At 49.7% G+C, this 55,802-nt stretch overlaps 3 protein-coding genes across 12 annotated transcripts; 1 reads left to right on the forward strand and 2 right to left on the reverse strand.

Annotated features, from left to right (window-relative positions):
* Positions 1-8,211: 8,211 nt before the first annotated feature.
* Positions 8,212-20,119, reverse strand: LOC123350717 (zinc finger protein 271-like). 3 transcript variants are annotated; one of them, XM_044989375.1, is made up of 4 exons: positions 19,833-20,119; positions 16,297-16,423; positions 14,909-15,016; positions 8,212-11,878 (listed from the first exon to the last, which is right to left on the reverse strand). In XM_044989375.1, the coding sequence occupies exons 1-4, from the start codon at positions 19,854-19,856 to the stop codon at positions 9,804-9,806; spliced, it is 2,334 nt and encodes a 777-aa protein (XP_044845310.1). In that variant the 5' UTR covers positions 19,857-20,119; the 3' UTR covers positions 8,212-9,803. The 3 variants fall into 3 exon arrangements, with proteins under 3 accessions (XP_044845310.1, XP_044845309.1, XP_044845308.1); XM_044989374.1 differs by lacking the exon at positions 19,833-20,119 and adding an exon at positions 18,483-18,528 and having other exon boundaries at positions 8,212-11,875; XM_044989373.1 differs by lacking the exon at positions 19,833-20,119 and adding an exon at positions 18,483-18,528.
* Positions 20,120-25,851: 5,732 nt separating this feature from the next.
* Positions 25,852-36,570, forward strand: LOC123351075 (zinc finger protein 786-like). Of its 5 annotated transcripts, XM_044990234.1 has the most exons (6): positions 25,852-26,316; positions 27,570-27,736; positions 31,283-31,604; positions 32,630-32,756; positions 33,815-33,916; positions 35,715-36,570. In XM_044990234.1, the coding sequence occupies exons 3-6, from the start codon at positions 31,491-31,493 to the stop codon at positions 36,323-36,325; spliced, it is 954 nt and encodes a 317-aa protein (XP_044846169.1). In that variant the 5' UTR covers positions 25,852-26,316; positions 27,570-27,736; positions 31,283-31,490; the 3' UTR covers positions 36,326-36,570. The 5 variants fall into 5 exon arrangements, with proteins under 5 accessions (XP_044846169.1, XP_044846170.1, XP_044846166.1 ...); XM_044990235.1 differs by lacking the exons at positions 25,852-26,316; positions 27,570-27,736 and adding an exon at positions 29,256-29,461 and having other exon boundaries at positions 31,454-31,604; positions 36,193-36,570; XM_044990231.1 differs by lacking the exons at positions 25,852-26,316; positions 27,570-27,736 and adding an exon at positions 29,262-29,461 and having other exon boundaries at positions 31,454-31,604.
* An 8,837-nt stretch (positions 36,571-45,407) lies between these two features.
* LOC123351258 (zinc finger protein 883-like) lies at positions 45,408-55,304 on the reverse strand. 4 transcript variants are annotated; one of them, XM_044990539.1, is made up of 5 exons: positions 55,245-55,304; positions 53,520-53,887; positions 51,448-51,566; positions 49,097-49,209; positions 45,408-47,958 (listed from the first exon to the last, which is right to left on the reverse strand). In XM_044990539.1, the coding sequence occupies exons 3-5, from the start codon at positions 51,507-51,509 to the stop codon at positions 46,277-46,279; spliced, it is 1,857 nt and encodes a 618-aa protein (XP_044846474.1). In that variant the 5' UTR covers positions 51,510-51,566; positions 53,520-53,887; positions 55,245-55,304; the 3' UTR covers positions 45,408-46,276. The 4 variants fall into 4 exon arrangements, with proteins under 4 accessions (XP_044846474.1, XP_044846477.1, XP_044846475.1 ...); XM_044990542.1 differs by lacking the exon at positions 55,245-55,304 and having other exon boundaries at positions 45,408-47,955; positions 53,520-54,251; XM_044990540.1 differs by lacking the exon at positions 55,245-55,304 and having other exon boundaries at positions 51,448-51,662; positions 53,520-54,251.
* Between the last annotated feature and the right edge of the window lie 498 nt (positions 55,305-55,802).

A 55,802-nucleotide genomic window follows, 5' to 3' on the forward strand; every position in this document is an offset into this window, starting at 1 on the left:
TTTCCCTGGGTAGGGTGACGGGGCAGTTCCAGAACAAGCAGGAACTTGCTGGAACCAATTAAGGCAGGCAGGCTAATTAGGACACCTGGAGCCAATTAAGAAGAAACTGCTAGAATCAATTAGGACAGGCTGGCTAATCAGGGCACTTGAGTTTAAAAAGAACCTCACTTCAGTTTGTCATGTGTATGTGAGGCACTGGGAGCTGAGAGTGAGAAGACATATTGCTGGAGGACTGAGAAGTACAAGCATTATCAGACACCAGGAGGAAGGTCCTGTGGTGAGGACAAAGAAGGAGTTGGGAGGAGGCCATGGGGAAGTAGCCCAGGGAGTTGTAGCTGTCACACAGCTGTTCCAGGAGGCACTATAGACAGCTGCAGTCCACAGGACCCTGGGCAGGAACCCGGAGTAGAGGGTGGGCCTGGGTTCCCCGCAAACCTCCCAACTCCTGATCAGACACAGGAGGAATTGACCTGGACTGTGGGCTCTACCAGAGGGGAAGGTCTCTGGGCTGTTCCCTGACCCACAGGGTGAATCTCTGAGGTGAACAAATCCGCTAATAAGCTCAGGACCCACCAAGATAGAGGAGGAACTTTGTCAGTAGGTACCTTTGTCACACGATCTACAACTTCCAGCCAGTGGATCTCATTCTGCCTTTGCTTGCTCGAATAAAGAGCCCCCTAAAATCTGAGATCTGCTCCCCACCTAGGTACCTACTGACAAAGCCGTCCCTTGGGTACAGTGAATTGGGGCAACTGCTCCGGGCCCCGCAGGCCAGACTGACTGACTGGCTGGCACGGTCGGTCCCAGAAGTGATGGGTTCGTCACTCGCCCGCCCGCCCCCCAGGATGACCCTGCCTACTGACCATGATCAAGTCACCTCTTAACCTTTAATAAGAATCTCTTCAGTAATAAGCTACATTGACCAAGATCCTTCAGTCTCTCACTACAAGACAGGATTTCCAGACTTCGGATCATTCTAGTGCCTCATCTCTCAACCCTTCCCAATCTTCCAGCATCTCTGGGAAAGTACAGGTGAGCACTGACATGGCGCCCCGCCATGGCCTCACCAATGCTGCCTACAGAGGGAAACGCACCTGCCACTCCTCCTGCCGGCACAGCGAGCTAGCTAGAGACAGAGAGAAGTAGCTTTGTGCCCGAGTACATTTCATACCGTGGGCAGGTTTTTTACATATTACAATTTATTTTTGTAGCTTCAACACCGTGCTAGGCACTTTACAGGCACACATGAAGATAAGGCCCTGCTCCCACGAGCGTACAAGCTACCACACGGCAGAGGCCACAGCTCCACCACGGAGAGGAGTCCGCAGTACATGATGCTTGGGGAAAGGCCTGTGCGTAACCCTGTTCTGCCGGTCACTGGGGCGGGCACACCAGGCTTTGTGGCACTCGTTCATTAAGAGTTGCTGTGATACCGAAGTGGGAGGCCCCTAGTACCTCATGGCCAGAGGTGAAAGTAAGCCGGGACGCCCCGGTACGATGTACTGGCAAGGCTGCCAGTACCAAGGCTGTACGGCTTCCCCTGGCGGCAATTTAAAGGGCCTGGGGCTCCCAGCAGCGGCTGAAGCCCCAGACCCTTTAAATTGCAGCGAGAGCCCAGCTGCCAGAGCCCTGGGGAAGCGGCGGCAGGGCTCGGGTGACAATTTAAAGGGCCCGAGGTGCCTGCCGCAGCTATTGCCCCGGGCCCTTTAACTTGCCCCTGGAGCCCTGGGGTAGTGGCGGCGGGGCTCCAGCAGCTATTTAAAGGGTCCGGGGCTGCAGCAGCCGCTTCCGCCCCGACTCTCTTAATGGCTATCCATGCGTCTCTGGAGCCCAGCCGGTTCCATTGCCTGAGGGGCGTGGGGGAACGGGTTATCAGTAAGGCAGGGATGGGCGCGAGCCCGGCCAGTAGGGGCAATCCCCCCAAGATCTGAGCCCTTTCCCACACACCCGTTATGCTGTTTGGGACCCCTCCCTGAGGAAAGCCTCGTGGTGAGAGTCGGTAACCGGCTTGGATAGCCGGGCAGATTGCGGAGGGCAAACCCCCATCCCTTTTGGGGTGGGGGATGGAGCTGGGCAGCCCCAGCGTAGCTGCCTCTCTGGTAAAGGTAGCTTTGCCCCAGGTATGGGTTAGCTTCCCCCAGTAAGGGTTAGTTTTCCCCTGAGAAGGGGAAATCTTTTAAATATGGAAAAAAGTAATTTATATTTTTATACCGGAGTGGCGCTGGACTGGGTTAACAACACCCCGCCTGTCGGCTTCGAGGCCCCGGCTGACAGTGTCAAATATATTAGGGGTGTGATTAGGGTTGATGGACCCATGGATAAGACTGTTTGGAATGAGACGATACCTCGGGAGAATGAGATTTGAAACCTCTCAATGGAAAAGAAAAAGGGAGTTGAGGAAGATGAGATTATAGGTAAGGACCAAGGTGAGGAGATTTTATCTATTTTACCTTTGTTTTTTTACAAAGGACACTTTTAATAATTTATCTATGGACAATTTTAATCCAGATTTTGAGTATTTAAGTACATTTGACGATCTGTATTTTAAAGAACTTGGGCATTTTAATATTAATTCATCAAATGTTTTTAATTTTAATATTGATTCATCAATTTCTCTTACCTCCAATATGGATTTTAATGACAGTACTGGAAATCACTCAAACATATCAAAAAGTAGTTCATGGGAAGATGGGCTTTTCTATTTGGAATACCCTGTTGATAATTTTAATTGTCCCATTTGCCCTCAGATCTTACCAGCATTTGGTAAATGGGTGAAACATATTAATGTTGCTCATAAACGTAAGGCCATAAGAGTAATATGTCAGAAGTGTGGAAAGTCCTCTCAATATCATATCATAACTTGCCACTACCCCTAGTGCGAGCCCAGGGAGGTAGATACCCCGGCAAAAAGCCGTACCTGTTCTGTCTGAGGGCTGGCATTCCATACCCAATCGGGATTAAGCCAACACCGCAGACACAGGCACCTCGCCATTAGGAACGAACAAAGGAAGGAAGAGATAGCAGCAAAAAGTAAGAGTAGAGAGGTATCTTCTCGATCTCGTATCTGGACTAATGAGGAGATCAAGCAGTTTATACAATTAGAAAATAAATACTCAGGGGAAAGGAATAGAAATAACTGTATAGAAAGTGAGCTAAGGACTAAAACTAACAAACAAATCTCAGATAAAAGACGAGAACTGGCAAAGAAGGAAGTGGTGATAGTTGGGTGTAGGGATGAAGAGAGAGAGGTAGAGTAATTTAAAGAAAATATATTAGAAACCCCTCCCCCAAGAGAGAGAATCTTACCATTGAAAGGATCCAAATATGGATCAAGTGGAAAAAATCTGTAAGTGGGGGAAACATGTTTTTCTGATATGTTCCAGTCTATGCAGCCGATGAAGTGGGCTGGAGCCCACGAAAGCTTCTGCTCAAATAAATGTGTTAGTCTCTAAGGTGCCACAAGTCCTCCTTTTCTTTTTTTTTTTAAAGTGGGGAGGAATGGGAGATAGTAAATAGCCCAGGGGAGACTGAAATGCTATTAAAGGAGAATCTAACAAAAGCACTTGGATGGGCTATGTTAGAAAAGCCATGTCATTCATTAGTTGGGGAAAATGTTAACAGGAATGAGGAACAACTAGAGCTGAGAAAAAAGGGGGAGAGAGGGAAGATAGGAAAGGGAGATAGAAAGAAACAGTCCAGTGCTATTAGAAAATATGCCACCAAGAAGGCAAAACTTAAGTTTTATCAACAGTTATTTGATTAGGACAGGAGAAGATTAGCCCAGATTATAATGGGGGAGCTGGACAGAGCTAAGTGCAACATCCCCAGGAAAGAAATCGAGAGGCATTATGCTGATCTACTGGGTAAAACTGGACATGGCAATACTGCAGGATGGCCTTCACCCATCGAGAACGCGGATACTGATCTATTAATGAGTCCAATCTCAGTGGATGAAATTAGAGAAGTATTAAGGGAAATTCGTAAAGATAGTATCCCTGGCCCAGATACAATGAAAGTGAGTGATCTATGGGATATTTTTAATTTAGACTCCTTGATTCGCACTAAATTTTTTAACATATGTTTTTTAAATGGACAAGTCCCCGATGATTTTAAAGAAAATAAAACAATTTTAATTCCAAAAATGCAAAATGAGGAGGAATTGAAAGAGTTAACCTCTTGGAGAGCATTAACAATTGGATTGGTATGAATAAAATTAAATACCAAAAAGATTAATGGCTGCAGTTAAAATATGCAATAGGCAAAAAGGATTTATTTCTGCCCCTGGTTGTGAGGAGACTATTGCTATTCTAGATCATTTGATAAAAGGTGCAAAATGTAATGGGGATGAATTAGCGATAGTATTTGTAGATTTTGCTAAAGCATTTGATTCCGCGGGGCATGGACATATTATGGCTGGCCTTAGAAGATTTGGAATAGCTGAGCATTTTATTGGAATTATAAGGGACTTATATGATAATTGTCCCACAAGGGTGTGGGTGGGTGATAAATGTACTGAGTCTATTTTAATTAGGAGTGGGGTCAAACAGGGTGACCCCCTTGTCTCCTATTTTATTTAATATCGCTATAGATCCCCTTTTAACTAGATTAGAATTAGAAGGACGTGGATTTTATGCACAGGGTAATAGTGTCACGTCGCTGGCATTTGCCGACGACGTGGCAATTTTAAGTAATTCGTATCAAGGGATGGTTAAAAATTTGGGTATTTTTGAGTGCTTCTGTAGCAATACTAATCTTCGTATTAATGTGAAGATGACAAAAGGTTTTCACATTTTATCAAAATACAAAACTTACGTAGTGAATCCAAAAGATAATTGGAATATAGGGACGGAGAAAAATGAGTACGTTCAACCGGGGGAATCTGAAATATATCTAGGTGCAAGAATAGATCCCTGGATAGGGATAGGAGGGTTGTCACTCAGGGAGAAATTTAATGAATGGAGTGAGAGTTTGATTAAGGCCCCCATGAAACCAGCTCAGAAATTACTGATTTTACAAACATTCATTTTACCAAGGTTATTTTATAATCTACTTTTAATAGAACCTCCTTTTATCTTTTAAATGATTTGGATATTTCAGTCAGAAAAATAGCCAAACAAATTTTACATCTACTGCAATGCACCACTGATGGATTATTTTATTCAAGAGGGAGGGATGGAGGTCTTGCACTCATGAAGTTTAGTATACAGATTCCAAATATGTTAATTCGAAAATGGAGGCGACATATTGTCTCCAAAGATAATCGGATAGATCTATCTTATTTATATGCCAGAAAAAATCTAACAGATAAGATATTGATGGTTAGTGCAGCAACACCCCATCCTAGAAATGGAGAGAAGAATTTTTAAGATGGTGTGAGTTGAGGTGTCAGGGAGTAGGAATAAAGTATTTTAAAATGACACAATTAGCAATTCAATTTTTAAAAATTCTAGTAAGAGTAAGTCGTCTTCATATATTGCAGCACTTCAACTCAAAGCAAATATTTACCCCACTAGGGAGACGTTAGCGAGAGGAAGAGGGGGAATAAATGCTTTTTGTAGGTCGTGTGGTAAGGTGCGAGAGACGATACCCTGCATATCTGATCAATGTTATAAAACCAAGGATGCAAGAATTAAAAGACCGAATAGAGTAGTATCTGCAGCTCTAGATAAGGTTGTTAAATTAGGATGGAAAGCATGAGCAGAACCCCATTTAAGAAATAGCAGGGGAGAGCTGAGAAAACCAGATATTATATTTACTAAGGGTGATATGGCAGTGGTGGTAGATGTAACAGTGCGCTGGGAGGATAACGCTGGGAGTTTGGAGCAAGTCCATAGAGAGAAGGTGGCTTATTACCTCGAATTAGAGGAAGAGATCAAAAACTTAACAGGTGGTAAAAATATCCACTTCTTTGGCCTCGTTCTTGGGGCGCGTGGCAAGTGAAGCGATGGAAACACTGATCTGTTGAAAATATTAGGAACTGAGAGAGGCAAAATTTTTAAGGAGAGTATTTGTAGACTTGTTTTATATTCCACAGTCGACATGATAGCTATGTTCAGTGACAGGTAAAGATCCCGGAGCCCCCATTCCGTGTATTTTACTAAAACTAAATTTTAGCTATTTTGTTTCCATATTTTAAACTTTGGATTGTTGGTTTTTAATACCTCTATATCCATTGCTATCTGTCCCTTTATAGAATGGGTTTAAATATTTATTATAAATACTTAATAAATGGATTATAGCCTATTTTAAATTATCATTTTATTTTTTACTGGCTTTGGATGCGGACTGGCCAGTTAGAGTAACCAGGAAGGGCAGTCACACCTGTACATAAATAGCCGCCAGAGCCCCGCTGCCACCTCCCCACGGCTCCGGCAGCAGGACTCCGGGGATGATTTAAAGGGTCCAAGGTGGTAGCGGCTGCCAGAACCCCAGGCCCTTTAAATTGCCGCCCGAGCCTCCGGCTGCCGCTGCTACCCCGGGGCTCCGGCAGTGCGGCTCAGGTGGCGATTTAAAGGGCTCGGGGCTCCCACTGCCGCTACCCTCAGGGCCCTTTAAATTGCCACCTGAGCCCTGCTGCTGGAGCCCTGGGGTAGCGGCAGCGGGGCTCTGGCAGTGATTTAAAGGGCCTGGGGTTCTGGCCCCCCTGCTGCTGCTACTGCAGCAGAGCCCCGGGCCCTTTAAAGCTCTGCCAGAGGCCGGGTCCCCTCCAATGGTGATTTAAAGGGCCTGGGGCTGAGGTAGCAGCAGCTGGAGCCCCGAGCCCTTTAAATCACCCAGGGCTCCCAGCCGCCTCTGCAGCTGGTAACTCCAGGGGTGATTTAAAGGGCCTGGGGCTCCCAGCTGCTGCTACCACAGCCCCAGCCCTGGGCCCTTTAAATCCTGATTTAAAGTGCCGGGGGATTTAAAGGCCCCGCCTCTTCTGGTTGAGGCCCCGCCCCCTCCTAAGGACTCCGGAGTACCGGTAAGTCCTTTAAGTTACTTTCACCCCAGCTCATGGCAGCAGCAGCAGCAGGGCGCAGCCAGCGGGCGGGTGCCGTGGAGCAGGGTCAAGCACTCCTGAAGTCCAGCTGTCGCGTTTTGGGGCCTCACAACCACCCCACACAGCAGGGCCCTGCCCTTATCCCCCCATGCAGCTGGGACCTACAGCCAGAGACTGGCCCATGGACCCACACAGTGTCTGCAGCAGAGCTGGGAACTGAGTCCAGGTCTCCTGGACCGCCCCCCACTCACCCTCCCACAATCCTCTAATTAATAAAGCCAGAGAGAGGAGCACTCTTCTAGAGCCTGGGTGTGGGGGAGCCACACAATGGGCCAGCTGGAGCCACTGGGTCCGTGATTTGGATACATCCAATCAGTGATGAGCTGCCAAAATATTAACAACCAGTTCCCTCCTCCTCACCTCACGAGGGGGTCGGGGGGGTCATGCCCCATCCAACCCCCCATGTTTTTTGACACCCCCCCCCGGGACCCATGACCCATCCCCCCCTTCCCTGTCCCCTAACTGCCCTTTGCAGCCCCATCCAACCCCTCCTCTCATTCTTGATGGCCTCCCGGGACCCCTACCCCATCCAACCACCCCTTCTCTCTGTCCCTGAGTGCCCCCACCACCTCATCCAACCCCTGCTCCTTCCTGATTGACCCCCAGGACCCTTGCCCCCATTCAATCCCCCTGTTCCCTGCCCTCTGACTGCCCTGACCACTATCCACCCCCCCACAATCCACCGAACACCCCCTCCCTGCTCCCTGCCCCCTTACTGCACTGCCTGGGGCCGGGAACGGGTCCGCTCCGCCGGGACCTCAACTGGCGCCACGGGGCCCGACTCCCCGGGCCGGGCCGGCACCGGGGCCACGGGGCCCGACTCCCCAGGCCGGGCCGGCACCGGGGCCGGAGCCACGGGTTCCGAGCTGGGCCGGGTCCGAGCCGCACAGGCGGGACCAGCCCGAGCCAGGGGTGCTTGGCTGGGACCGGGCTGGGGCGCTCGGCCGGGGCCAGGGGGAGCCGTCCCGCCCCGCACTCGGCTTACCTGCCTGCTGCTTTTTTCAGGCTTCCCGCGAACATTTGATTCGTGGGAAGCAGGGGAAGGTGAGGAGGAGGGCGGAGCATTCAGGGGAGAGGGAGAGGTGAGCTGTGGCCAGGGGCCGGGTGGACAGCTGCCCGAGCCTTTGTTAAATTTAAAAGCTTTTTAGAACCGGTTGTCCTGGAACAACCGGTTCTAAAAAGGCTTCTAAATTTAACAACCGGTTCCTGTGAACCGGCTGGAGCTCACCACGGCATCCAATGGATTTCAGCCCATATCAGGACAAGGGACAGTCCAACCCCCCCCACATGTGGCAGATCCCATTTCCTACAGGTATCTCTCATGCTCCGCAAGATGGTGGAGACAGGACGAGGAGTGGAGGTGGCTACCGCTCCCACTGCCCTGGAGCAACACTAGGGAGGAACGAGATCTGAAGTCAAGGGCCAGAATCTGCTCCCAGTTACAGCAGTGTAAACACCACAAAATTCAGTAGAGTTGCTCAGGATTTACATCCGTGTAACAGAATTTAGCCCCAGGAAAAGTTCTGACTACGGCATGACAAGAGGGTTTGAGATGTCGTAGAGAAAAACGCCTGATGGAGCTGGCTGCGTGTGGTGAGAGGGAGCTAAAACGCCTCTGCACAGCGCCAGCCACACTTCCAGGAAGGAGCCGATGGACTGTGACTCTAGCACCGGCACTCGATTCCCCAAAGGGGACTGGCCAAGGGAGGGATCACAGCCGAGCCCCCGCGAGCTAGCAGAGAGGTGCACAATGTGCGCATGCAGCGCCCTCTGAAAGGGTGGCGCTTAGGGAAGCGCAGCTCCCATATCACAGTCTGCACAGGAACGCGGGGCCGAAGCTGCAGAGAGAGCTGGTGAGAATGGCAGTTGTACTCTGAGGAACATGGGAAGCTGTGCTTTGAGCTCTCACAGCCCCCTGCAATGCTCAGGACCTCCCCGCAGAGGGATCTTTGCAGCAGTGGGTACAGGTGGGTCAAATAACTGCAAGTACCAGAAATGCCCCATGATGTTAGTATGAGATCGCCCTCTAGAGGTGGCGCTGTTACCTTGCTTGTGCAAAGTACCAGTAAGCAAGGCACCCATATAGCTCCTCCTTTACTCTGACGTGTGTTGCAGGGTGGCAGCAAAATGGTTTGATCTGAGTATTTGGGGCAGGAGTGGAAGCGAGAAGAGCATCATCGCTCCAGTACCCTGCCTGCAGCTGTGAGTTATCGCTATCCAGAGGGCTCAGCTAAGGGCTGCTGCGAGTCCCAGCACTTCGACCATCCTGACTCCGTGGCACTGACATCCTCCACCACAATGTTGCATGAACATGTTGGTTTCCCCCCAGCAATGGAGATCTCCTGGCATGTTTAAGGCTGACAATGCAGTGTGAGGGGAGCAGGACTGGAGCACGTGAGCACCTTAGTCCCAGGGGCACTGGAGCAGCTACTCATTTAGCAATAAGAAGGCACAGAGTCAGCAGCCAGACGGGGCACTGGAGTCCCGGGTTCTAGCCTGCTGCCCATCACTGAAGTATCTGAGCACCTTCAGGAAGAGACGTCCTACTGGACCTACTGCGAACTCGTTGCCATGTGTGTGTCTTTCCTGGGCTCCCCAAGGGACTCTGACTCTACAGCCCTTCCCAGGCCTTTCCCGCGTGGCTCTGCGACTTCAGCCTGTGCGTGAGGCTCTCACGTGCTGGGTTCATCAGCTGAGCTCCTCTCCTGCTTCGGGCTCCCAGGTGCGAGTGCTCCCCCTGAATCGTGCTGCAGGCTCGGGGGGCTTACAGGGTCTCTCTGCCCGCAGCCTTGCTTGGGCCTTGCTGGGGTTGCCTCCCCTCGGAAGGCTTCTGCCCATCCAGCCGGGCTCTCCTGCGTGCGTGGGATCTCTGGTGTTGGAGAAGGTCTGCGCTCTGGCTGAAGCTCTTCTCGCAGTCAGGACAGCGGTAAGGTCCCTCCCCGGTGTGGAGTCGCTGGTGCTTAAGAAGGGCTGAATTCCGGCTGAAGCTCTTACCACACTCGGAGCATCTATGGGGCCTCTCCCCGCTGTGGATCCTCTGGTGGCTCGTATACTGCTGCTTGCAGCGGAAGGTCCTCTGGCACGTGGGGCATCGGTAGGGGTTCTCCCCCGCGTGGATCCTCTGGTGCCACATGAATTCCTGCTTGTAGCGGAAGCTCTTCTCACAGCCCAGGCACTTGTAGCTCTTTTCCCCAGCATGGCTCCGCTGGTGCCATGTGAACTCTTGCTGGTAGCGGAAGTGCTTATCGCAGGTGGGGCATTTGTACGGCCTGTCGCCCACGTGGGCTCTCTGGTGCCAGGTAAATTCTTGCTTGTAGTGGAAGCTCTTCTCACACTCGCTGCACTTGTATGGCCTCTCCACTGCGTGGGCCCGCTGGTGCCAGACCAGCTCCTGCTTGGAGCGGAAGCTTTTCTCGCACCCACTACATTTATGGAGCCTATCACCAAGGTGGGCTCTCTGGTGCCACATGTATTCTTGCTTGTAGCAGAAGCTTTTTTTGCACTCGGGGCATCTATACAGTCGCTCTTCTGGGGGGATTCTCTGGGGCACAGGCCGGGCTGGGCTTTGCTCACAGCGAGTGCACAGACCGGGGGTCTCTCCTGGGGGGATTCTCTCGGACAGAGGCTGGGCTGGGCTTTGCTCACAGCGAGTGCACAGACAGGGGGTCTCTCCTGGGGGGATTCTCTGGGGCACAGGCCGAGCTGGGCTTTGCTCACAGCGAGTGCACAGACAGGGGGTCTCTCCTGGGGGGATTCTCTGGGGCACATGCCGGGCTGGGCTTTGCTCACAGTGAGCGCACAGACCGGGGGTCTCTCCTGGGGGGATTCTCTCGGACAGAGGCTGGGCTGGGCTTTGCTCACAGTGAGCGCACAGACAGGGGGTCTCTCCTGGGGGGATTCTCTCGGACAGAGGCTGGGCTGGGCTTTGCTCACAGCGAGCGCACAGACCGGGGATCTCTCCTGGGGGGATTCTCTCAGACAGAGGCTGGGCTGGGCTTTGCTCACAGTGAGTGCACAGACCGGGGGTCTCTCCTGGGGGGATTCTCTGGGGCACATGCCGGGCTGGGCTTTGCTCACAGTGAGCGCACAGACCGGGGGTCTCTCCTGGGGGGATTCTCTCGGACAGAGGCTGGGCTGGGCTTTGCTCACAGTGAGCGCACAGACAGGGGGTCTCTCCTGGGGGGATTCTCTCGGACAGAGGCTGGGCTGGGCTTTGCTCACAGTGAGCGCACAGACAGGGGGTCTCTCCTGGGGGGATTCTCTGGGGCGCGGGCCGGGCTGGTCTTTGCTCACAGTGAGCGCACAGACCGGGGATCTCTCCTGGGGGGATTCTCTGACATGCACTAAGATGAGAGCTTTCCCCACGGCTCCCCTTGCACTTGGGGCACATGGAGGGCTCTGCTCCCATGGGGGTCCCGCCGTGACCGCCTGCAGCTGGCAGGTGAGTGAACCATTTCTCACACTGGATGCATTTATACAGAGTCTCTGCAGGAGTGAATGGCTGGGGAGCCAGGACGTCCAAGAGCCAGAACCTGTCCTCAGCCTCACATGGGCGTCCCCCAGAGAGTTCAAAGGGAGCCGCCTGCTCACATCCCAGGCAGCGGCGTTGCCAGGTGGCTGCAGTGAACCCGCTTTGCCAAGGAGGAGGTGGCTCCACTCCACTTCTGGCAGAGTTTCCCTGATGATCTTCTGAGCTGGACTGAGCCTGACAGGCTAATTCCCTGTCCGAGCTCTGGAGGCCACGTTCTGTGGGTCCCCCTGCTAACAGCCTGGGCACTTCCAATCCCCTGAGAGTCTCCTGCGGATAAGTCTCCTTCTTCCTCCTGATCTCAGCAACTGCTGCAATGGAGAGAGAGAATCCAGATGTTATTTATTGCATGGGCTGGAGAGAATGGAAAGCTCCTGTGAATACGTTCAGCCTATAGTGCAGTTAACATAATTACAGAGCAGCAGTCAATGACATCATGGGTTTATTTTAGGGCTGTCAATTAACCACAGTTAACTCACGCGATTAACTCAAAAAAATTAATTGTGATTAATCGCAGTTTTAATTACACTGTTCAACAAGAGAATACCAATTAAATGTATTTAATATTTTGGATTTTTTTCTACATTTTCAAATATACTGATTTCAATTACAACACAGAATACAAAGTGTACAGTGCTCACTTTACATTATTACTTTTGATTACAAATATGTGCACTGTAAAAATGATAAACAAAAGAAATAGTATTTTTCAGTTCACCTCATACAAGTACTGTAGTGCAATCTCTTTAGCGTGAAAGTGCAACTTACGAATGTAGATGTTTTTTGTTCATAGAATCTCAGGGTTGGAAGGGACCTCAGGAGGTCATCTAGTTCAACCCCCTGCTCAAAGCAGGACCAATCCCCAGACAGATTTTTTGCCCCAGTTCCCCAAATGGCCCCCTCAAGGACTGAACTCACACCCCTGGGTTTAGCAGGCCAATGCTCAAACCACTGAGCTATACATAACTGCACTCAAAAACAAAACAATGTAAAACTTTAGAGCCTACAAGTCCACTCAGTCCTACTTCTTGTTCAGCCAATCTCTAAGACAAACAAGTTTGTTTACATTTACGGGAGATAATGCTGCCCACTTCTTATTTACAATGTCACCAGAAAGTGAGAACGGGCATTCACATGGGACTTTTATAGCTGTCATTGCAAGGTATCTATGTGCCAGATATGCTAAACATTTGTATGTCCCTTCATGCTTCGGCCACCATTCCGGAGGACATGCTTCCATGTTGATGATGCTCATTTAAAAAAAATGCGTTAATTACATTTGTGGCTGAACTCCTTGGGGAAGAACTGTATGTCTCCGGCTCTATTTTATACGCATTCTGCCATATATATATTTCATGTCACAGCAGTCTCAGATGATGACTCAGCACATGTTGTTTATTTTAAGAACACTTTCACTGCAGATCTGACAAATCGCAAAGAAGGTACCAATGAGAGATTTCTAAAAATAGCTACAATACTGGAGTGAAGATTTAAGAATCTGAAGTGCCTTCCAAAATCTGAGAGGGACGAGGTGTTGAGCATGCTTTCAGAAGTCTTAAAAGAGCAATACTCTCATGCGGAAACTACAGAACCCGAACCACCAAAAAAGAAAATCAACCTTCTGCTGGTGGCATCTGACTCAGATGATGAAAATGAACATGGGTCGGTCCGCACTGCTTTGGATTGTTATCGAGCAGAAACCATCATCAGCATGGAAGCATGTCCTCTGGAATGGTGGTTGAAGCATGAAGGGCCATATGAATCTTTAGCGCATCTGGCATGTAAATATCTTGTGGCACTGGCTACAAAAGTGCCATGCGAACACCTGTTCTCACTTTCAGGTGACATTGTGAACAACAAGTGGGAGCATTATCTCCTGCAAATGTAAATGAACTTGTTTGTCTGAGCGATTAGCTGAACAAGAAGTAGGACTGAGTGGACTTGTAGGCTCTAAAGTTTTATATTGTTTTATTGTTGAATGCAGGGTTTTGGGTTTTTTTAAAATAATTCTACATTTGTAAGTTTAACTTTCATGATAAAGAGATTGCACTACAGTACTTGTATTAGGTGAATTGAAAAATACTATTTTCTATACTTGGTTTTTACAGTGCAAATATTTGTAATAAAAAATAAATATAAAGAGAGCACTGTACACTTTGTATTCTGTGTTGTAATTGAAATCCATATATTTGAAAATGTAAAAAAATCCAAAATATTTAAATAAATGGTATTCTATTGTTGTTTAACAGCGTGATTAATCGCGATTAATTTTTTTAATTGTGCAATTTATCGTGATTATTTTTTTTAATCGCTTGACAGCCCTAGTTTATTTCATGACATTAACATTTTGTTTCTATAGCATTCCCATGAGATTGGACTTTCAGCCATGCACCAGCTGGAAAACTCCTGCCCAGTTTTATGTAGAAATTATGAGCAAAATCCTGGTTCCATTAAAGTCAATGAGAATTTTGCCATTGACTTCAGTGGGGTCAGGATCTCACCCCAGAACTACACCCTACTTGGCAATCTGCATGCAGAGGGCCCAAATCAGATCTACTGGACATGGGTCAACTTCATTAACATTAAAGCAGCTCCAGCTGCTTACACAAGGTCTGCCTTTGGCCTTCTTGGGTCAATACGGCTCACAAATGTTTCTGAAATCAGTCCCTAAGCTTTAAGGGTGAAGTCTTGGTCCTTTGGAAGTCAATAGGAATTTTGCTATTGACTGCAGTGAGGCCAGAATTTCATCCTAGATATCATTTCTGACCTGCTAATTGGATTCCTCTGATATTATGTCATAGCTAATCAGAAAGTCAATACAGTGTAACAAAGTGGAGGGAGACAGACAGAGGTTTGTTAAAGGGTTTCCATTTGCTTGAAGCGAATAAATAGCAGTCAGACAGGGCACTGATTGAGAGCCTCTGTCCTCCGCTAGGAAGGAGAGGAGCTCTCAAACTGTACCAATTTGGCAATTCGGTCAATTCTAGATCAGCTTGGGAAAGGGGTGGCTGTTCTCTGTGACCTTCTTTTGCTCCCAGCAAGAGAATGCCCTCTCCACTCCACTTCAAATTCCACTTTAGCAGCCTCTGCTTTGCTCCACTTCGCTCCCCAGAGCCGGTCACCCACTAGCAAGGGAAAATGAAGACCCCCGTTGCTATTTCCAATGGGAGTGGAAATATAGCGGTGGGGATGCATGGCTGACACTGGCCAAAATGATGCGCCAGTAACAACAGTTACTGCGTTTGTTACTGGGAGCAAAGAGGTAACGGCCAGCCCGCAGGAAGGGGCGGCTGGGTTCCACACACTCATTGTTTCTGAACACTTTGGAAATCGTTACTCACAGATGAAGTTAAAAGCTTTTCCATTCCCCGAGTCCTTGTGACCCTTGACACATGGCTCCTCCCCACGTTCAATCAGCCAGATAATGTCAGGTTTAGCGGCAGCATGTCCTGGTGATGGGAGAAGAGAATGATCTATGGATCCTAGGTACTTAGCTGGCCCCTCACAACCGCTGTGCAGCTGGGCAAGGTAGTTATCCCCATTTTACAGGTGGGGATGAGGCCCAGAGAACCCTGTGACTTGCCCAAGGTCCCCCAGACAGTCTGTGGTGGAGCAGGGAACTGAACTCAAGACTCTCACGTTCTAACGAGCGCTCTGACCACTGGACCATCCATCCCACCTAATGCGTAGCTCAGCAATTACTCACTGTCCTGTCAGCGTTTTAAAATTACACTCCTGATTTAACCCCAGCCCAGTGTATGAACTACCCAGGAAGGGAGTGAAGATCCACAGGCAAAAAAGCCTTATGGATTGAGATGAGCTGAACAACTCCTGCGAGACTCAGGTACCTGCACTTCCTGTAGAGGCATGAACGATACACAATGTGCCCCATGGCCTCAGCCATGAGCCCACTTACATCCGAACTTCTCCCTAGACACAGGAAACGTCTCCGTTCTGCTCCCACAATGGTACCACACAGCATGCAGGGAGCGCTCTCTATGGAGCCCTGCCTTGGGCAGAGCTTGCACAGCGTGTGCAGTGGTTATCCTTCAGTCACCAGCGAGGACCAGGATGTGTTGCAGGGGGAGTTTAATAAATGGAAGGACTTCCCAGTCAGGGAGTTCTCTGGTTCGTGCTTAAGGCAGGGCTCTTTGTTTCATGTAATCACACTACAGAGCATGACTTGAAGGTCTCTTATTTGGGGGCTGCAGCTTCTAATGCAGTGGTCCCCAATCTTTTCTTCTGGCAGGCGCCAGAGGAAGGACCATTGCAGCGGTGGAGCACCCGCCACAATGCCGCTGAATTTCGGTGGCGACGCCTCTCGATGACGCCGCTTACCGTCGACATGTGACGTAATCAAGAGGCATTGATGCCGAAATTCGGGAGTGACGCCTCTCGATGATGTCATATGTCGACGGAAAGCGGCGTCATCGAGAGGCGTTGTCACCGAAATTTGGGGGCGATGCCTCTCGATGACGTCATCTGTCGACGGAAAGCGGCATCATCGAGAGGCATCGCTCCCGAAATTCGGGGGCGATGCCTCTCGATGACATCACTTGTTGGCGACAAGGTTGTCATCGAGAGGCGTCCCCACCGAAATGCCGCTGAAATTCGGCGGCATTTCAGCGGGTGCTCTCCCGGGGGCCAGGACACAGGCGCATTAAGATGCCCCCGCGGGCGCCACGTTGGGCACCCCTGTTCTAATGAATGAGTGACCACTAATCATTACCCAGGGAGATCAAAGCCTCGTAGTTGTCCCTCATCACGTCCTTGTACAGCTCCTTCTGCCACTCCGCTAGCTCCTCCCACTCCTCCGCGGAGAAATAGACAGCGACATCATCAAATGTGACTGGAGCCTGAAACAGCAAATAAACCGTGATCAGCAACGTCTGCTTCAGTCACACCCTGACAGCAGCAGCCCTGGGGCCCGGCAGGGCAAGGAGAGCATTTCCTGCGTGTGTAACACACGCTGACAACACACGTTGCTGCTGGTGCCTGCAGGATGTGAATCCCCCGGGACAGCTCACACCTGTCACCGCAGGGCTCTGATGGGAACAGTGTGCAGTGGATGCAGGGATGGGGAGCAGCAGCCTGGCCTTTGTCTCGGTGGCGATTTCCTGCTGAAGCAGCACCCAGTGCCTCCCCGCCTAGCTGCCGTAGCCATGTGTTTGGATTAGAGACGTCAGCTGTTTGTTAGGCTCCACTGACTAGCAAATCCAACCTGTAATTCACACCAGCGTTTACGTCACTCCCAAGCTTGTCCCAGAGACTCGCCTGGCAAATGCAAGTTGCATACGGCTAGGTCTGGCCCATCGTTTGTCAGGGCCAAGAGGAACATTTCACTGTGACTCATGGGATGAGGTCTGGCTAGGAAACACCCATCAACAGCTCCACACGGCCACCAGGCAGGGAGCTGTTCACATGAAAGATGCTGTGGTTCATTAACGCAGGTGTAGGGCATTCATGATACATGCAGGCTGCATTATAATTCAGTCTTCAGCGCATTTTCTGTCATGTCATAGATAAATAGACTTTAAGGTCAGAAGGGACCAATATGATCATCTAGTCTGACCTCCTGCACAATGCAGGCTGCAGAATCTCACCCACCCACTCCTGTATCAAGCCCCTAACCTATGTCTGAGCTATTGAAGTCCTCAAATTGTGGTTTGAAGACTTCAAAGTGCAGAGAATCTTCCAGCAAGTGACCCATGTCCCATGCTGCAGAGGAAGGCGAAAACCCCCAGGGCCTCTGCCAATCTGCCCTGGAGGAAAATTCCTTCCCAACCCCAAATATGGCGATCAGTTAAACCCTGAGCATGTGGGCAAGACTCACCAGCCAGCACGCAGGAAAGAATTCTATGTAGTAACTCAGATCCCATCCCATCTAACATCCCATCACAGACCAGTGAGCATATTTACCGCTAGTAGTCAAAGATCAATTAATTGCCAAAATTAGGCTATCCCATCATACCATCCCCTCCATAAACTTATCAAGCTTAGTCTTGAAGCCAGATATGTCTTTTGCCCCCACTGCTCCTCTGGGAAGGCTGTTCCAGAACTTCACTCTTCTGATGGTTAGAAACCTTCATCTAATTTCAAGTCTAAATTTCCTGATGGCCAGTTTATATCCATTTGTTCTTGTGTCCACATTGGTACAGAGCTTAAATAGTTCCTCTCCCTCCCTGGTATTTATCCCTCTGATACATTTGTAGAGACCAATCATATCTCTCCTCAGCCTTCTTTTGGTTAGGCTAAACAGGCCAAACTCTTTGAGTTTCCTTTCATAAGATAGGTTTTCCATTCCTCAGATCATCCTAGTAGCCTGTTCCAGTTTGAATTCATCCTTCTTAAACATGGGAGACCAGAACTGCACACAGTATTCCAGATGAGGTCTCACCAGTGCCTTGTGTAACGGTACTAACACCTCCTTCTCTCTACTGGAAATACCTCGCCTGATGCATCCCAAGACCACATTAGCTTTTTCCACAGCCATATCACATTGGCGGCTCATAGTCATCCTGTGATCAACCAATACTCCAAGGTCCTTCTCCTCCTCTGTTACTTCTAACTGATGAGTCCCCAATTTATAACAAAAATTCTTGTTATTAATCCCTAAATGCATGACCTTGCACTTTTCACTATTAAATTTCATCCTTTTACTATTACTCCAGTTTACAAGGTCATCCAGATCCTCCTGTATGATATCCCGGTCCTTCTCTGTATTGGCAATACCTCTCAGCTTTGTGTCATCCACAAACATTATTAGCACACTCCAACTTTTTGTGCCAAGGTCAGTAATAAAAAGATTAAATAAGGGCAGGTCTACACTATGGGGGAAAATTGATATAAGATATGCAACTTCAGCTACGTGAATAACGTAGCTGAAGTCAAAGTATCCGATATCGAATTACTTACCGTCCTCACGGCGTGGGATCGACGTCCGCGGCTCCCCATGTCGACTCCACTACCGCCGTTCGCGTTGGTGGAGTTATGGAGTCGACATGAGCGCGTTTGGGGATCGATATATCGCGTCTAGATGGTTCTTCAACTACTTGGTGAAGAAATCCATCAGCTATCGCATCCAGGAAAATCTGAGCCCTATTATTTTTACTAGCACTTGTCCTCCAGTCTATATCTGGGAAGTTAAAGTCTCCCATGATCACACAATTCCCATTAGTGTTTACTTCATTAAAAACTTTAGAGGTCTCTATCCATATCCAAATCAGATCCCGGCGGTCTGTAGCACACCCCAAGCACTATCTCAGGGGAGGCTCTAGTAGCTTTCTCTCCCAATGTGATTTTTGCCCAGACAGACTCTGTCTTATCCATTCCATCCCTTCTTATTTCTTTACAGTTAACCTCATCATTGACATACAATGCTACTCCACCACCTTTGCCTTTATTTCTGTCTTTCCTAAACAGCACAGACCCTTCAATACCTGTACTCCAGTCATGACTACTATTCCACCATGTTTCTGTTATCCCTATAATATCCGGTTTCACTTCCTGCAGCAGTAGTTCTAGTGCCTCCATTTTGTTACCTAGGCTCCTCGCACTGGTGTACAAACATCTACTCAGGTGCAAACTATCCTCCAGTATTTTTTGTGGGGAGAGAGGAAGGGGGGAGTATTTTAGCCAGCACTGAATAATGCCTTGAATGAGCTGGGGTGGGATGGGGAAGACTGGCGTGGGGCTCAGAGGGCACTTACAGAAGGAACGTTGGCAGAGGAGCCTATGCTGCATGGGGAACATAAGGAGATGACACAATAATAACTAATAACACCTCCCTCCTGTACAGCACTTTTCAAAAGGAGATCTCCAAGCGCTTCACAACTGTTCGTGCAGGGGTTCTCAAACTGGGGGTCAGGACCCCTCTGGGGGCCATGAGGTTATTACATGGGGGGGTCATGAGCTGTCAGCCCCCACCCCAGACCCTGCTTTGCAGCCAGCATTTATAAGGGTGTTAAATATAGTTCAAAGTGTTTTTACTGTATAAGGGGGTTGGACTCACTGGCTCTCTATGTGAAAGGGGTTTTGAGAGTCCCTGGGTTAGTGTATTATCCTGACAGCCAGCCCCGCCCCCTGAGCCCGCCGGTGGGGCGGGGCGGTGGATGAGCCCATTGCACAGATAACAATTGAGGCCCAGCGAGGCAGGGGCTCGGCCCCAGGACCCGGGAAGTCCGTGGCAGGGCAGGAAATGGCCCCCAGAGCCAGCGCGGTGCGCGCAGCCCCGGCCCCGCGGCGGGCCCCACGGCAAAGCCCTACCTGAGCGCCGCGCGGCCCAGCCATGCCCCGGCCGGCCGGGGGCGCCTCTCATCGGGCAGCGGCAGGTTCGGTCTCTCGGCTGCAGCCTCCCCGCTGCCGGGCCCCACGCCACCGAGCCCGGCCCGGCCCGGCCGCCGCGCGGGAGGGGCGAGCCCAGCCGAGCCGAGCCGAGCCCGCGGCAGACGCACAAAGGCCGCAGCTGCCCCGGGCTCGGGGCGAGCTTGCAGCCGCCGCGCCGGAGGCTCCCGAGGCAGCAGTTCAGCCCCTGCGCGGGCCGCGCGTCTTCCCGGGACCCCGCCCGCCCGCGGCCGAGCCCAGCCCAGCCCGGCCCCGCAAACGCCGCGTCGTGGCGCCGCTCGCCGCGCCCAGCCGCTGCCCGGCCCAGCCTGAGCCCCCGTCCCCCGCTGGGGTGCGCCGCCCTCCGGCTCCGCGGGCCCAGCCACGGCGGGAAGCGGGGCCGGGGCAGCTGGCGCTGGGTGTGTCGGGGGCGAGTCACCGCCGGTCCAGAGCGGGACCCCGGGGGCGGGGAGCCCAGGGCGGGGGGGCACCTGTCTAGGGGAGCTCGGCAGGGGGCTCGGCAGGGCGGCGACCTGCTGCTGGGGGGTTGCTCGCTCCACTCGCACAGCTCTGCCCCGGGGCCTAAAGAGGGTGGCGGGGGGAGGGCGGTGCGGACCCGGCAATAAACAAACCCCCAAATTCTGAACGGTCCGCGCCCGCCCAGCAACGCCCCCCCCCCCTTCAGAGCGCTGCGAGCCCGGGGCCTTCCTGCCCTTCTGACGCCCAGGGGCGGCTGCTGAGCGCCGAGCCCCCGGGCCCTGCCTCCCGCTTTGCCGGCGCTCTGGCTAGTGAGCCATGGGGCGCTGGCCGGGCACAGGTCGGGGAGGGCAGCCCAGGGCCTAGCGATGCTGGCGAGGGAGAGGAGCCGGGTTCGATGCAGCCGGGCAGCCCTGGGCCACCATCCAAACAAGCCGGTCTGAGCTGGTCTCCCCCAGGCCCGGTCGGGCACAGGGTGAAATCCGGGCCCCACTGGGGAGTGTTGCTATTGATCTCAGTGGAGCCAGAGTGAGGCAGGAACCAGGGGCTGGGGTCTCCAGTGCTGTGCACAGTGGCGGATGGAAGCCAGGGGCCCCGGCCAACTGGGAGCCTCTGGAAAAAATCCACTGACGGGTGGGGTGGGGGAAGCCCACACACCCCAACCCTGCTCCCACGCAGCAGCGCTGGGTGGGCAGGGCAGGGCAGGACAGGGGAGGCCCCAGCACCCGCCAACTCCATCCCTGGCAGAAGCCACAGAACGGAGGAAGCCCCAGCGCCCCGACCCCGTCCCCGGCAGAAGCCCGACCCCACTTTCCAGGAGAAGTGCTGGGCAGGCGGGTCAGGGTAAGCCCTAGCTCCCTGACCCTGGTCCCCCGCAGAAGTGCTGGGCGTGGCAGGGGAAACCCCAGCACCTGGACCCCCGTTGCGGCCCTGGGACTGGAGGGGCTCTCACTCTCTGCTGCGGCCCCAGGGCGGAGGAGGGGGAAGAGCGGCTCCGGTCTTGGGGCCACAGTGGGGGTGGGCAGAAAGGCATGCAAATAACCCGAGGTGTTTTTTCTTTACTTCTCTTTTGTTTTGAAGTGGCAGGCTGATGGTCGTTATTCCTCTCGACCCAAGCACCCCCTTGTGGGTGGGCGCAGTAACACAAGGATTGCCGCCTCAGTTTCCCCTCTCAGGCCCCTTAAGGACTCGCCACAGCTTCTCCTGGGTTTGATATTACCCCTACCCAGGGCTGGTTTATTATCCCGACAGTGCAAACAATCCTCAAAAGGCCCAAGACACAGACCATTTATCTCACACACAGGGCATATAGTCCATAAAAGTCCTGAAACGCAGCCAAATGAAACATGTCGGCTTTCCTTTGGAGACCACCTGTTTTATGAAACAGGCACCCTAGCCCTCCTGGCTGGAGTCCTTCCCAGGTTTCTTCCTGGTTCCCAAGCCTCTGCATGGGAAAGACCAGCAAGCTAATCCTTTGGCTGGTCTCCTACCCCTTTTCCCGGGAACTTCCTCCAGAGACCTCCTCCCTGATCACCATAGTCTTCCTCTCATTTATTAGTCCCAGATGTCGCCCTCCTCTCTTAATGACTTGTGCTGGTACAGGGGGCTGATGCTGCTTCACTTAAAGGGGCCAGCCACCCTGTGACAATTATGATTATAATGTTGCTTATTATTTGGCGTAACATGTAGGAGCCCCTGTCTTAGACCAAGACTCTATTCTACAAGGCACTGTACAGAGCTGGTTTCTCCTGATTTTGCCAGAAGACCCTTTTGGAGGTTGACTGTGGCTCCCACTCCTTCAGTAAAGGTGTGCTGTTGAAAGCTGAACAGAGACTGTTTTTCTCCTAGAGGGTCACTAGAGTCAGGATTAAATAGATGTTGACAATTTGAAACAGTCTGACTAAAGATCCCCTTCCCCCTCTTAACCGCTCACCTTCGCTCTCTTGCCTCTTGTAATTTCGTTCGTTCTCCAGCCATCATCGAGTGGCAGGGTAGGGGAGACCTGCATTTCTAAATTCCCAAATAAAAACAAACAGAGAACAAAAAACCTTCCATGGGAAGGAGGTGAATTATTTCATACACACAAGGCACTTTGGACCAGAAAAGCACAAGTGCGAGACATTCTCATTATTACAACTGGCCGACGCTTTTTTGAAAATTCCAAATGTTGATGCCGTTTTTTTCAGGATAAATGTCTCTCTCTGTAGATGGGAGGCTGTCTGTGAAAATCTTCCGCCATTATCCACCCAGCTGTCACTGTTACTAGCGCGCCCATTGACTCTTATTCTATGGCAGCTATTGCAGATACTCGGGGGCTGGCGTCGTGGCATGTTTCCAGTCAAACATATCTTCCACCCTCCGCTTTTGTCTTTATTCTTCAAGACCAACTCACTGTTTATCTCTCAGCCCCTGCCCAAATAAATACTCCTTATTCAGAGAGCCCATCCGAGCCGAAACATGGTCTGTGGATATAAGGCAGAAATATCCACAGATTTGCAGGGCTCTACTAATTAGTAGACTCTTCGTCTCAGACCCCAATCCAGTGCAGCACTTAAGGACACGCCTAACTTTTACACATTGGAGCAGTCCCATCGAACGACTTGTGCGTAAAGTTAAGCATGCGCTTAAGTGCTTTGCTGGACTGGGGCATCCATAAGGCTGCAGGCTGTGCACTCCACAGTTACTTTGCAAGATAAAATTACAAAACATTATCTGCATATAGCAGCCCGGAACACTCTGTATAAACCAGCAGTCAGTGTGCCTTTATCAAATAAAAGGCCAATTGAGGTTTGCAGTGCTGGGTTTTTGCAGCTGGATTTTTTCCTATTGTGCAAACATCATATCTCCATCTCAGCTGTCAAAGGCTCCTCACCCAGGCAGTGTAGTTTGCAAGACTGATTATAGGGAGTCTCTTCCAAGCATGGCAATATCAGTCACAACAAGTTCTTTTCATTTCTAAGGACTGACATGAGTTTCATACCATGTCTTAAATGACGCACCCTTTGGAGGCACAGTTATAGCTCTAGGGCTGCGGTTGAAGCCAATGGAGTTAACGCCAGCAGAGAACGTGGCCTGTCGTTATTGTGAGTCCTGCCCCATGTGTCACAGGGTGGGGTCTCTCTTCCCGGCCTGTAAACTCCTGGTGGAATTATTTGCTGAGAACGTTCTTTGTTGTGAATTTAGCTCTGTCTGCAAAGTCGTCCCCCAACCTGCCACAATTCCCTACGAGTCTTTTCATTATTCTTACATGGAATCATTTGGACAACCAGTTCTTACCGCTGGGCTGCTCACAAACAGATCTATGTGTTGAGTGGAGCTCACACTGAGGTCTTACTCCCACCCCTCAGCTCACACCTGTGACTGCAGGGCTCCACTGCATGGACATGGGAGTCATCGTAGCAGCCTGGCCTCTGAGCAGTGTAGATTTCCCACAGTACTGACACCAGTGCTCTCCCCCAGTCTTCAGAGTTTGTACAGGAGACCTGAGCTGTGCACCAGACCCAGACACTGAGGGAGTTAAAACACAAGATCAACCCAAGCTCACATACCATGCTAACCCAGCATTGGTTGGATATAAGTAATAATGAATACGTTTCTGTTATGGGAAAGTGTGAGAAAGAATGGCCTAGAACAGACCCCGGATTTGGCCAGACCATTAGAAAGAAATATGCCTCTTAGCCGTCTGAGTCTGTGCTAATTGAAATAGGCCTGTCAGTTTACAAGGTCTATAGAAGCACATCCTGACACAAAAAAAGTGATAAGGTTACTGTTCAGGACAGCTGCTGTTACAACTGTTTTCCTGAACTCAGGGCTAAGATTTGTTAACCCCCACTCTTGCATTCTTATCTTGCTTGTTTCCTTTTCATATGTAACAAGTGGCATGAATAGGTCTGTTGGAGTCTGTCATGCCCCAACGATTTTAAAATGGTTATAGTAAGGAATGAATAGGTAATAAAATGTAAATGTAATAAAAAATATGTTAAGTAAAATAGAGTGTGATTGCGGTTGTATGTTTGGATGGGTAGTAAAAGGTTGAGGTGCCAGCCTTAGAATCATAATAAACGACACCACATCTGGAGGAAGAAAAGCAACGATGCTCCGACAGGACTGTTTGGCCGAAGAATGCACTGGGCGAGATAATCCGATAACCCTGAGGGCATACCGGACTCAGGGCTGGCTCTACTGTTTTTGCCGCCGCAAGCAGCGCACCGAATTGCTGCTGCGGACGGCGGGGGCAGTCCGTGTGCCGTTAGGGCGGCACGCGCATTTCCGCGGCGGTGGCAATTCGGCGGCAGCTTCCGTCTTCAGCTGGAAGACAGAAGCTGCGCCGCCACGGACAGCTGAACATAGAAGCTGCCGCCGAATTGCCGCCGCCGCTGCCGAAACGCATGTGCCGCCCTAACGGCACACGGACTGCCCCCGCCGTCCGCAGCGGCAATTCGGCGCGCTGCTTGGGGACAAAAACGCACGGACTGCCGCCCCTTGCTGAGTGCCGCCCCAAGCACCTGCTTGGAATGCTGGTGCCTGGAGCCGGCCCTGATGGACTCCACCCCGAACCGCCCGAAGGGAACCAAAGAACCGAAGAGCAAGATAACAACAAACTGTCATTGCTGTGCTATCTGCATGATTGATTATCACTTCAAACGTGAGAACAGCATGACGAGGCAAACCCCATAGACTTGTAGGAGGATGGATCCCTATAAAGACAGCCCCTAAAGACTGAGGACTTTGGGGCTGGTTCTGCAAGCAACTTTCAGGAGCATTGGATGCGCATCTGACAAGGCCCGGCTCCATCCTCGAGTCCAGGCCACCTGGCAAGTGACTTGGCACGAGCAACTTCTAGGCTGGTAACTATAATAACAACCTTGCAGAACTCGTGTGTGTGGATGGAATCAGTGTGTGAGTGAATGGAATGTTGTAGCTATAACTGATTACTTACCCTGATTCTTTCTGTATTCACAGTAAACACGGCGTATTGCATTATCCCCTGAATAAGATCCTGCTGGTTTTCATTTTCTAAGTATAACACATTCAATCTTTTAAACCCAGCTCAGGTTGATGTCCCCCAAAATGCTCAGGCTTTGATGAGTTTCATTGACAAGCTGAAAATGTCACTGTCCTAAATCAATATTTTAATCATTGTATGTTACATTTACTATAAAATTATGTGAATTCTACAAGCATCAATGACAAGTTCCATTCAACCCCAGGTGAGGGCAGAATATACATTATCTTAAATGCATACGTCTCAGCTAGCAGCAAAACCTAACTAATCAGAGACCCCCAATCATGCTGCAGGACCCCTGTGCCCCTGCAGAGCCCCACTGGGGTTCACCCACGCAGGTCCAGTTGTAAGGTCACAGCCAAATTTTGCATTTTAACAGTTCGTGGTGCAGCATTTTTCTGTTCAGCAAAGAAGCTGTAGCGTATCCCTTTCAAACAAAGCAGATGCAGTTATACCATGCACTTTAGTAGAGCAAAGATTATTTCACAGCTTGATGCATTTAACGGTCTGGTTCCAGCCTCAGAGAGCAGCTGGATCTGAAAGCACAGAAGGAAAAACAAACCCAGGAAGCCTGTTAAACTGACAGCAATTCAGAGGCAAAAACCCAACAAAATGTCTACTGGGGAGAACCCAAAAACCCAACAAAATGTCTGCTGCAATCCCTTCATTCCCAGAACAAATTGTGCCAGTTAGAACGTTCCAAACGGAGACACCTCCCCATCCAGCAAAGCACTTCAGCCTCTGCTTAGTGAAAAGTGATCGCTCTGTAAAAGTGAAATATTATTGATTTGAAGCATGTTGGGAGTAGCTCCGGTCCAGTCACAGTGTTGCCAACTCCCATGATTTTTGTCATAAGTCTCAGGATAATTATTGTTTTCCTTAAAGCCCCAGCTCCTGGAGTCAGGTGGAGATGTGATGATTTCAGCCTTCATTCTTAAAGAAAAAGTAAGTTTCTAGCCCTCATGACTGTGGAGAAAGTTTCCAAATGTGACCCCAGTGCACCCTAAAGGCCCAAAAAGCAGAAGGCAAATAAAAAGAACCCCAAATCTAGTAATTTACATAATCTTGAGATTTTAAAGCCAATCTCGTGATTTTTGAACATTTGGGATTGGCAATACTGCAGTCAATTGGCCTACTCCTGTGCTTGAAAGTAAGCACACGCTAAAGTGTTTGGCCATAGCGAGGCCCCAGAGAGATTCTTCAACCAATCCCCCAGCCAGGAACAGACTCAGACTCTACGAAAGGTGCGATTCAGCTCTGAGCTTTGCGGGAAGCACCCTTTGACCAGGCTAGCGCAGGACTGAGCCCAGGCATTGGAGGTTCCAGGCAGGGGCACACGACTGAATATCTCTGGGCACAGCGGCTTGCTCTGTTTTTTTATTTCATGTAGATCTTGCCAGACTTTTTTTTTTTAATTATTTAAAACATCAAGTCATTGTATAGTGGGAATCAAACCCAGAGACCCAAACCGCCCCAACAGGGTCACATCATCAGGGTGGCAATGGCCTCTGTATTCCCACTCCCAGCCTCCCACCTCTGCCGCTGCCCACCTCAGGCACAGACACTGCTCCTGGTAACGACAATAACACACTCCACTCACTGCAGTGGTGCAAGATCTGGTCGTTCATGCTGAGCACGGGGCTGCCCAATGCGGTCATCAGCATACAGTGGATTCCAAATTCCGGTTCCTGGAGCAGCCCAGCTGGCACCAGTTCACACTGGAGCTCAGCACAGAGGCTGTGCTGGAGGATGGGTGAAGTCGGCCGATTAGCCAGTTACCGAATGGGCTCCAGAACACATCTCCATGTAGGCATTGGCTGAAAGAGAGCACCCCCTAAACTGAGGTGTCCGGTTCCCTTACACTGATCTCAAGTCAGTCATACTCTGGAGCACCCCAAATGCAAAGAGAGTTTTACGGAGGAGAGTATTTCTACAGCAATAAATGAGTGAGTGAGGATTCCTCCTGGAGCTCTCACTGCAAATAATGGTGCAAGTTGCAGGCGATGCTGAACTGGGACCCGAGAGTGGGGTGCTTTAGCTAAGCAGGGATGCTGAGGGTTGGGTGTTTTACTGGAGGCTGTTGGGTTTGATCAGGTGGTTTTGTTAACACGAGTCAGAGGCAGCTGGAATTTCCAGGCAAGCACCTGTTTGTGCCTAATGATCAATCAAAACGTTATTGTTTATTTGTATTGCGGTAGTGCCCAGAGCCCCCGTCATGGACCAGGACCGCACTACGCCAGGCACTACAAACCCACAGTCCCTGCCCCACACAGCTTCCAGGATATACAACACGACAGATGTGGGGCACAAGGAACCAGTGAGACAATACTGAGCAGCATGAGAGCCAGAGGACACTGCACACCAGGTACCCAAACATTTTCAAGTTTAGGTTGTGTCTATCTGGGACGCTGTACCAGCACAAGGCACGGTGTGAACAAATACATTAGAGAAGCCCTGGTCGTGGGTTGCATAGTTAAGGTGGAATAAATATAAAATAAGCTGGTAAGTCAGTGTAAATTGCCCCCTGCCCATACGTCTGATCTGTAGCCGCCACCACTAGATAGGGTTGTGAAATGGTGCAATCAGATTCTAACCTGTTAACTCTTCGCTGTCAGAAGCAATTCCCTCAGAAGGGCTGTCAGAGTTTAGATGGGACCGCCAGGGTCATCTAGTGTAATCCCCAGAGAAAGGGCCTGAGGCCACTCTGATTTGCGCTGGTGACCAGCCAGCAAGTGTGAAAAATCAGGACACTTTTTTTTCGGGGAGTGGGTATAATTGCCTCTAATATCGGGCCATCTGGTCACCCCAGTTTTATGTCAGTGTAACACAACTGACTTCAGTGCCAGTTGCTGCTGAGATACACTGGCCTCAACTGTGGAGAATTAAGCGGAGGGCGGAGACTATAGATAGGGCTCTACCAAATTCGCGGCCATGAAAATTGGACCATGAAATCTTGTCTCTCACCATGAAATCTGGTCTTTTGTGTGCTTTTACCCTATACTATACAGATTTCACAGGGGAAACCAATGTTTCTCAAACTGGGGATTCTGACCCAAAAGGGAGTTGCAGGGGGAGACAAGGTTATTTTTTTTTTGGGAGGAGGTGGTATTGCCATTCCTACTTCTTTGGATCTGGGCATCTGGAGAGTGGTGGCTATTGGACAGGTACCAGCCTCTGAAGGCAGCGCCCTGCCAACAGCAGTGCAGAAATAAGGGTGGCAATACCATACCAGGCCATCCTTACATCCGCGCTGCTGCTGGTGGCGGCGCTGCCTTCAGAGCTGGGCTCCCAGCTAGCAGCCACCACTTTCCAGCTGCCCAGCTCTGAAGGCAGCGCCGCTGCCAGCAGCAGCAGCGCAGAAGTAAGGGTAGAGGTACCACAACCCCCCCTACAATAACCTTGTGACCCCCCCCACAACTCCTTTATGGGCCAGGCCCCCTAAAATTACAACACTGTGAAATTTCAGATTTAAATAGCTGAAATCATGAAATTTACTATTTTAAATTCCTATGACCATGAAATTGACCAAAATGGACCACAAATTTGGTAGGACCCTAACTGTAGGTGGCCACTCTTGGGCTGAACCTGGAAACACTGACGGCAGATTTTGTAGAATCAGAGAATCTCAGGACTGGGGGCCCTTGAGAGGTCACCTCATCTAGCCCCTGCACACAATGTCCCTTTCCAGGGCAGCCCGGATGATGGGCTATAAAATGAAAAGTTTTAAACATTCTTTAAAATGTAATGATGGAGGAAAGTTACAACTCCCAAGCCCCAGCAATAATGCACAGAAATTAGCTCCAAGGAACTATGGGATTTCTTGGAAATTTTCTTCCCCTTTCCAAAGCTGCCCCCCACCCCTCCACTGTGGCCATTTAAAAATGTCTGCTCACCACAGGCTGCTTTTGTGGTGGAGGGGCAGAGTCTGGCATGTGACAGAAATCCTGAAACACACATGCACGCCTGTATTGGGGCAAGCTTTGATTTGGGCATGAAAGGGTTATTTGGGCACGAAAGGGTTATAGACGCTTTCCATGGCGTTTAGCTTTGCGCTGGGGACTGCCATCAGTGAAACAGAGACAGGCTGCAGGTAAGGAGGCTGCGGGTTTTTCTCCTCTTTCAGCCTTAGCCTCGGGCGGGGGGGCTGCAAACAGCTTGCCTGGCAGTTGTACGGATTTGGTTTTGGGGGGGGGGTGCAGGGGCCTCTACATCCGGGCTGTGCAAACGGAGGAAATATCTGGTTGCGCTGAGAGGCCCTGCTCCAGGGGCAGAGCGTCAGCATGCAGCATTGTGCAGCTACGCAGAGCAGGGCTCCTCCATTTTATTTCCCCCCAGAGAAGCTTTTCATATTTAGCTCATTTTCCTGTCCACGATCCCCACGGGGAGGTTGGCTTCGGCCCCTGCTCTTCCCCCTCTGATCTCCGGGGAGGATTGCCAGTGAAATGGAAAGCGAGACAAATGGAGTTGAGGAAAAGAAGCGTCCCTGTAGCTGCTTTGTCCCTGATGAGGCCGGGCCCTGCAGAGAGAGCGAACGGGGGTCTAATTGCAGGTGGGCTAAAGAGTTCAATCAGCACAGCAGCCGTCACACACTGTAGTTATGAGCAGGGGCGGCTCCAGGCACCAGCACACAAAACGTGTGCCGGGGCGGCAAGCCATGGGGGGTGCTCTGCCGGTCGCCGCGAGGGGGCAGGCAGGATGCCTTCGGTGGCATGCCTGCGGAGGGTCCGCTGGTCCCGTGGCTTCAGTGGACCTCCCGCAGGCGTGCCGCCGAATCCGCGGGACCGGGGACCTCCCGCAGGCAAGCCGCCAAAGGCAGCCTGCCTGCCGTGCTTGGGGGCGGCAAAATACCTAGAGCCGCCCCTGGTTATGAGCAGCCCTAAAGAAACTAACCATGGTGTACAGGGCAGGGTATGGGTCCATAGAGTCCAAGGCCAGAAGGGACCATTGTGATCATCTAAGTCTGACCCCCGTATAGCCAGAGAACTGCCCCAAGTAATTCCTAGAGCAAAAAACATCCTACGCCCCCAGGCTCCTCCGTCTATGCCAGCAATGGCTCCGTCTGCAAGGCCTGACTTTCTCGGGGGGAGGGCCCCGACTAAGCCGGTCCCCCTGCTAGCTGCTGTCCTGCTGCAGCTGGTTATTTGTGAAGTTGCAAGTGTAGATTTTGTCCACAAGGGGGGAAGCTTAGGGGAGGAGCGGTCTCTATGCTCTCGAGCAGCACAGTGCACGTAGACCGCAGTGAGCATCAGGTGCGCTCCTTGGCCTGTGCAGTTAGGGTGGCCACATAGCAAGTATGAACAATCAGGACCGGGGGGGGGGGGGAGTAATAGGCGCCTAAGACAAAGCCCCAAATATGTGGACAGTGCCCCGCTCCCCTTAGCTGGTGCAGTCAGCACAGAGATTTCTCCCCCTCCACCCGGGGCAGTGGGTTGTTTCCATCTGTTTTAACCACTGCAGAGAAAGGAGGCTTGAGAAAGGCGGGTGAGGAAAGGCGCAAAGCAAGGGAGGGTGGAGGAGCCTGGGGGACCAGAGCCCAGTGGGAGAGCTAAGGGGAAGGGATGACTGTGGAGAAGAGAAGCGGCAGGATGGAGCAGAAAGCAGGGAGAGGGATACGGGCGAGACGAAGGATGAGAAGAGATGCTGCCTTGCGGAGGCTGAGAGAAAGGCCAGCAGCGGGAGCAGATGGACTCACAAGGGGGAAACAGACCGGCTCAGGAACAGAAAAAGGAGAGAGAAAGATGGGAAGGGGAGAAAGCAAAGCCCTCCCATCTAGGCTGGGGAATTGTGTTTAATTTCTTGAAGCTCCGGGAGTTGAGCAGAGGCCTCTCTGGCCACACTATTGAGATCTGGACACAGGATTGTTACCCTGCCCCCCACCCCCAGCCATTCTGTCTGTTATTTTTCCCATCAGTTTAACTACCAAATCCAGACTGGCCCCATACTGATGGACAACCCTGCATGGAATGTAACTCTTCAGTCTGAATGTGCAAATCTTCCTCCTGACGCTACGCCTCCCTCTGGCCTGGCATGGGCTATGCCTGCGCTACTCACGCCCCATCTCCTTTGCGTCTGTCTCCACTAGAGCAGCAGCTGCTCTGGGAAGGAAAGGCCAGAGCGGCATGAAGCCTGTGGCAGTCCCAGCAGGCGGCCTGGATTCCCCACCAGCTGCTGAACCTGGGAGCAAACATCCGCGTCCTGTGGGATGGGGAATGGCTGGTGGGGACTCTGCTCAGGTAGGACTTTGTCCCTGAACTCGACTTTTTCCTGTGAACTGAAAGGACTCTGGAGAAGGAGCTGCATGGGGGAGGGATAGCTCAGTGGTTTGAGCATTGGCCTGCTAAACCCAGGGTTGTGAGCTCAATCCTTGAGGGGGCCATTTGGGGAACAGGGGCAAAAATCTGTCTGGGGATTGGTCCTGCTTTGAGCAGGGGGTTGGACTAGATACCTCCTGAGGTCCCGTCCTACTCTGATTCTATTCTATGACTGTTTCCTCAGCCCATGTGATTTTAGAACCATTGCTGCACCCCGCAGTGCAGCTGTGCAAACCAGTCCAGTTCCAGTTCATCCAGAGTTGGGGGATCTCGGGGGGGGGTCAGGACATGTGGTTTCATGGCCCCTCCCCCAGAGCTTTACCTGGCTCAGGGAAAGCCCCATGCTCCAGAGAAAGCTCCTAACAAAAAGGGGAAGAACTGGTCCCAGGAGTGGGGAACACACAGGGCAGGGCAAATGGGCAGGGGAGGAGCTGGCTCGGAAGCCAGGGAGAAATGAGCTCCCTCAGGGGACAAGTTTGAATAGATGCCTTTTCTATCTCAAGTCAAAGCAGCAGGATACAGCTGAGGGGGGCAGTGCATTCCAGGCTCTGAAATGCAGGCGTGCTCAGTATAGGGTTTGCCTTCGTGTCCTCTCTAGCTGTGTGTTTCACTGGACAACACAACCCCCAGTTAGATATCACTGCAAATAGGTGGGGTGCGGGGAAGGGACTGGTGCCACCTTGATGGGGAGTCTCCACTATGACAATGGCTGGGCTACTACTCAGCATCCACTTGGAAACCGATTTCCTTCCCTGGGAGTCCTGGAGTGGCAGGTGTGAGCTGACAGGGCGGGAATCACACTCCAGATGGACTGCCTGTGCTGTGTGTTACTCATGCAAGTTACATGTTCAGGAAATGCTCTCCCTGCCCTGCCGGGCCCCAGGGCTGCTGCTCTCAGGGTGTGACTGAAGCAGACGTTGCTGATCACGGTTTATTTGCTGTTTCAGGCTCCAGTCACATTTGACGACGTCGCTGTCTATTTCTCCGCGGAGGAGTGGGCGGAGCTAGCGGAGTGGCAGAAGGAGCTGTACAAGAACGTGATGAGGGACAACTACGAGGCTGTGATCTCCCTGGGTAACAATGATCATTCACCTATTCGAGAAGCTGCATGAACTTTGAAGGGCCTGAGTTAGCTTCGGCTCAGATTTGCTCTCATGTGCTTAGGTACATCCCCCTTTAAAATGCTTAGCCCTGGTCTACAGTGGCGGGGGAGGGGAGAATACCATAGCTGAAATCAACGTATCTTAGATCGACTTATCTCCCGTCCTCACGGCGCGGGATCGACGGCCGCGGCTCCCCCCTCGACTCCACTTCCGCCTCTCGCCCTGGTGGAGTTCCGGGGATTGATTTATTGCGTCTAGACGAGATGTGATAGATCGATCCCCGATAGATCGATCGCTGCCTGCCGATCTGGCAGGTAGCATGGAGTACCCTTAGAAGAATTACAAAATACTGTGGTTGTTTTAACCATTCTAGCTCTGTGTTCTGTGGGCCAAACCCTATATTGTGCACTCAAGCAAAACCACTGAAGGTAAACACCACATTGGTTTGTTCTCACCCCCTGTAGAGTGGTTGCAGAGGAATGATCTGCACTGATCCTCAGATGCTGCAGACTACTGTAGAGGAGCGGCATTGATGCAAAACCTACTTCATTAAGAGAGATTCTAGTAGAATTATAGCCACCTTCTGCCTTTCCTCAGCGTAGTAGCCAGGAGGTCAGCTGTGGAACTGAGCAGGTACACAGGAGATGATAATACTATAGCGCTTAGTCTTTAGCTCCCTCAGTTTTTACAGGGAAGGTGCCCTGACCCCCACCTTCACTTAGTTATTTGAGAAACTTTCCTTCTCGAGATCCTGGGGATAAAGTCTGGGCCCCCTAACATGTCCAGACAGAGATGTCTTACGGAACTGAAAACAATAGCAACACAGGCCAAGGCATCAGATTTTCCCACAATGCTCCTGGCCAGGAGCACAGTACCAGCACGACGGTGTGTTTCATGGAGCACTGGCAGGGCAGCGCTGACGGGAAGCTCCGTCCCATGTTGGGAACACAGAGATCTAGCACATCAGTACTCCAGGATGTGTTCCCTGGATATCACAGTCAGTGTGTAATCATCGTTCTCCCCACGCAGGCTGTGCTGCTGCCAAACCGGACATTATATCCCAGCTGGAGCGAGGGGAAGAGCCATGTGTCAGCGCTCACCAGGACTCCAGGGACAGACACACCTCCGCAAGTGAGTCGGCAGCTCTCTGGGGCAGTGGGAGTGGTCATATTCACCAGCATAGCGCCCCCTAGTAGCAGGGCCTCATTACAGGGGTCTTCACCGCTAGAGCCTTCCGTAGGCCAGCTGCCTTTGTGCAGTCAGGAACATCTAATTCAGAGCCCTTCCTGGGACAGACAGTCCATCTAACAACCCAGGTGCCTCAGCAAATCAGCCCGTCCTCTGGGCTTTCTTCAGTCCCCTTTCTGGGGCCAATCCGGAGTCTTTGCCCAGCTCCAGTACTGAGCCTTCCTGAGGGGTCTGTTCTCCAGCAGTCTCTGGCTCAGGCCCCTTCACAGGAGTCCATTTTGGGTCCCCCTCACTCCTGTCCCCAGCCGGGCTGAACACTCTCAGGTGTGCATTACGTTATCACCTGACACCTCTTAGTCCCACCCCCTCTGGCTGAGAAGCAACCATTTAATTATGACACCGGTGCAGCAGCTGCGACTAACTGGCTTTTAACCCATTCTAGCCCATGATGGGGTTTCACCCCATCACAGGAAGGGACCATCTTTGTTATGTGTTTGTACAGCTCCTTGCCCCATAGCCCATGACTAGGGCTCCTGCATACAAATCAATCAATAAATAGTATAATGTATCCAGAATGACCCCCCACCCCACCCCAATGTGCACCTACAGCTCCATGCAGGAGGTTGGTATCTAGCAGATGTCCCATTTTCTTGGCAGACATCAATCATCTCTTTCCAGTCTCTCTGACCCTCTGCTTTTTGTCCAGCTATTTTGTGAGTGTTCGGATGTTGCAGTTGAATTGGTATCTTCATCTCTCTTCTCTGGAGGGCTCACAAATACTTTGCCCGAGAGAGAGAACTTCCCTGGAGGTGGCTTGATTCACAAGGGTGAATCACTACTTTTCTATCCTGCATGGACCACTTTGTAAGAGTGTCTTTCAGGGACCCATTTAACCTCCCAATCCCCCAGCTCTCCCCTGTTTGGTTCTCAAAGTACAACATTCTACAGACCACAGTTTGCAAATGACTGACCTAGAAAGTAGAAATGTCTCCTGGGGTATTTTTTACGACTCATCCGCCCCAAGTGAAGGTCTCAGAATACAGCAGTTTCCACTTCCCCAAGAAGATCAAGACTTATTCTGAATTAATTGCCCTAAGGGGCAGGGTTTCTGAGCTCCGCCTGCTCTTCCCCAGAAACACTGATGTTTCAGACTTTGGCCTTGACCTCCTGCAGTTCCTAGTTGTTTACAAAGTTACGGGTGATTTTTCAAGCTCTTGCTCTGTTCCTTGGGAAACAACAGGTCAGATTTTCAGAAGTCCCAGCATGATTGGTGCTGGGGTGTTTTGAAAATCTGGCCATAAGCAGGGGCGGCTCCTAGACATTTCACCGCCCCAAGCAGGGCGGCATGCCGTGGGGGGCGCTCTGCCGATCGCTGGGAGGGGGCTCCGCTGGTCTCGCGGCTTTGGTGGACCAGCGGAGCCGCGGGACCAGCGGAGCCTCCGCAGGCACGCCTGCGGGAGGTCCATCGGAGCCGCCTGCCGCCCTCCCAGCGACCGGCAGAGCACCCCCCAGCTTGGCTTGCTGGGGCCTGGAGCTGCCCCTGGCCACAAGTATCACACTGGGAGCTGCTGGGTGCTGAGTACTTTGGAATCTCTGACCCTCTTGAGGTGCTGGAATGGAACCTAAGTTCTTTTGAAATTCTGGCCTCAGCAGCTAGATTTTCAGATGTGCACTTGGAGTTACTGTTGGAAAATGCTCCAACAATATCTGCTAAGTTTAACACGGTTTTGTGCCTACACAGATCCATCATCTGCTTACACAGCTCTGAATATGGCCTTCACATCCTCACCACCTGGGCTCTCTCCTCCACCCCAATCGTCTGATCCCTCCTCCCACAAGGTGGACCTCTCTCCATCCCCTGTGCATTCCACCAGCCTGTGGATTTGGGAGGCACACTTAGGGCGCACAGACCAGGAAGAGAACAGCATGGGCATTGCCGAATGCATAGAGAGGCCCAGCAGTAGGCCTCCATATGCACTCAGTGGGGCAGCCCATGGTCAAGTGGAGAGTGAGGAGAAGGCACTGGACAGGGTGTTTTGCTCACCTCCAGCCTTGCCTGGCCTACATCCACATTCTGAGCAGAGCTATGTACCTGGGCAAGTCCAGACATTTGAATCTACTTCTCACACAAATCGAGGATCTGAGAATAATACACTTATGTTCAGAGCACAGAGAACTGAGCATCCTGTAACTGAGCAGAAACCTGCCTCTGCAAACAGGCTGGAGAAAGAATTGGGTATCATCATCCAGGAGATGCAGACAGCAAGAGTCCACCTGGCTAGCATAGCCGGCTCTCTGCTGGCTTTGTCCTCAGCATTCCTGCCAGCTCCTGTGGATGGCACAGGTCCATAGGAGATCATCTCGGAGCAGCATATTCTCTTAGAAACCTCTTCTGTGTTCTCACACTCAAAGCTGTGGAACAGAGAAACAACCACTCCCTTCTTTATTTTCTCTAAAAGCATGTGTTCTGTTACTAATACTTCATGTCTTTATTTAAAAAAAAATGCATAAAAATGTATTTTTCATTTTAAAAAGCCTGTTAATGTATTTGTCTTAACATTTTATTTCTCTGTTTACTAAACTTTATTTAAAAGGCCCTAAATGTTTTAAAAGCCTGCTTTCTTCTGAAAAATGTTATTTCTAACCCTAATTTTTTTTAAAAGGGCTGTAAATGTGAAAAACACACAGGCAGCCGTAATGTGCCCAAAAAAATGAAAAAAAATCCCAAATGGCCACGATGCCCAAAGCTTAAATGTTCAAAAATGAGAGCTGGAACGGGGCCTGGAAACCGGTCGAAATGTATATGGTGGTGAAAGGTAGAGAGTCCTTTACTTTTGTTCTCTTCTTGTCTTGCAAGATGGCAAATGTGGAATCAAGGATGCCAATCTCACAGTGTACAACATTCTATTTCACAGTTGTGGAAAACTAAGTACAACCACCATGATGTACTCTGAAGTAACAGTTAAACTTGGCAGTAGTCTTTATATTATTTACTCCTGGGGGAATTCTTTGCTACTGTGCATGCACATAATTAATGAGCCATGCATGTTTTTAGCACAGAAAAAAAGCTTCTGCTAAAATGTTGGTGCAGTTCTGCCTTTTGCCCACCAGAGAGCGCTTTGGCCATAGGCCACAGCAGCAGCTCCTGGCCAGCTAGGGAAGAGAAAGAGCCTGCCTTCTTCATAGCACCTACCAGACCAGGTCAGGAAACAGGGGCTATAGGGAAACAGTATATGGGGACGTGGGGGGGGAAGGGTCAGACAGGGGATCATAAGGGCTAGTCGAGGAGGAGAGACTGAGGCAGAGGCTGAATGTAGTGCCCCTTCCCTAGTGCCACCCCTTCCAATATATGGTCATGTTCCATTCTGGGGGGTCTTGGGTCAGGAAGACCACCTCTTTTGTACCCGATGGGAGGTGTAAGGAGATGGGTTACTTTTGGCCATGGCCACTTTCTTGCTGACTCCATGTCTCTTCCTTACACCTTCCCCTCCACTCCAGCTGCTTCATTACCATAGCAACCCCTTGCTTGATGAGGTCCCCTTATTTTCTCTTGTTACTGAAAGGCAAGGCTAGCAGCTTCACGGGGTATGGGTGTGTGCAGCCTTCTGCTTTCACTTACATTCTCTTGCTTGCTTATTCAGCCTGTTTAAATTAAAAGCAAGGCCAGAAGCAAGATTATTATTGTTTAAATTTTTACCCTATTTACTTCACATTCTCCTAACAGCTGTGAGCCAGGCTTTAAAGGAGTTAGTACTCAGTTCTGTATTAATATGCCTAGTAAGGAAGCTATTTGTCAAAATCCAGTTCCTGAATCTTTTTTGTTTGTTATAGACCTACTTGCTGACAGGTATTTTGAAATAAATGACCAAAAATAATTGAAACTGTTGTGATTATAGTGTGGTATTTTGACAAATAAAAGACGCAGAATTTTAAAATATTGTGTGTAGAATTAACTTTTTGTTGCAGAATTCCCCCAGGAGTAAATTATTGATTTTAATTGTACATCTATTATTGATCAGTGTGTTAATATCAGACACTTTTACTACTTAAAAGCTCTTGTGTACATTGATGCAGCAAAAACTACATTGTTTGGTTATCTTTCTAGGACTTTGGATGTTTTTCCTGAACCTCTGCTGTGAAATCTACTAAAAATTTCCACACCAAAATCATAGCCTTAGCCATCAGCACTCGCGTGGGTTAGCCTGTGTCCACACAGCAAAGTAAAGGAGCTCCAGACTGAGTGTAAAGCAGCATCCTGGCTCTAGCCCACAACCCGGCAGTGCCAGATGCCCTGCGTTTAGAGTGCCACCAAACTCAGTTGAAAGGGTTTGGTGTGGATGAGTGGGGAGTTGGGGCAACATCTGAGTAAGCACCTAGGCTAACTTTGCAATGAAAACAGGCCCTTATAGACTAAGAGGACAAAGTTCAGAAGTGATGGGTGACAGGGTGTACGGCACTGAGCAGGCATAACTCGTGCTAAGGGGGAAGTAAGGGAAAGGTTTGCCATTTTTCTCTCAATCTAGCATAGCACAAGAAAGGAAAAGGAACAGTCTGAAATAGAAGGACATAAGAGAGGGAGAGACTAGAGAAGTCCAAGCAGAAGCCTGTAAGCATGACGTGACCCAGGAAGAAGCTAGACAGAGCAAGCTTTTGGGGCTGGTGCTGACTAAAGAGGCTTTGGGCTATAAGCAAAGAAGCCACCTCCTCTTTTAGTTCCTCCTGCATTTGGAGAAGCAGGACTTCGTACACATTCCTTGTAAATAAACAAGACGGCATCAAAGAAAATACCAGATTCCATCAGTTTCTATTCCCAGCTGGAACCTCCCCAAGGCCCCGAACTTTCACTAGCTGCTGGGGTGAAACGGGGCCAACAATGTTATAGGGTTCAATGCCCCTCTCATAGAGGAAGACTAAAAAAAGGGGGTTACAGAGAATGCCCAGTAAGAAGCCAATCCCAATATACAGAATGGACAGGATACACAGGCTCAGACTGGCTTTTTCTACAGGCAACGAGGCTTCAATTTCTAGGGAAAATTAGCTTTGTGAACTCTGCAAACCCCAAAACAGTCTGAGAGGTTTCCAAACCAGCCTCCACTGATTTGGGATTTCTGGTCCGACTCAGCACTGAGCCTACTTACAGGGCGTGACGAGGTGCAGGGGCCTTACCTGCTCCCAAGTAAATAATGGTTAACGTCTCCTCAGCTTCCCCGTCCTGCTGCCCAGGTGTTCAGAGGAGGGGCTGTAAGACTGGCTTCCTGGGAGACAGAAAGGGGGGGGCGGGGGAATGCATTTGGGAAGGCTGGGCTCCACACCCAAGGGTCATACTAGAGATGAACTCCAGACGGATCCTAGAGAGGAGGACCTGGCTGACTGCACATGGACCTTTCTCCTGCACTGTTTGATCAGCTTACCCCAGGTGCTCCTATCTTGTTGGTTCTCCAACTTTCCTGCTGAACGAACAAAGGAAGCTTTCCTCAGACCCATTTCTCAGCGTTGTAGATTCCCTGGGACTGCGTAGTTACAGTAGTTGAGATCTCCAGGGACAAATGATCAGTTCCAGCACCACCAATCACAGATGAAAAAGCCTCCATGACAAGAAAAAAAGGCTATTTCATCAACACCTACAAAAAACCAAAACCCCATGTGCTCTAATGAGACACTCTGCTTCCTGATTCTAGTGAACTATATAACCTTCTTCCACAACCTACTGCTAGAAACAGAAACTTATAGCAGATCAAGTCAGTACAAAATAGTCCCAAAATAAATTACAATCCTTATCAGCACTGAACAAAACTTCAAATGCAACAGTATAAAGCAGTGGTCCCCAACCTTTTTCATCTGGCGGGTGCCAGACGACAAGCCACAGAAGACCGGGGCGGTGGATGAGCATCCACTGAAATGCCACCGACATGGAGCAACGTCAATAGGCGTCACCGCCAAAATACTGCTGACAAGCGGCAGCATCCAGCGGCAGCATTTCAGCGGCGGCGCCTCTGGATGACGCTGCTTGTCGGTGGCATTTCGGTGGATGCTCACCCACCAGCCAGTACACAGGCGCACTTAGATGTCCCGGCGGGTGCCATGGTGCCCGTGGGCACCGCGTTGGGGATCCCTGGTATAAAGTATGAACTGCTGATTAGAGGTTTAAGTACTTACAATGAAATGAGGGATTGATGGAACATGGAGAAGGAAAGGCCCTAAGAGGCCATGTGGTCGATACCCCTTGTAGTAGGGAGAGAAGCCTGGAGCACTGGGCCTGGTACAAGAGCTAAGGCCTGAGCTACAGTCTGTGAACCGAAGTCAGGCCATGGATTAAAGCAAATGCTTCTAAGCTCACTGTCCAGTAACCAAACGTGGCAAAGTTGTTGCTAATGTACTAAAGAATTACATCAATATAGTCCAGCCAATCCAACGGAACAGAGAAGCTAGTTGCTCCCGTCTCCGGCCCAGCAAAGCTTACCAGATGGTAACAACCAGCAGTAAAGGCAACCTAGAACATGAATGAATAGTACAAAATTACCTTTGAAGGGTTAAAAATGATAGATTAGACCAGCTCCCCAAAGAAAATAAGCTACACCAGCAAATGGAGTCTTTTGCAGTATAAATGTCTATGCTTGTGTTTTTGCCAGCACAGCTGTGCCTGTTAGCGGGTGAGAAGGTAGGATTTGTGCCCAATCTGCTGGCAAAAGCCATGAGTGCAGGTGTGATTATACAGGGAAAACCACACTCTTACCAGTCTAGTTTATTTTGCTTAGGAGAGGGGCTGGAATAGACAGAACTGGCACAGCCATTTTGCTCATCTGTGTCCACGCTCGCAGTTCTTTGCCGGGACAGTATATTGGCAAAGCTCTACTGCCAAAGTCTTCCAAGTGTAGACCTGGCCTGAGTATAAATTTACCCCCACACAATCAATAAGTACCAAACCTTGTCTGCCTGAAGTGAAGAGTCAAGATCCCCTAAAAATGGGACAGACTCTGAAACTTGATACCTGTCCCTGTGCAGAGAAACACTAGACTCCCCAATCACAAGAGATGAGTTGAGGTGATTATTTAACTTATGCTTTTCAGGTCATCTTCACTCATCTGTCCTGAGTTTAGTGGTTTAGTCTGAAAGAAGAAATGACTAACAGTGGTATTAAATATGGCGATGGTATGAAATTGGTAGGAGCCGCAAAGAAAGAGAAATAATTCAAAGGGACCTGCAGAAGTTAGACATACCGGGCAAAAAGCTACCTGCCCATGTGCAGCCATTTGTACAAATCAAGATTTGTAAGGTTAATCCTGGAGAAATCAAGTGCTTGCTGTACAAAAATACAGACGTGTGTACTGCACAGTTCTGACTGATTGCCAATGACTCGCTTGAATACGAGTAACTTTACCAGGTGTCCTGGTAAATATGGTCACCCTACTAATCTGCCACCGTGAAAGGGTCATTCTGCAGCTCTACAAGCTGATTCATTCCATCGCTCAGACCTGTGCTGTCAGCAGCAATCTGTCCTGCTGCACTTCCTGGGAGTTACTGGTTTCATGCCCCGGTTCTCCTGTACGGCTCTGGGAGCGACACTGCATGCTTCTTTTACTTTGTAACGAACAGCATTCAAGACATTCCTGTTCCTCAAACTCCCGGGCTCCAGCTTGATTCCCACCCCCACCGCATCTCCCAATTCTCCCATCCAGGCAAGCCCTACGTCCAATCCCACTGCTTTGGGCCCCTGTTAGAGACCCAATTCCCCCCCACCATGCATCCCCCCAATTCACTCCTCCATCACCTCCCAGACTTTACTCTTTGTTTCTCTCCATTTTGCTCCCACAAGCCAGTCCAAGTTCTACCTGCAGCAGGCACCTCTCTCCCCTCCCCTACTCACAGCATCGGATTCTAACCTCCCAACACACCAGCCCAGAGCCAGCCTTAGAGGTGGGCCACCCAGGTGCCGTGGTCAGGGGGATGCCGTGCAGCAGCACAGAGGTTACAAAAATTCCAGGGACAACAACAAGACTCGGCAAGCCCTGCATCCCTTGAGATTAGCTGGAGTGGATTTTCAGTCCCCCACTGAACCCCAGCCTGTTCTGGAGTGCAGCAAGGAACCCCTCACTGATGCCAACCAGGGCCCTGAGCAGGAGATTGCCCAGCCAGTCAGGATATCACCAGTTCACACAGGCAGTGCTGCAGACCCAGGAGATGCCGGACTGCCAGCCAAAGACCCATCCTGACACTGCTGGAAAGGGGACCTTTCCCCATAGCTATTAGAGGCTATATCAAATTACAACCTTTATTCCAGGGACCCTCAGGGCACCGCCGTGTTGGGTGGTTGTGCATTAGGGGAGTGCTCCAAAGCAATTTCTCTAAAAATATCAAATCCTACAGCCCTCAGTGAAACATGTTACTCACCCCCCTTCCTATGCTGCTTCCTGCTCCTTCCCACCCACCCAAGACAGGGGCACCACACTAGTCTAAAAAAAATATAAGTCAAATACATGGGCTGCACAGCAGGCATGCTCAGTGTAGCCCCCGAGACAGAAAGTACTTGGGCTTACCTCAACTTTTAGCTGCCTTGAGATTTGAGGAGGTACGTTGCCTAAAGAAGGCTACAGAGACATGTTAAATGTGTAGCAATATTAAGGCAATCATGGCTATCTGATCCCTTGGGCTTGGAGCCATTCCTGCAAAATTCCATTGATTTTGCAGTGCATGTTGTGCTGCTCTGCAGGTACCACAAAAGAGAACTCAAGGCAAAGACATGACTATTTTTCCATGCACATTGCAAGGCAATGCAGCTCACTTGGCTCTACCCTTACAGCTTGTGGTTCCCTTCCACTCCGGCACCAGCCTGGCAAAGAGCGGTGCAGAACATCTTCCCGGTTTGCCCATGGCCTTGCTGAACAAGATCTTGCTCTGCCTTTGGAGAGATGCCCTCAGCATCATATTAACCAAGTACGGACAGCCTACAGCTGTGCACATGAGCTTAACCTGCCCCCAGCTGCCTCCCCCCTCACCTTCCCCAATTCCCAGTCCACCACCAACCTGGCATCTCTACAGAGGCCCTATACAAGGAGAGAAGCAAGATGGAAAAAGATCTTACCATCTCCAAGCTTTGGTGGTCCCATGTGAATGGAATTCCAAAACAAAGGAAAAGCAACACTATTATTATTGGCATGGAGACTAGAACTGAGACGACAGCTACTTGTGCTGTTTCTACCCCTCCCCCCCGGTCCTGACACATTGTTGCCCACATGGACGGAAGCATTATCCATGGCTGAACGCCATGCAAATCTTCAGGAGGGGGGAAGAGAGAGAGCACGTGCACATGAGAAGGCATATTTGTGTTGGCATCTGTAAAGGCAGAAGAAGACTGAAGAGTGGAGGGAAGGTTTCCTTTACCATGACATCAGGAGAGAGGAGGACAGTGAGCTGTGGACAGAGCGCATTGACAAGATAGTGAGAGTGATACAAAGACAGACAGCCCTGCTAGAGAACATAGCAGCACTAAGTTGGGGGGAGGGATAGCTCAGTGGTTTGAGCATTGGCCTGCTAAACCCGGGGTTGTGAGTTCAATCCTTGAGGGGGCCATGTAGGGAGCTGGGGTAAAAATCTGGGGATTGGTCCCGCTTTGAGCAGGGGGTTGGACTAGATACCTCCTGAGGTCCCTTCCAACCCTGATATTCTACGATTCTTTGATAAATTCACAGGCTACCCAACGTAGCCATTTGAAGACACTGCACACTGGGAGCATCCCTTCCCAACTCCAGGAGCAGGCTTTTCCCTCACCAGTCTATATCACACTAGAGTTTTTGGTTTAATTTTTTTTTATTTATACAAACCACTGCACAGAGGTGGGGCCATTGAGCTGTTTGCTGATGACATCACACCTCTGGCCAATTAGAAGAGCCAGTGGCTCAAATTTCCAATGCTGGTTTCAGCCCAGCAGGCTTCAGCTGACTATGCCATGTTGAACATACCCAAAGGAGCCACTGGAACTCCTGCTGCTGTAGCCTTCCTCTGCTCGAGTTGCATGCAAATACTGATGGTTAAAAACTAGCACAGCCCTTGGAATGAAGCACCACATCAGCTCATTTCACTTACAAAAAGATTTTCATTGTTTTCTTCCTCAGCTAAATGATGAATTCCTCCAGACAATCAGCAAGTTTGATAAAATAACATTTTAATTCCAAAGATTTACTATTTTTTTTTATCCTTAAGAACAAAAAAATACAACAGCCTGCTGGTATACTGTCAGATCAGAAATTACCCCTTCCCCCAAATCAGACAACCAACACAGAATATTTTCCAGGGATGTGCCCAGTCTAGTGTTAAAAGGCCCAAGCAACATGAATCTCATCACTTCTCATTGGAGACTGTTCTACAGCTATTCTGGTATCTCATGCCTCTGCAATTACAACCCAAAATGACATTTGTTTTTCTCTTCTACAGAGACACAAAGCAAGAGTCCATGGGACAGCTGGGAACAGAACTCAGTGTTGGACTCTCAGTCACAACCTCTAATTCATTAGTGATAGTCTGAGCTAGATTCAGGCAAGATGACTGTACAATGACACACCCGAAAGCAAACATCTCTATACTGTTGTCTTATCTTCAGCACCACTCACGCTAGCTTTCTTTGCCAGTGACTACTTGTATTTCAGATCACTTTTGCCCACATGCAGCAGTTTTCATTTTCCTACTTAGCCTGTTGACTTCTACCCATATGGGGTGCCTAATCCCCCCAGGCCCCTTTGACTTATTTCTCTTTCCTCAATGGCATTTGCAGCTTGCACCAGTTTTACACCATCTGAATATTTAATGATCATGTAAGTTACTCTCTCTTCCAGGTGGAACAGTCCCAATGACAGATGATTGAATACATGACCTGAAAAGCAGAAGCTAAATAATCACTGTCATGGAGTCACCGGGCGATGCTCTGGAACTGCTCCCCACCAAGCCAGGCAGGACTTTGGGGAGCCTCCTCTCCCTCGGAGCAGACTTGTTCAGGGCAAGAAGCTCACACGGCTTCACCTCCTGGGTCTCTCCTTGGAGCATTCAGCATATGCCCCTCTGTGCGCTTCCCACAGCGAGTCCGCCCAGGCGGGGTCCTGGGGAAGCCACAGGGTCCTGCACCCCCACTTTGCAGCCAGACGTGACTCTCAGCCAGCCAGTAAAACAGAGGTTTATTCGATGACAGGAACAGGGTCTAAAACAGAGCTTGTAGGTACAGCGAACCGGACCCCTTGGCCGGGTCCATGGGGGGGGGACGGGGGGGACAGTGAGCCAGACCCCCACGTCTGCACTTCACTCCTCGTCCCCAGCCAGCTCCAGACAGAAAACCCCTCCAGCCCCTCCTCTCTGCTCAGCTCCTTTCCTGGGCCAGGAGGTCACCTGACCTCTGTCTCCAACATCTTCAGCTGGCACCTTTGCAGAGAAGGGGCCCAGGCCATCAGTTGCTAGGAGACAGAGGGTTAGGCACTTGGGTGCACTGGCCCTTTGCTCTGCTAGATACTTAAGAACTGCCTAAGGGACACTGAGGCACCAACACAGTATTCAGAGAAAACATTAAGAACATTCCTAGTTCATCACAATCACCTCTGATCAATTCTTGTGACCGGGGGTGGGTGGGAGGAAGGAGTCTAGTCTTTCTCTGCACATGGACAGGTATCAAGTTGCGGACTCTTTCCCATTTTTAGGGGAGCTTAACTATTCACTTCGGGCAATCAACGCTTTGTTACATACTGTGTTGGAGTCCGACACTTGTAAGACTTTGCCAATATAGCTATACCAATGTATTATACCAATATACAATACCCACAAACTGCTGCTAACATGGACTCAGGTGATACTGGCAAAATAGCATTTTGCTGGTATAGTTTATTACAGTGTCCGTCCTCATCCCCACACAAACAAAATAAATTCTACTGATAAAAGTGCAAATTTTGACAATGTAACTGTGCGTACACTAGGGGCTTTTACCAGCACATTGTTCACTCACAAATCACACCTCATCACACCCTTAATAGACATACCTGTGCTGGCAGTGTGTAGTGTAGGCATAGTTATAATCAGCAAATGAGTCCATTTGCCAGGATAGTATATTGTTGGGGAAACGGGTATAATTTATACCAGCAAAACTCTTGCCAGTATAAGAAGGTCAAGGCAAGTTTCCTAGAGACCTTAATTCAGTTCAGTACAGTGAAGCTGAAGAACAACATGACATTTCTGACTGAAGTTTCTCTCACCCATGGAATATTTATAGGATTTTCCTTCTGTGTGAATACTCTTATAGTCAAGAGCGTGGAGTTCATATGGAAGCATCTCTTACAGGTTCTCCCTGGTGTGAGTTCTCTGGTGTTTAATAAGATTGGAGCTCCGATTGAAGGTTTTCTCACAATCACTGCATCTAAAAGGTCTCTCTCCCGTGTGGATTTTCTGATGCTGAAGGAGATGTGAGCTCTGAATGAAGCTTTTCTCACACACTGGACATTTATAAGGTCGCTCTCTAGTGTGAGTTCTCTGATGTTGAATTAGATGTGAGCTGTAAATGAAGCCTTTGTCACAGTCAGCACACTTGTAAGGTTTCTCTGCTGCGTGGTTTTTCTGATGGAGCATAAGCTGCGAACTGCGACTGAAACTCTTCTCACAGCTAGGGCATGTGTAAGGTCTTTCCACATGGTGGGTTCTCTTGTGCTGAAGAAGGCGGGAGTTGCTATTGAAGGTTTCCTCACACTGGCTGCATTTATAGCTCTCATCTCCCACGTGGATTAGTTTGTGTTTATTTAGCACTGAGCTTCGGCTGAAACTTCTCTCACACTCAGGACATTTAAAGGGTTTTTCTTGCGTGTGGACTCTCTGGTGCTGAATGAGATGGGAGCTCTGGTGGAAACTTTTCTCACAGTCCAGGCATTTGTAGGGTTTTTCTCCCCTGTGCGCTCTCTGATGGAGCATCAGGTGAGAGCTCTGAATGAAGCTTTTGTCACAGTCGGGACACTTATAGGGTCTCTCTCCCGTGTGGATTCTCTGATGCTTAATAAGATTTGAACTCTTGTTGAAGCTTTTGTCGCATTCGGAGCATTTATAGGGCTTCTTTCCTGTGTGGCTCTTCTGATGTTTATGAAGGTCCGAGACAAGACCAAACCACTCCTCACAGCCATCACACTTGTAGAGTTCCTCTCCTGCGTGCATTCTCTGATGCAGAATGAAATGAGACCTGATCAGAAAGGTTTCCTCACATTCCCCACATGTATAGCGTTTCTGTTCTGTGTGGACTCTCTGATGTTTAATAAGATTTGCACTCTGTACAAAACACTTTGCGCAGGTAGGGCATTTATAGGGTCTTTCTCCTGTGTGGAGTCTCCGATGCTTTATAAGGGTCGAGCTCCAGCTGAAGGTTTTCTCACAGTCGGGGCATTTATAGGGTTTCTCACCTGTATGGACTCTCTGGTGTTTAATAACTGATGAGATCCAGCTAAAACTTTTCTCACACTGGGGGCACTTGTGGGGTTTCACTCCATTGTGAACATTTTGATGCTGAATAAGCCGTGTGCTCCGAATGAACCTTTTCCCACACTTGTCACATTTGTAGGGTTTCTCTTGAGTATGCGTTCGTTGATGATCGATCAGCTCTGATCTCTGTCTGAAGCTTTTCTCACACTCGGTACATTTATAAGGCCTCTCCCCCGTGTGGATTCTCTGGTGCTGAAGAAGATGGGAGCGGCGAGTGAAGCTTTTGTCACACTCAGTACATTTATGGGGTCTCTCTCCTGTGCGGATAGGAATGTTTTGGCATTTGCTGAAAGGTCTTTCATTTGGAGTGGATTGCTCTACGCTCTCATCCCCTGTGTTCCTGTGTTGGCCGGCTGGCTTGTGTTCACCCTCATACGTATTTCCCTCATCAGAGCTATTTGCTTTCTCTCTTTGTGATAAATTCCTGTGCTCTGCCAAACCCTCAGAATTTCCCTGCTGATGATTCTCTTCAGTCTTCCACTTGATTCCATCATCTGCTGGAATAAATGGAGAATCCAGATGTTACTTCAACACACAAAGGACATTGGACTCGTGAATGTAAAGCATATAAACATACAGCATATCATGTTGGCGTTCTGACTACATGCTCTATTAGAAAAGCTGAAAATATTCCTTCCATCTCCCTTCAGGAGTGTTGTATATACAGGAGGTAACTGTTCACCTGAGGCCACACTGCTGAGTACAGCGTCCAGTTTTGGGTGCCACACTTGAAGAAAGATGTGGACAAATTGGAGACTGTCCAGAGGAGAGCAACAAAAATGATAATAGGCTTAGAAAACCTAATTTATGCAGAAAAGTTAAAAACAACTGGGCACGTTTAGTCTGGAGAAAAGACGACTGAAGGGGGACCCCATAACAGTCATTAAGTACGTGAAGGGCTGTTATAAAGACGATGGTGATCAATTGTTCTCTATAGTCACAGAAGGAAGGACAAGAAGCTTAATCTGAAACAAGGGAGATTTAGGTTAGATATTAGGGAAAACTTTCTAACTCTAAGGATAGTTAAGCGCTGGAACAGGTTAACTGACAAAGCCCTGACTGAGATGATTTGGTTGGTGTTAGTCCAACCCTCTGCTCAAAGCAGGACTAGATGACCTCCTGAGGTCTCTTCCAACCTTAATCTTCTATGATTCTATTAACTAAGGAGGTTGTGGAATCAGTCTCATTGCAGGTTTTTCAGAACAGGTCAAACACTTGTCAGGGTTGGTTTAGGTTTCCTAGGACTGGGTCCTGCCTCAGTGCAGGCAGATGAACTAAATGAGCCTCTGAAGGTCCCTTCCAGCTTTACATTTTATGATTCAGAAGCTCCCTCTCCACCTGATAGCTTAGCTAATGTTTCAAAGCTCTACAAAGAGGCAAGACAATGATATCCACTATGTCCTGCCATCCCACCTGACCACTCATAAGTCCAAAGGGGGAGGCTACAATCCAAAGTCAGTCAAGATAGGTAGGAATCCATGACAGACGCCTGCCAAAAAGATGTAATAATGGCTGGCTACTAAGCTGACTGGAGGGGACAAAAGCTGTTTCAATAGAAGCTCATGAAATGCAGGCTTCTTTCTCAGCTCATTACCTCACTCAAAGTTTCTGAAGAGTTCATTAGTTATTACCCACCAGAGGAAACCCCTTTAGAAAAGTCTCTTTCCCTCAAATCCTGATGAGCCCAGACACATGGCTCTTCCTCACGTTCAATCAGGGACACAATGTCTGGTTTGCTGACAGGACACCTGTCATCAAAAAAAAAGAGAATCACACAATGTTTTCTGTTACTTGGCAAGCACTGAGTATTTGGTATTTTGTAAAAGTCTCATTCAGCATTACTGCATCTCAGGATTGTCCTTCCAATGGAGCATTTCAACCTGTCCCCAAATATATTAGCTGCCATATTGTTTGTAGTTTTGTTATTTTGCAACATTCCCTATTGTTTTCCTGTCCTCATTGGCGTTTGCAATTCTTCCCAGTTTAGCATCACCTCCTAAATACATTGGCATGCTGCTTACCTCCCCATCCAGCGCAATGACCACCGTTTTAAATGCTGGACCAAATGCTGCTGTAACCATCTCCCAACCCAGAACATGGTTATTTGTTGTTAATTCTAGTTTGTGATCTTTGGACTGTTTTATATCCAAAAAATTCTTCTCCTATCCCACCCAATTTTGGGAGTAAGTTTTGCAATACTCTATCAAATGCTTTACTAAAATACCAATATCGGTCTCTTTAATGGGTCTCTTCCGTCATATGATTCCCAGATTCAAAGGCCAGAAGACACCACTGTGATAATCTAATCTGGCCTCCTGCATACCACAGGCTATAGTCTAGGAGATAAAGGCCCCAAAAATGAATACAGCATTATTTAAGGTGAAGCTGTACTACAGATAACTTTGTAATGTTTTCTGTCTGTCACAGTCCAGCCTAATATCTTAATTTCTTACTCAGTAACCACTACACACTGAGTAAACTTCTTCACTGATGTGTCCACAATGACACCTTGATCTCTTTCCTAAGAGGTTACAAGGAACTGGGATTGAGATTCAATGTATTTCTGCAGGAGATTCATAAAAGACAAACACCACATAACTGTACAGAACTCTTTGGCCACGAACGATTTAGATGAGAGACAGGCAATTTCCTGGCTGATTGTGTGGATGCTGAATTGCAGAAAATTGAAATTGCTTCTATTAGAATATTGACTCTCTTTCCACGTGGAACATCCCTTATTTGCACCAATGCATCACGTACAATGACCCAGCAACTCATTTCTGCTTCTAGGCTAGACAGAGATGGAGAAGTACAGCCATTGTCCTAAACCAGAAAATACTGTAAAGAGAGGGATTAGAGCTACCTTCTGTATTTTGAGTCTCCATTGACTGGAGCAGATTCCCCCCCGCCCAAAGGAATGCAGGTGCAAACATGAGAAAAACCCTGATCTGAAGATCACTCAGGCCCCTTACAGCTCATGCCACTTCTGCAAACTAGTGAATACAGTAACTCCTCGCTTAATGTTGTAGTTCTGTTCCTGAAAAATGAACAAGCAAAACGATGTTAAGCAGATCCAATTTTCCCATAAGAATTAACGTAAGGGGGAGTGGGGGGTTAGGTTCCAGAGAAATTTTTTTTCACCAAAGACATTGTGTGTATGTATATATTATATACACACACAAGAAGTTTTAAACAAAATTTAATACTGTACACAGCAATGATGATTGTGAAGCTTGGTTGAGGTGGTGGAGTCAGAGGGTGGGATATTTCCCAGGGAATGCATTACTGCTAAATGATGAACTAGCACTCAGCTGAGCCCTCAAGGGTTAACACATTGTTGTTAATGTAGCCTCACACTCTACAAGGCAGCACGAATGTAGGGAGGGAAGACAGCATGGCAGAGACAGAGAAACACACAGTGTGAGAGAGAGGCGCATTGCCCTTTTAAGTACGCTGACCCCACTCTAAGTACATTGCCTTTTTAAGAAGATTAGCAAGTTGAGACAGCAGCTGCTGCCAACAAGATCCCTCCGTCCTGAGCCCTGTTGTCTCTCCCCCCCCCCCCACCGCTCTGTGGAGATAAGGTACAAAAGCAGGGGGGGTGAGGCAGGAGCAAGGGGACACCCTGACATTAGCACCTCTCTTCCCCCCCCAGCTCTGCACAGCAAGCAGGAGGCTCCCGGGAGCAGCACATGGCAGTGGGGGGAGCACAGCTGAACTGCCCGGCAATTGATAGCCTGCTGGGCGGCTGCCACACAGGGAATTTAGGGGAGCTGCCAGTCCACCCTAGTTCTAAGCCCCCACCAGCTAGCTCCAACAAGCTGCCATTTCTGCAAGCAGTGGACAAAGCAGGTGGCTGCAAAAAACGTTATAAGGGAGCATTGCACAACTTTAAATGAGCATGTTCTCTAATTGATCAGCAACATAACAATGAAACAACGTTAACTGGGGCAACTTTAAGTGAGGAGTTACGTAATAATTTTTACCCAGTGAGATCAAAGTCTTGTAGTTGTCCCTCATCACGTCCTTCTACAGCAACTTCTGCCATCCTGCTAGCTCCTGCCACTCCTCCTCAGGAGAGCTAGACAGCAATGTCAAACATAGCCTGAAATGAGAAATGAAACACGCTCTGGATCCAGACTCCCGGCTGTAACCTTCAGGCCGATGGGGGAGAGACACAGGCAGTCCTTGGCACGGAGAGCTGTGAAATGAGGGAGGACATGATTCCAACGTGGGAATTCACAGAAAGCTTGTTATTACATACTGACTTCCATGTTCTTTCTGTAGCTAAGAAGTAAGTGCAGCCAGTATCTGAGGCCTACAACAGTCTTAGTTCTTGTTAGTGCTATGAGAGATGAACAGTCTGAGGTGCTGATTAGCCAGCAACTGATCAGCAAGTAGAAAGGCTTGAAGTTTAAAAGAAAATATTTATGAATATTTTTACAAATACAAGGACCAAATTCCATTCATTTTGATTTACGGCCTCTTGTTATTTATTATTCCAAAGGGATTCAGGCATTTTCTGGGGATTCATCAAGTTCTCTCCAAATCCCAAAATCACCATACATTTTTAAGCACTAATGATCTTCATTTGAAAATCCATCATAACAAAGTGGAAAGAACAACAAGGAGTCCTTGTGGCACCTTAGAGACTAACAAATTTATTTGGGCATAAGTTTTCATGGGATATAACCCACTTCATCAGATCCATGGAGCGGAAAATACAGTAAGCAGGTACATGAAAAGATGGGAGTTGCCTTACCAAGTGGGGGGTCAGTGCTAACGAGGCCAATTCAATCACAGTGGATGTGGCCCATTCCCAGCAGTTGACAAGAAGGTGTGACTATTTTTTGTAGCGACCCAGGGTTACTCCCAGTTCTCCTCCTGTTTAAAATGTCTGTGATCCACTCAAGGATCAAAAGCAAAGCCATGTAACTTGGGCAACCAGCCACCATGCAAATAACGAACAGTGATCCGTTGATGAGAACAACCCCATGGATGAAAATCAGTTGCCCAAAAGATGCAGCAAACATCAGGAGCAGTTCACAAATGAGTCATTCTCCAAAGCAGTAAATGTGCAACATACGTTAATCATAATAAATCCTTCCAACAGCAAGCACTGTCAGCTACTTACTTGGCACATACTTAATAGACATGGTCAAAGTTTTTCATTAAAAAAAATTTTTTTTGGTAAAAAATGGGGTTGTCAAAAAAACTCCACTCTTTCTCCCACCCATCAAACATGTCTTTGGAGGAGGTGAAGTTTTAGTTTTCAGAGATACTTTCAAAACAAATAAGTTAACGGAGAGGTTATTTTTCGGTATGTCTGCAATTATTTGTTTAAAAATGATGGGGAAATGCCCTCTTTATTTTTTCCTCTGATCACCCTCCTCCCCCATTTTTCTCATTAGAGAAGTGTGAGGGGAAAAAAAAGCCATTTACATTCAAAAGTAACCTTTTTCCTTTGAAAAGTAAGCCTGGATAGTGCCTTTTGCTCACATGTTCAAGGTCACACTGATCACCAGATTTGGAGTTGAGAAGGAATTTTCCTCCAGCTCAGAATGGTGAGAGCCCCTAGGGTCTTTTCTGCCTTCCTCTGTAGCATGAGGCATGGATCACCTGCCGGGATTTCCTGTGCACAGCTCATCTAATCATTCCCTGATATCACAGGGACCTTGGCCTCACCTGTTCGCTTTTTCTCAGAGCCAAAATACTTTGGCCCAACTAAAGTCTTTGGGCTTAATACAGTTAGTGAGATGTAGTGGGAGGTCAGACTCAAAGATCTGATGGTCCTTTCTAGATGTAAACTTTTTTTTTCCTCCCCAATGAGAAAAAGTGTTTTCCTCTCACTTTCTATGTGTAATTTCTTACCTGTTTCCCCTACTTGGAAAAAAATTGTGGGGGAGGGGAGTTTAAAAAGAAAGTGAAGGATTTCCCCCACCAAAATGAAAATAATTTTTTTTCACTGAAACACACATTTTTGCATTGCACACTCAAACTTTGTTTTAAAAATTTTTCCACAGAACACGAGTTTTGACCAGCTCTAATACTTACTTACCAACAGCATCTGCAAGATACAAATCAGAGCTCTTCATTGTCACTCAGATCAGACTAGGAAATCACCAGGAAAAGCTCCTCCCAGGTGCAGCAGGGAGAGTTAGACAATAACACTGCCATTAAGCAATGTTTTAAATACAGCTGGTTTGAAACAGGTTACACAGTTCAGGAGAGACACAGGTTACACTAGAATCCATCACTTTATCATCTGTCCACAAGCAAAACAGTCCAAGAACTTCACTGTCAAAGCTCTACTTGGGCAGAGTGTCTCTGGCCATTCCCCTTTGAATCAGGCAGTGTATGTTTCGCAGCTGTAGTTCGGAAGCCAGTGGGTCATCTGGGGCAGGTTTCACACAGGGACACTGCCAACTGAAAACAATATTAGCTTAACTACAGACTTGCTTAGTTAGTTTTGATCTTGGCAAAAGAATAGGAACTTCAAACAAAATTCTTGCTTCTCCCTGAGAGGGTCATTCAGCAGTTCTGCAAACCAATTCATTCATTCACTCAGATCTGCACTGTCAATGGCAATTTGTCCCTCCACACACCCTGGGAGTTGCTGGTAGAGTGCCCCAGTGCTGCTGTATGGCTCTGGGAGCAGACACTGCACTCTTCCTTATACTCCTTAAAGGAACAGGTTTCCTGCGTCTCAGACCCCCTGACTCCAGCCTGATTCCCAGCGCACAGCATCTTCCAGTTCTCCCCTCCATGTGACTCCTAAATCCAATCCCTCTGCTTCAGGCCCCCGTTAGAGACCCAGTTCCCTTCCCCCAAGCATCCCCCCAATTCACTCCTCCATCCTCCACTCTTTGTATCTTTCCATTTTGCTGCCCCAGCTTCCCTACCAATCATAGCTACTCATTCCATCCTCACAGCCAAGGTGCGTCCCAGTCACCTGGACCTCTCCTGGCTCCCACCCCCTTCCTCACACCTATTGCTCCACCTGGGGAAACCGGAGCATGTCTCAGAGCTTGTCTACGCTACGCGCCGGATCGGCAGGCAGCAATCGGCCCTAGAGGCGATAAATCGACCGCTGAGCGCTCTCCCGTCGACTCCGGTACTCCAGCAGGACAGGCAGCGCAAGCGGAGTCGACGGGAGAGTGTCAGCTGTTGACTTACTGCAGCGAAGAGACTGCGGTGAGTGGATCTAAGTACGTCGACTCTGGCTCCGCTGTTCACGTAGCTGAAGTTGTGTATCTTAGATAGACCCGGCGCAGCAGCGGAGACAAGGCCTCAGACTTACCACTGCATGGCCAAAGGCTCCCCCAGCCTCCCAACTGAACCCGCTGGTGCTCCCCGCTGGCACAGCGCCAACCCCCTCCCTGCCTGCTCCTGTGTCCGACCCGCCCCAGGTACCCGGCCCAGGCGCCGCTAAACTCCCGCCCCATGGCGAGGCCGCGGCCCTGCCCGAGTCCCGGGAGCAGCAGGGACACCGCCCCCCCCGCACCGCTACTCGCACCGACGGTAACACAAGCCCCCGCCCGAGCCAAGGCGAACAGCCCCGCGGCGCGGCCCGGAGACCCGCTCGAGTTCTCCGCCCCTTGGCGCCTTTGTGAAGCGAGTGCGGACCCCGGCGGGGACCCTGGACCGGGCCTGGCCCCCCTTCCCGCCACCGCAGCCCCGGGGGCCCGGCCCGGCCCGGCCGCCGCCGATCAGCCCCAGCCCGGGCCGCTCCCCGCCCAGCAGCACCCGAGGCGCGGCTCGTTCCGGCCCCGGCCGGGCTCACCTCGCGCCGCCGCCGCCGCCATCGCGCGCCGGGCCCGGGCAGCGTCAGCCCCGCCCCTCCCCGTCTCTCCCGGCTGCAGCCCGCACCCTGTACCGCCGGGCCCGGCCTGGGCTGGGGGCAGCCAACGGGCTGAACGTCCCCCGCCGGCCCCAGATCCGAACTCACAGACCTGGGGGCCATTTACATCATCCCTGACCCCACCCTAGGGTGCCAGCACCCTGCCACGCCCCTTCGCCGCCCCCCGCCCCCCACCGCTCGCTCTCCCCCGTCCTCACTCACTTTCACCCGGGGGGGGGGGGGGGAGCAGGGATTTCCCTAGGACCTCCCCTCTCAAATTTCCCCAGCACCCCCTTTCTCAAATTTAGCCCTTGGTTGGAAATTTGAATTGACATCGAAACATTAATATACAATTTAAAAGTATATACACGCAGAGAGCAGACCCCTTTCACATAGCAAGCCTCTGAGTGTGAACCCCCCGCCCATAAGTTAAAAACACTTTTTAATATATTTAACACCATTAGAAATGCTGGAGGCAAAGCGAGGTTTGGGGTGGAGGCT

This window comes from Mauremys mutica, chromosome 16, assembly GCF_020497125.1.
Source record: "Mauremys mutica isolate MM-2020 ecotype Southern chromosome 16, ASM2049712v1, whole genome shotgun sequence".
NCBI lineage: Eukaryota > Metazoa > Chordata > Testudines > Geoemydidae > Mauremys > Mauremys mutica.

Excerpts from the sequence above, each read along its gene's own strand:
- LOC123350717 (XM_044989373.1), bottom strand. The coding sequence starts at position 18,521 with ATGGGGAGCCGCGGACGTCGATCCCACGCCGTGAGGACG. Across the intron at positions 16,424-18,482 it reads GATCCCACGCCGTGAGGACG|GCTCCAGTCACATTTGATGA; the intron begins GTAAGTAATTCG and ends TTGCTGTTTCAG. Across the intron at positions 11,879-14,908 it reads AAAAGCTTTTAACTTCATCT|CAGTTGCTGAGATCAGGAGG; the intron begins GTGAGTAACGAT and ends TCTCCATTGCAG.
- LOC123351258 (XM_044990539.1), bottom strand. The coding sequence starts at position 51,509 with ATGGCAGAAGTTGCTGTAGAAGGACGTGATGAGGGACAACTACAAGAC. Across the intron at positions 49,210-51,447 it reads CAAGACTTTGATCTCACTGG|GTGTCCTGTCAGCAAACCAG; the intron begins GTAAAAATTATT and ends TTTTGATGACAG. Across the intron at positions 47,959-49,096 it reads TTCTAAAGGGGTTTCCTCTG|CAGATGATGGAATCAAGTGG; the intron begins GTGGGTAATAAC and ends CATTTATTCCAG.
- LOC123351075 (XM_044990231.1), top strand. The coding sequence starts at position 29,406 with ATGGCGTTTAGCTTTGCGCTGGGGACTGCCATCAGTGAAACAGAGACA. Across the intron at positions 29,462-31,453 it reads GAAACAGAGACAGGCTGCAG|AGCAGCAGCTGCTCTGGGAA; the intron begins GTAAGGAGGCTG and ends TGTCTCCACTAG. Across the intron at positions 33,917-35,714 it reads GGACAGACACACCTCCGCAA|ATCCATCATCTGCTTACACA; the intron begins GTGAGTCGGCAG and ends GTGCCTACACAG.